The 72,089-nt window shown below is 43.0% G+C and overlaps 1 pseudogene; it reads left to right on the forward strand.

Moving 5' to 3' along the window:
• Positions 1 to 22,715: 22,715 nt before the first annotated feature.
• On the forward strand, positions 22,716 to 22,835 carry LOC124554966 (annotated as a pseudogene).
• Positions 22,836 to 72,089: the final 49,254 nt, after the last annotated feature.

The raw sequence follows: 72,089 nt of genomic DNA on the forward strand, positions 1-72,089 counted from the left end.
AAGACCGTAGGATCCTACGCAGTGCCGTAGGGGACCGCACCGCCACTTCCCAGCAAATTAGGGACACTGTTGCTCCTGGGGTATCGGCGAGGACCATTCGCAACCGTCTCCATGAAGCTGGGCTACGGTCCCGCACACCGTTAGGCCGTCTTCCGCTCACGCCCCAACATCGTGCAGCCCGCCTCCAGTGGTGTCGCGACAGGTGTGAATGGAGGGACGAATGGAGACGTGTCGTCTTCAGCGATGAGAGTCGCTTCTGCCTTGGTGCCAATGATGGTCGTATGCGTGTTTGGCGCCGTGCAGGTGAGCGCCACAATCAGGACTGCATACGACCGAGGCACACAGGGCCAACACCCGGCATCATGGTGTGGGGAGCGATCTCCTACACTGGCCGTACACCACTGGTGATCGTCGAGGGGACACTGAATAGTGCACGGTACATCCAAACCGTCATCGAACCCATCGTTCTACCATTCCTAGACCGGCAAGGGAACTTGCTGTTCCAACAGGACAATGCACGTCCGCATGTATCCCGTGCCACCCAACGTGCTCTAGAAGGTGTAAGTCAACTACCCTGGCCAGCAAGATCTCCGGATCTGTCCCCCATTGAGCATGTTTGGGACTGGATGAAGCGTCGTCTCACGCGGTCTGCACGTCCAGCACGAACGCTGGTCCAACTGAGGCGCCAGGTGGAAATGGCATGGCAAGCCGTTCCACAGGACTACATCCAGCATCTCTACGATCGTCTCCATGGGAGAATAGCAGCCTGCATTGCTGCGAAAGGTGGATATACACTGTACTAGTGCCGACATTGTGCATGCTCTGTTGCCTGTGTCTATGTGCCTGTGGTTCTGTCAGTGTGATCATGTGATGTATCTGACCCCAGGAATGTGTCAATCAAGTTTCCCCTTCCTGGGACAATGAATTCACGGTGTTCTTATTTCAATTTCCAGAAGTGTATATTGTAGCAGTTCTTTCTATGCGTGTTACAAACTTTATCGAGCTACGTTACTTGGCTGTGACACATTATGCGAAAGTTACTTACCGCCGTAAGTACTTGCAGGCTCTTTCGTGGACTCTACGTTGAGCAATCAAGGATGTAAAATATCTTTATTCGTGACTCCCCATCGACTCAAAAACCCGACTCGCCGTTCGGTGACAGGAAAACGCTCTGACAATTTGCAAAGTCCAGTTTCTGATTGAGGATTAAGTTACGTGTATGAAATGCGTCTCTCATCCTTGCAACGAAACATTCAAGTGACGAGGAAGAGGGAGGTTATACTACAGATTAACATGAGTAACGTAAGGGCTGCCCACTTTAGCCGGGATTCGCACCACGGGATGCCTTAGCTCCAGCAAACTGCGTCGTGCGTCCCGTATTTGCATACATATAAACAGATTGACTAAAGTGCTTTGCTTGCACCGCAATTTTTATTCCGACACAAGAGAAGAAGCGCTCTGTTCGTTTTGTTACCTGACGTAATAAGAAAACTGGTACAAAAGTTTCATACACGCAGCGGGCAGAATGGATTTATCTATGGAAGAAGCAACATGCGACATGCAAAGAGCCCATACGAAGCCAGCGAATTTGCGCCAAGAATAGCGAATGTACGGAGCTTTTGGCGATGAGTGCCATATGCAAGACCCAGCCACAATTGTCACAGAGTATTGGTACGCAGCAGCAACGAAGAAGGTAAAATAGAGGCGAACTTAGCTGCGCGACCCTTTTCGCATACGATACTGCCATACTGACGTCACTCATTCGGCTGATTATGCCCCTTGCCTTCCGTAAATCTCGTTATAAAGGAGAACCTTGAGGAATGCGGAACAGGTCCGCCCTGCGTGACGACAGATACGGACGCGTACCTCAGACAAAATGGTTCAAATGGCTCTAAGCACTGTGGGACTTAACATCTGAGGTCATCAGTCTCATAGAACTTCTTAATCCTAACTAACCCAAGGACATCACACACATCCATGCCCGAGGCAGGATTCGAACCTGCGACCGTAGCAGCGCGGTTCCGGACTGAAGCGCCGAGAACCGCTCTACCTCAGACCCTACAGAATTACCACAAACTGGTTAAGATTCATTCACAATCATAAAGGTTCCTACGCGCCATGCTAAAGATACACTAATGGCCATTAAAATTGCTACACCAAGAAGATGACGCGCTACGGACGCGAAATTTAATCGACAGGAAGAACATGCTGTGATATGCAAATGATAAACTTTTCAGAGCATTCACACAAGGTTGGTGCCGGTGACGACACTTACAACGTGTTGACACGAGGAAAGTTTCCAACCGATTTCTTATACACAAACAGCAGTTGACCGGCGTTGCCTGGTGAAACGTTGTTGTGATGCCTCGTGTAAGGAGGAGAAATGCGTACCATCGCGTTTCCGACTTTGATAAAGGTCGTATTGGAGCCCATCGCGATTGCGATTTATCGTATCGCGACATTGTTGCTCGCGTTGGTCGAGATCCAATGACTGTTAGCAGAATATGTGATTGGTGGGTTCAGGAGGGTAATACGGAACGCCGTGCTGGATCCCAACGGCCTCGTATCACTAGCAGTCGAGATGACAGGCACCTTATCCGCATGGCTGTAACGGATGGTGCAGCCACGTCTCGATCCCTGAGCCAATAGATGTCTGCAAGACAACAACCATCTGCACGAACAGTTCGACGACGTTTGCAGCAGCATGGACTATCAGCTCGGAGACCATGGCTGCGGTTACCCTTGGCGCTGCATCACAGGCAGGAGCGCCTGCGATGGTGTACTCAACGACGAACCTGGGTGCACGAAGGGCCATTTTTTCAGATGAATCCAGGTTCTGTTTACAGCATCGTCATGGTCGCATCCGTGTTTGGCGACGTCGCGGTGAACGCACATTGGAAGCGTGTATTCGTCATCGCCATACTGGGGTCTCACCCGGTGTGATGGTATGGGGTGCCATTGGTTACACGTCTCTGTCACCTCTTGTTTGCATTGACGGCACTTTGAACAGTGGACGTTACATTTCAGATGTGTTACGACCCGTGGCTCTACCCTTCATTCGATCCCTTCGAAACCCTACATTTGAGCAGGATAATGCACTACCGCATGTTGCAGGTCCTGTACGGGCCTTTCTGGATACAGAAAATGTTCGACTACTGTCGTGGCCCGCACATTCTCCAGATCTCTCACCAATTGAAAACGTCTGGTCAATGGTGGCCGAGCAACTGGCTCGTCACAATACGCCAGTCTGTACTCTTGATGAACTGTGGTATCGTGTTGAAGCTGCATGGGCAGTTGTACCTGTACACCCCATCCAAGCTCTGTTTGACTCAATGCCCAGGCGTATCAAGGCCATTATTATGCCCAGAGGTGGTTGTTCTGGGTACTGATTTCTCAAGATCTATGCACCCAAGTTGCGTGAAAATGTAATCACATGTCATTTTTAGTATAATATATTTGTCCAATGAATACACGTTTATCATCTGCATTTCTTCTTGATGTAGCAATTTTAATGGCCAGTAGTGTATCTGTGGAAGAAACAACATGTGATACGCAAAGAGTCCACTAGAAGCTAATCAATTTCTGTCAAGAATAACGAATCTACCGAGCTTTTGGTGATGAGTGCCGTATGCAAGCCCTCGCCACCATTGTCACAGGTTGTTGGTAACGCAGCAGCAACGAACGACGCCGACCCTTTTAGGATACGGGAGCTACCACTCATTCAGCTAATTCTGCCCCTTGCGTTCCGTAAACCTCGTTACACAGGAGAATCTTGAGGAATGTGGAACGGATCCGCCCCTCATGACGACAGATACGGGCGCGTACCTTAGACCCTACAGAATTACAACAAACTGGTTAAGATTCATTCACAATCAGGTTCCTTCGCACCATACAAAAGATAAAAGCCCTTCGAAACGCTAATATATGAGTACACGTTACAGTGAACGAACTGCCAGAGAATATGAAATGCCACCTACACGGTCACATTAACGTGACCAACTGTCAAATGCCTAAGTAACTATCTATTGCAGCGCGGCCCCTGTGAGACGCGCAGGGTGGTCGTCAAGGACGTTTTGGGAAGTACCGGCAGGGCTGTGGAGCCATGCAGACTCCAGTGCCATGGCCAGCTGCAACAGGATCCAAGGCGCGGACAGACCGTTCGACGTTTCCCTACGGATTCTCGATTGGGCTTAAATCCGGGGAGTTTGGTGGGCAGCGGAGTACTGTTAACTCTTCATGGTGCTCCTTCAACCACGAACGTACAGTGAGAGCTGTGTGACACTTTGCATTGTCCCTCTGGTAGATGCCATCGTGCCGAGGAGAAACACACTGCATGTAGGAGTGGACGTGGTCCCCCAAAGATATATGCATACTTGTGTTGACCCACGGAATGTCTCGAAAAAATTCCCCAGACCATAACGCTCCCTCACCTGGCCTGGACGCTCCTGACGACTGTTGCACACCAAAGGCCATTAGTCGGATGTAACATCAAACGTGACTCATGTGAAAATGCCGTCTGGTGTCACTCTGGGACGTCCAGTTGTGGTAATGGCGTGCAAATTCCGGACTTCGTCGCCGATGACAGCAGTCAGTATAGGTGCGTGCACCAGGCGGGTGCTGCGGAGGCCCGTACGCAGCAATGGTCGGTAACAGTCTTTGGTGAGGCACTGTTGGTAGTCCCCTGGTTCACATAGGCGGTCAGTTGCTTAACAGTCGCACATCTCAGCGGCCGCCGTTCGACGCTGCCATCTATGGTCTGTAGTGCGTCACAGATGCCACGGCGCCATTTTGCCATGCACTGCATACTTTAACCAAGGCGGCACGCGAACAGTTTACGTCCTTATCCGTTTCGGAAATGTCTCCGCTCCTGTCCCGAAAGCCGATGATCGGGCCCGTTGGACGCCAGACAATTCGCTCCGTTTCCGCATTACGACTACGGTCGCACTGTTTTCCTCGTCTCCTCCATCCTAGTCTTGATTTAAATACCCTCCACTGTTAGTGCTGCCACCTGCCGTCAGTGACTGATTATTGCACTTTGACGTTGAACGTAGGCGGTGGTCGCATTAATGTCGCTGGACTGTGTAGACGACGAAGTGGATTCTAAGACTGAATTAAAAAACTTGATTGGGAAATTTTACTTCACTGAAGCGGTATTCTCGTAGTAAGTCTTAAAATTATTGTTTCACATTATTTTTAAACAACTGTAGGAATATACAGTAATTTCATTGCATCACACTTACATTAAAATAAATGCACGCGTTTGATTTCACTTCACATTCCAGACATACCTTTCCGCGTAATCCGTGGAATATGACTAATGTAGTTTAAAATATCTGTCGAATTTCGATCGGTATTGAACAATTACGAAGTGGAAATAAGAAATTATCCAACTATTAAATAACGAATAAAATAGGTAATTTTTGAGAAGATTTTTCTTTTAAATACAATAGGAAACTCTCGACATATCGAAAATATTTAAAACAGCAAAACCAGTAACTGAATTGTTACTGAATAATAATAAGCTTTCGTGATCTTGAGATGCGGAAAAATTGAACTCCCGAATGCAGTAAAAAAAAAAGTACTCCGTCTTCAGGCCACGAGTGGCCTACCGGGGCCATCCGACCGCCGTCTCATCCTCAGAGGAGTATGCCGATAGGAGGGGCGTGGGGTCAGCACACCGCTCTCCCGGTCGTTATGACGGTATTCCTGACCGAAGCCGCTACTATTCGGTCTAGTAGCTCCTCAGTTGGCATCACGAGGCTGAGTGCACCCCGAAAAATGGCAACAGCGCATGGCGGCCTGGATGGTCACCCATCCAAGTGCCGACCGCGCCGGACAGCGCGTAACTTCGGTGATCTCACGGGAATCGGTGTAGCCACTCCAGCAAGGCCATTGCCCCCGAATGTAGTAAGGAAAAACTAATCGTTGGTTTCTGCTCCAGTAATTACAGAGATGCACTTTTCTGTGCTAATATTTTTTGCTGCCACGTTTATCCTATCTTTCATAAGGCGTTTTATTGTAATGTAACGAAACTAAATATACATTACATCAATGGAGAACATTTTATTCAAAATACATACATTGAAGTGGCAAAAATCATGGGATATCTCCTAAAATCGTGTCGGACACCCTTTTACCCGGCTTAGCGCTGCAGTTCGAGGTCGCATGGACTCAACAAGTCGTTGCATGTCCCATAGAGAACTAATGAGCCAAGCTGCTTCTATAGCCCACCATAATTGCGAAAGTGTTGCCGGTGGAGGGATTCATGAATGAACTGGTCTCTCGATTATGTATCATAGGTGTTCCATAGGACGATGTGGGTAGCCAAATCACTTGGAACTACTTAAAACTAACTAACCTAAGGACATCACACACACCCATGCCCGAGGCAGGATTCGAACCTGCGACCGTAGCGGTCGCTCCGTTCCAGACTGTAGCGCCTAGAACCGCACGGCCACTCCGGCCGGCAAAGAAATTAACACTAATGGCGTAACATACAGGTTAATATACACTTGACTCCCCGCTGGTGTGCAGAAAACGAACTTTGAGGGACGCTGCGACATGTTTAGCTATCTGAACTACGATGCCAAGGCTCTCTACAATTTACAGGCTCTATGTCCATAATCATCTACTAAATAATATTAATAGCTTCTTGATCCGCCGACTTCACATTTTGTGACACTTCAGCGCAGCAATCCATATTAAAATTGATGTGTTTTGGTGTGATCTTTAAACGTTGTGTACGAATTAAACTGCATATTTACGTGATAGGCAAGTATAACTATGAAAAGCACCAAATACAATATATCATCTTCATAAACACTCAGATAAACACAGCAGCTATTCACTTTGCTTATATCAAAGCACCGTTTGACAAGATTTCACAATGAAGAATGTTCAGTTTCTGATTTTAAAATAAAATTTGATCCTAGCACTTAAAATTGTCCGTATTATTTATCAAAACACCTACAGATATCTTCTACAACAGCACAAAATACATGTATCTCCCTTACTGTCAGTGCTGATCTAACTTATAGGTTAATCTGCACTTGACTACAACAATAGTTAGAGAAAACAAAAACAGTGTTACGAAGTCGAAATATCGTGTTGGGAAGACGCGGACCACCGGCAGTACACCCGATTCTACGAGATGACAAACACAGATATAGATATCAAAATTAGTACGATTGTGTCCATTACATTAACCAACATCGTTGCTTATAAGTAGAAAATTGTAGGCATTCTCACTCGATGCAGATTCACGCATTTCGAGGTACACATTAAGAGCCACATCAGGATTAAGATGATAGATGAATGTATGCCTCAAATTACGTTCGTCTTGTTAGAAAAGAATGATTATATTAGCATTGTCTCTAAACTGACTTGAAATTTAACTTTTCGTTTTACATAGGTAAAAGTTATCTGCACCATCATGACGGCCCCTTCGTAAGATCTTGCTTATGAGAAACAACATCATTAAAAATAAAACGTAAGCGTTTAATTGGACTATATTACCTCCCCTTGCCTAAACAGGCTAAGTATTCAATGTCAACCAAGTTTTAAAGTACTTGTTCCAGAAATTTATTGATTTATTGCTGAAGAGAATCTCATTTACCAACTGATGGCTATTATTTGCACTTGCCAGTCCTTGACATATTAAGCTCCCCGGTTGGCTGTTTCCTTTTCATGGGAGATAAAATACGTGGGAGTGATTGAGAGATCTAAATGTTTGGTGTGTTTACATCTTTGTTTAAAAGCTCTCTGATTAACATATTTCCAAAGAATGCATGCAGCTTAAGAAGAAGAAAAATGGCGCTAAGTAGGGGTGTTTAAAACAAGAAGAGCGTACATAATGATTAGTAGTATAGTTTGAATGGCAGATAAAATAGTGGGGCTATGATTGGTTGTTTTATTTTTACGGCTGGTAAAATATTGGCCTCTGATCGAATGATAAAGCAGGCAGGGTGTGTGTTAAATGGGTATAGGTAGGAGGATGGGGAAGGTAAGTGGGTGTGGCTTAGGAAGTGGGCGTGACTGTGGGAGAGGGCACGACTTAGGAAAGGCGTGTAGGCTAGGAAGGTAGCATGACTCCTCCTCGATGCTAGCCACACGGCAAGTGGACCAGAATGGCATTGCCCTCCTGTACATGAGACAGGCAAAGTACTTTATACCTCAAGAAGAATGTGGAAATACAATGAACGTAGGTATTAACAAATGTGAATATTATCGAGCTGTCTGTTTAACAAGTTATGGTTACAAAACAATAATGTGAATCAATTCCAGAAGAATGGATGCACAAGAAGGCGATTTCGGTATGGATCATATTAGGTTCTGAAGAAATGTAGGAACACGTAGGCTGTGCTGACCCAGGGTGAAACTGCGATTTCTCTTAGAAGATTGACTGAAAAAAGAGACTTATGTATATATAATTTAGAGAAAGCTTTTGATAATATTGACTTGAACACAACCTTTGAAATTCTGCAGGCAGCTGCGCTAAAATACAAGGAGCGAAATGTTTTCCACAACTTGTACAGATACAACAATACTATCATAAGTGCCGACGGACATGAAATGGAAGAAGTAGTTTAGAAGGAAGGGAGACGGGGTGGTACCTAAGTTCGTGTTATTCAGTCTGTACTTCGAATAAATTTGGAAAGGAAATGGGTGTCCAGGGGAAAAAATCTTTAAGGTTTATTGATAATATTGTAATTCTGTCAGACACGGCAAAGGACTTGAAAGATCAGTTGAGCGGAATGGGTAGCTTATTGTAAGGAGGCTATAATATGAACTTCAACAACAGTACAGTAAGGGTAATAGAGAGCATTCGAAGTAGATTAGACGATGCTGAGGCACTGGGAATAGGAACTGAGAAATTGAAAGCAGTATATAAGTTTTTCTGTTTTGGGCAACACAAAAACTGACGATGTCAAAAATAAAAGGATATAAAATGAAGACTTACAATAGCATGAACAGCGTGACTGAAAACGAGGAATTTGGTAACATCGAATATTAATCTCTTCTGGAGGTAATTGTCTGGAGTGTAGCTTTGTGTGGCACTGAAACCTTGACGGTAAACGCTTGAGACTGGAGGAGAACAGAAGGTTTGGAAATGTGGTGCTACACAAGAATGAAGAATGCTGAAGATTAACTGGGTAGATCGAATAACTAATGAGTTAGTACTGAACCTAACTGAGGAAAAAGGAATTTATGGTTCAACTTTACTACAAGAAGGGATCGACAGATAGGACCCTGAGTCGTCAAGGAGTCTGCTAATTGAATAAAAAGTAAAGTCAAGTTGAATGTCATGAGTGGTTTGGAGAACCCTCAGGGCAGGTTCATCCGTCTGATTGGAAAGGTTTTCCTTATCTTCGCGCCTGCAGGCATCTTTACCTACCGAAGTATGAGACAAGTGTGGGTAACTGTATGTATCTGTGTAGCTATTGCAGCGTATGTTTAGAGTGTAGTGTCATGTTACTTTGGAGAAGATGAGAGAAGGGAGAGGCTGAAACCTGATGCCTGCACATAGCCTACTCTTCTCCAGAAGCACCTAGGGCACCGCCGAGGTTAACATCCCCATCTGGCGGGCGGATCACCGCACTTCGTGAAACACTGCGGAGAGGTGTCGAATTTAATCTAGGACACTGGCGCAAAGACTAGGGACTGGGGACTTTATGTTACCACCCCTCTCGTCCCCTCTGCCGTAAACCTAAAGGAGAAAAGAGAAAATTGTCAACGACACGTGGCGTATCCGGACACTTATCAAAGTATTGACCACGTCCAACGGTACTTAACTTCGGTGATCCGATAGAAACCGCTGTATCCACCTTGGCACGTAGAGGGAGACGAAGGTCTGAGTACTGAGAGAGCGTTATGTGGATGTAGGATGCTGCAGTTATGCAGAAATGTAAGGGCTTGTATAGATTATAGTTGCGTCAAACCAATCTTCGGTCTGTAGACCACATCACAACAACAGCTGTGACGGAGTTTCCACTAGAGCGGCAGTAAAGGCAGTCTGACAAGGAACCCTTGAGTGCGAGGACACAAAAGGCCAGTGATGTTTACGGCATCCACATATTGTCTACCCTTCGACCACAATACTGGCTGCTCTTTCCTTAAGGGGACAGGACTGGAGGTATCCAGGGGTGAGCACAGCATCAGGTTACGGAGCGTAGTTGAACTGCTTAGTCGACGAGTAAATAACAACAGTGCTACAGTGCCAGTGGCGTTGATACAAAGCAGAGCAATGGCAACAAAACAAATATTGCATTATATCTACAACAATACATGTCGAAGTTGACATTTCGTCAGAAGGGGACCCAAGGCATTTCGTACAGTGACAAAGAAGTGCCACATGAAATGTTAGCATTCCTGCACTAATCGTCAGTGGAATGTCTGTTGTTGTATAATCTCGACTACGCAAACAATCTACACGAGCAGTACAATGGTGACGGTACGCGCTTAACAAGAGAAAGTGCTGCTGAAACAGGTGTCGAGACATTTAGTTCATCATGCTTGTTGGACAGGGAGCCATACATCCTGTCTACAGTGAAGATTAGTGAATGACAATTATTGTCCAAGGAAGGGTACTAAACTTAATTACGTACATGGAAGATCATCCGCAGCATAGTAAGAAAAAATTATGAAAAGGTTTAGAATAAGTGTGCAGCAATTTGACCATGTAGTGCATAAGGAAAACCACAGATATTCAAGGTCGACGAAGCGCGCTTGTTGCAAAAATTGTTGTTCGTGCGTTTCAAGAATGATCGATACAAATTACGAGATGTGCTAGTAGTGACCCGCTGTACGTCGTGCACACTAAATATCGCGCGACATAGATTGCCGTTATTTCAAGGGAAGCAGTGGATGGTTGCATAGCCTCAAACGGCACTACACAGCTGGAAGACTTAAAATAATGTAATTTCAAAGAAAACGTCAACTTGACAATGCACAGCAAACTGTGGGATCGGCTAGAAAATTTGTAGATCAGATGAACAAACTTATACCATCGTTCAGTAAGGAATTTGCTTTCAACTCCGACCAATCTTGATATGAACAGGAAATGCATATGAAAGGAACACTGGAAGTTAGATGTACCAAGAAAGTTGTATCAAGTTCAAGCAACATCAGTGCCTTTACGCAGCCGTAAACAATCATGCGACTGTTAATCTGGATGGTAAATTGGCTGGTAGGGTATTTATTGAGCTGCGAGAAGTTATAGGTGCTCTGACCCTACTATTCCTTCTCGTGTGCGCGATCTTGCAAGGACAGCAAGAAAATATGGCAAAAAGGGCGTAACTACAACAATGGTATGAGCACTGCTTTTGGCCAATAGCTGGTCAAAATAACTTGCTTTCGCTTGATTTCCGTTCTGTGTATAAAAATCATACTCCTTTAGAGCAAACCATCCCTCTGAAAAGTGTGTAATACTGACATTCGTACCACTTGGAACCACTGGTACACTTAGTTTGTGGATGTTCGTTTTTTCCGTGCTTATAAAACATATTATTGCACTGTCTCTAGCTATGGCTTATAGGGTAGCCAGTTTCGCGATAAGCTCCACGACAGACTATTTCGCATTCGGTTGCATGCCACCCCGTTACTCCAATTTGATTATATATGGAGTTTTTAAGAGTGGATACATAGCTGAACGTCCCGCGCGTTTGTGACTTTCAAGGAGTTCGCCTTCGATCTTTATGGTACGAACATTTGTGATGACTGTGGCGCGTCATTTTTCGCTCGGTGTTTATGGTGGAAGTTGATGGTTTGTTTTCAACATTTCTTGAATGTCGACAATGCCCTTTTTGTGATCACTGAGGAGTGTCATTTTTCATTCGATGTTTATGGTGCAAGTTGATGGTTTGTTTTGGACATTTCAGGAATGTCCATAATCTACATTTTGTGCAGTGTAATACGTAAATCTCATAGAAGGTTGATCTGTGCGCCTCCCGAACACTCATTTTCTGTCGCCCTCTTGAGGCACTTGGTGAACCACTAGCAGCTAATATTTTTCCTGTCGTAATTGTTAACACGATACTTTCAAATGAGCCTTGCTAAACACTGAACTTACGACCTCACGCTCAGGGGTTCTTGTTGAACCTGGCCAATGAGTTTGATTAGCTGATTGATCGCTCATGACAAGAGCGCGCCCCTCGGCAATGAACAAGTACGGCCACAGTTGACGACACAAATAACTATAACCATTCACACTTACTGATTTTCCTCATGCGTGTCCATCATCGCTTGGATATAGTAAATTTACCTGACAAAAGATAATTCGTCGACAGGGCTTTGGGTGGAACCCATGGCATGGTCTTATAGTTGCCACAGGTTGCTTCTCAGATTTTATTTGCGTCACATACAGTTTCAGTAAACCGAACAAGGAGGTGATTTCTGCTGTTGCTAATAAACAAGCTGGTACTGAATGGCATCCGAAGGAGCAAAAACTATAGGGGAGACAGAGATTAGAATACATTCGGCGTGTCCGGAGGGATAGTAAATATTTTGGGAGATTAAGTCGAATAAAACATATATTGCATTACATATATTCTAGTTAGTAGTTACTGCGACACAGCTGGTTACAGACATAAATTTTCATTTCGTATGCTGCTACTCGAATTACTGTGGGTGTATTTATCTGTTATCATTTTTGTTTTCAAGATTAAGTTGTTTAGTTGTGGTTGAGTTTACATAAATGAAATAAAGATCTCGGCTGTAGACAGTGATAGAGGCAGTCGATGAGAAACAGGGTTATTGCTTGTGAAACATGGTACGTGGTTTAGTCATATGAATCGATAGTTCCACTATAATCCGAGAGGCCTTTCTCTAGTTTCAGAATCTCACTAATGGCAACTGGTCAGGATGTGTGCATGTGGACAGTGATAAGTGCCAAGAACATGGCTGCCACTAATAAAGTTCCTGCCAGGAAAATGTTTGTCGGGGAAGATTTGTACAAATCCGAGGATAATGTGGACAACTCAGAAATAAGATCCTGAACATGACCGTGAATGAAAAAGCGCTCCAAAAATGTTGCTACTCAGGTAAATGAGAATAATTATTTAAGCAAGTAAACAATGTTAAGATGTGTCTCGTACCTGATTTACCTGACAACGTGATGGTAGAAATGTTAAGGGTGAAACGTCCCCTTTTTAAAAATTTATATACGACTGTGCTTAAACTGACACAATATTTTTAGCGCAACGCAATCTGACTTTCAAAAATCCCTACAAAAAATTGGCCCTAACTAACATTAACCTATGCGTTTCACAAACCGCTTACCTCACAAAAATCTTGGTTACTCGAACTACTGCAATACAGCAAGCGCCACTACTGCCAGCTAAATAAAAGATTCAAACTACGGAAGGCACTAACTACTGATAGGCATAGTTAGCAAATGAAAGATTTTAATAGAGAACAAACAATGTATTTACCTTAATAGTCATAATATATATAGCAGTTCATGACAAATTTCAAAACTCCGCCATCTCTCTCCCCACATCCACCACTGCTGGCGGCTCACCTTCAACTGCGCAACGCTACGCGCTGTTCACATCCAGCTGCTGCTGCCCAACACTACAATGGCAGACAACAATGCAAACTAGCCACAGACTGCACACAGCACAGCCAGTGATTTTCATAAAGAGCGCTACGTGGCGTTACCAATGAGAAAACCTAAACAGCCTATTTACAAGGGTCATAATTAAAACTGTTTATGTGCTATGATAAGACGACAGCAGAATTAATTTTATACTGCGCTGGGTCATAGATTAATTTTTGAGGTTGTTATGTTTTATTATTGCAGAAACTGGTAATGAAGATCTCAGTATCATAAAATGAAACAACTGGACCCTTAGAATTCGTATTTTTGAGAGGTTCCACAACATTGAAATATTTTGAAGAATACAGTTTTGGATAGAATTTACCATTTAGAAAACGTGTCGTTGCTCTAGAAATACACTGACGGAAAAAATCGTCCCATCAAGGAACAGTTGCGGGACATGAACGAAAAGTTGGTAGGCTTGTTTCTACATCTGAAAAATTGTTTCTATTTTTATGTCGCGGCAGTATCATAAGAGTGGCAGTAGTAGTGCTTTTATGAGGATGCGAATCAGATTTGCTTTAAATACACGCTATAACGCTAGGGAGCGATAGTTACCTTCCAGATTGGACGTGGTGAGTTAATGTCAGTGAAGAATGCCTTTAAAGCGATAAAGACGCCATGACTAAAAACTCCCTGAGTTTGAACAAGGCCGCGTAATAAGGACATGAGAAGCTGGATGTTACTTCTGCGATACTACGGAAAGACTTGGCAGGAATGTAGCCACTGTGCACACTGTACGTGATTGCTGGCAGCGGTGATCAGGAGCATATACGATCGCAAGAAGACCTATCTCTGGATGGCCACGTGGCACTACCGAGAGGGAAGACCATAGTGTTCGGCGTATGGTTCTCGAACATCGTACAGCATCTGCAGCAGCAATATGAGCAGCAGTTGGCACCGCAGTGACACAACGTACTGTGACAAATCGGTTACTTCAAGGACAGCTCCGAGCCAGACGCCCAGTAGCGGGTGTTCCACTGACCCCAAACGATCAACATTTGCGACGTCAGTGGTGTAAAGCGAGAGGTCATTGGATGATAGGTTGGAGGTCTGTCGTGTTTCAGATGAAAGCTGGTTCTGCTTTGGCGCCAGTGATGTCCGTGCGTTGGTTAGGAGGTGGACAGTTAGGCAAACTGGAGCTACAGCTGGAGTTATGGTCCGGGGCTCGATTTCTTATGACAGCAGAAGCACTCTCATGGTTATCCCAGGCACTCTGGCTTCAAATTTGTACATAATTCTGGTGATTCGACTTGTTGTGCTGCCATTCATGAACAGTATTCCGGTGAACGTTTTACAACGGGTTAACGCTCGCCCACATACCGCTGTTGTCATCGATCATACTCCACGGAGTATTGACATGTTGCCTTGGTCTGCTCGATCATCAGATCTGTCTCTATTTGAGCACATTCGGAACACATCAGCGGACAACTCCAGCGTCATCCACAAACAGCATTAACCGTCCCTGTATTGACCAACGAAGTGCAACAGGCATGAAACTCCATCCCACAATCTGACGTCCGGTACCTGCATAACACAATCCATTCGCGTTTGCATGCTTGCACTGAACATTCTGGTGGTTACATTGGCTATTAATGTACCAGTAATTCATATTCGCACTTTCTTATCTCGATCCTACACTGAACTGTGATACTGCAATGTTAATCTCTTAAAATATGTTTCCTAGACAGATGTATTTCTGAAATTTCATTGCATTAATTAGTTTTTGGTGTTGCAATTTTTTTCCATCAGTGTATTTGAAAGCAATGATTTACCTGAGTAAGAAACTCAAATTCAAAAATGGTTCAAATGGCTCTGAGCACTATGGGATTTAACATCTGTGGTCATCAGTCCCCTAGAACTTAGAACTACTTAAACCTAACTAACCTAAGGACATCACACACATCCATGCCCGAGGCAGGATTCGAACCTGCGACCGTAGCAGTCGAGCGCTTCCGGACTGAGCGCCTAGAACCGCTAGACCACCGCGGCCGGCAAGAAGAAACTCATAATGGATGTACTTGAAATATTCTATTTATGAGATTTATTGAAACTTGACAGCGAAATTTCTCAAAACGGTCAACTTATCGCTTATCGTTGTTTATTGCCAACAGCTTCAAATTTTTCTGCTATGATTGTGACTGTGATGTGGTGGCCAGTTCTGCTGCATCGTTTACGCATGCCGCATATACTGGGTGAGTCAGGAGGAGAGGTACACGCTTTGATGTGTGATAGTATTAGTGATTTTGAACAAGAAAGGTTAGTTGGGCATACTCTCTCTTCCGAACAGTTGCTGAGATAGAACACATTTAATGTGCATTGTGTTTTAGTTTCTGTATTTTCAAACATAGTCACCGTTTACAATGTACCGTAGTATTGTAGAGGAAGCTGGGACGAACTATGTGATACGGGACATTTGTGATCTATGAAATCGGAAAACGACCTCTCACTGGCGTACAAAAACTACCTAAGTTACAGCGCACGAGCGTTGCACGAAATTTCGAATATTCTCTCGCTCTCTTCACAAAAACTACTAGTCCCAGCGCTAAAAATGAAAGCCCCATTTTTGTAGGAAATTTGATGTAGTTTAATGCGCTGATACATATTTTCGCTGGAGGGAGTGGTTTTCGAGTTACTCAAGAGAAAATTTACAAAAGTGATATTAAATGTGTTCTATCTCGTAAACTATTCAGAATCACTAACACTGTCACCCCTCAAAGCATGTACCTTTCCTCCTGACTCTCCCTGTATTTACAAATGCTTAATATACCGGTATTATATCTTTATGGGCTTTGCAATGGAAACGCTGTTGCTGTCTGTAGAGAAAGCAGAAGAGGATATTCTAACCTCAGAGTACAAGATTCACGGCTTACGAATCGTGTTTTAACTAAACCAGGTACACTGCTGCAGTGTGTAGCAGTCGTATCTTACGTAGACATGCAGGTGCATAGAGTGTGGATAAGGAGAAGATAGACGGTCCAGTCACATTAATGCGACCACCGCCTGTGTTAGACGCCATTGTGCAATAACCACTCGTAGACGGCTGCGGCAGCTCTAGCAGTGGAGGATATAAAGCGTGTCGAGGGAGCAAGGATAATAGCGCAGCCACCTTCGTAATGCGGAAATGGAGCTATTTATCTGATGTCCAAAAGCGCATGACCACTGGTTTTTGGGCCAAGGACGGAACCATTTCCGAAACGACTGAGCCCGTGAACTGGTCGTGTGCCTCCATGGTTAAAGTATACCGTGCACACGCTGAATAAACATGCAAGGTAAAACTAACTAGTTTCAAACCATGCTTAATGGGACTGTAGTCAAATATAAAATGTATGTACGACACCGCTACATCAAGTAACTTGTTAAAGATCTAAAATGCTTGTGCGTCTGGTAAGACTGATTTAACTGTGGCCCACTCATAGCTGTCTCAAGACAATTTTTACAAAGAACGCACAAGATCGTGCAGCATCGCGGTGCCCCTGCACATTCTAGGTGCCAGATGGATGCAAAGGAGACGAATTGAGTGTTAGGAATGTAGTTAGTGCTTCCCCCAAAGAAGATCTTTTGAAGAGCTGCACATAGTGTTGTCAAGAGAATAATTCGTAAGCGCATTGAAGTTGGAGGTGGAATTTCTAAAGATCAATTCTGAAATTTATCATTTGCCACTGCATAACACCTTCTGTGTACTTTTCTTTGGGTTACACCCCGACGGCTGTATATCTCTAACAAGTAAATATTGGACACGTGTTGTGTGGACTGTTTTAATCGAATTAGTCTGTAATATCACAATCTGAAACACCCTCTTTGAAGCAAATATTTGGGGATGTTGTGTGTGTGTCGCTCTGAGATAATCTTCTAGCAAATGCTGGGGTGTTTCCTTCATCAATCTCACAAGCCAACTCTTCATCCGTCTGCGCTGGTGCACGACCTCGAACGGCTGCGCTTGCAAAAAAGCCCGCTAAATTATTTCGCCATTTGAGCCAGTCGAGTGCTACATGATATCGTGTTACGTCCCGTCCCTTTTATGACCTTCCATTTCGTCACAGCTAACGGAAATTTTTTTCTTCACTGGTCCTGGGCTGAAGTGCAAACAGGGGGCAGCTGTACACGGATATACCATTTTGTGTGTAATCGAGAGCATACAACGGGCATAAAACGCGGTCCCCAGCGCTCCGCACTTGAGATTCATCGCCGCGCGACGCCTGTCGGTGACCATAAAAACCTAATTGTAGTCGCGATAAGATAGCGACCGGCCGGCCGGCCAGCGCCGGCGTGTGTAATGGATTTGATTAGCGCCGCTCCCCACGTGCGTTTCATTGGCACACAGTGCGAGGTCTCGGTCCAAGGCGCCCTTCCGCGAAACTGGCCCACGCCACACTTTCGCCTGACTCACTGGGATTACACCATCGATTAACTGAGCGCTATTCTGTACCGAACGAATCCTGTACATAGCAAATTTATTCTGTTTTTAAAGAAGCACTCTTAAAATGTAAAATCTGCCCAACTATCCTCACGCTTTATGCTCTTCCGTTGATATCTGTCCCCTGCGACTTGTATTTACATGAAAAATATCGAAATAATTTACCGCGTGAGGGAGAATGAACAAAAATCATTTTACAGGAGTAAGACGAGTCTATCTGATGGGATACATATACGGTTTTACATAGAGTACGCGAAATAAAATAAAATATAGGGGTAATATTTAGGGAAAGAGACAGGTAATACACAACATGTACAAGAACCAAGAGGGAACAATAAGAGAGGAAGATGAAGAACGAGGAGCACTGATTACGAAGTGTGTAAGACAGGGATGTAATCTTTCGCCCATGCTGTTCAATCGAAGAAGCAATGACGGATACAAAAGAATGGTTCAAGAGTGGGATTAAAATTCAAGTTGGAAGGATATCAGTGTTAAGATTCGCTGATGGCTTAGCTATCACCACTGGAAGTGGAAGAGTTACAGGATCTTGTAATGGTTTTTTATTTACGTGACCATTACGGCATTTCAACCCCAGTTCCCGATACCAGTAATATCGTACTACTTTTCTGCAAAGTAACAGACATATTTTTGTGACAATATTCACATTTGACGCTATTAATGTATAGGTACGCCGATGTATCGATATATTACAGTAATATGGTTCTTGTGTGTATTCATTTCTGTGAGACTGTCATAATCTTTGACTTACTTGTAACCGTTTTGGTGCGAATGCGCACAGAGCAGCCTTTGTTTCACTTTGCAGAAGTTAAATTGTTATTTCGCTTTGTAAAAGAACAGTCAAGGCTTGTGTTTGGTTAAAATGGAAATTAAATATATGAAGATTAATACAAAACTGTTTTCTTGATGATGTGACAATTAAGCAGAAGTATATGTGAATTTACATGAAGTTTAATAAAAATGTGGATCGTGAACACCAAGTCAAAAATTGTCTTTATCACACCATTGTTCTGATCTGGGATTGTTTGATCATTAAGAATTTCCTGAAAAACACATTTGTTAGGTCTTCAAATATTGCTAAAATACAGATCTGGACCTTCTAGCAGTCAAAGTGGAATCACCCTAGAATCAACAAGATGAGCCATAACAATTTCGACGAAATCTACGTGGGAATCCATTCAAGATAGGTGCCAAAGTTAATGACTTTCTCACAGTGACTTCATTATTTACATTCTGACGATACCATCCACAGTCAATAACGTTGTTGTTGCCCGATGAAGCGAACATATGCTGCGTGAGCAACATTATTAATCTGATTTCTAACCTACTTTGCAAGTGGTGGTATTGTTAGAATCTGTAGAATGGAATGAACACTACGATGAGTACAGAACATGGACTCAGAGTAAATCGAGGAGAGACGAAAGAAATGGGAAGCAGCAGAAATGATATTAACTAAAAACTTAACATCAGAACCGGAGATAACGAAGTAGAAGAAATTAAGGAATTCTGCTGCCTCACCATAAAAAAAAACCGTGACAGACAGAGCAAGAAGGACATAAAAGGCCAACTAGCACTGCTGAAAGGGGCGTTCCTGGCGTAGAGAAGTCTGCTATTACCAAAAATAGATCTTAATTTGAAGAAGAAAATTCTGAGAATGTACGTTTGGAACACAGCGTTGCATGGAAGTGAGACATGGACTGTTGGATAACCGGAACGGAAGAGAACAAAATTATTTGAGATATGGTGCTATAGAAGAATGTTGATAATAAGGTGAACTGATAAGGTAAGGAATGAGGAGGTTCTCTGCAGAATCGACAAGGAAAGGAGTATATGGAAAACACTGACAAGAAGAAGGGACGGGATGATAGGACTTATGTTAAGACATCAGGAATCGTCTAGAGGGAACTGTAGAGGGTAAAAGCTACAGAGGAAGACAGAGATTGGCACGTAGATTTTAAGTGCTACTATAAATAAATGCGAAATAAATTACACCTCATCTTGCAGCCATCTGCTGTATGTCGGTGGACGCACGAAACAACTCAAAGGAAAAAAAAGGGCAAGTAATTTCCGTTTTGAAGAAGATTCGTCGAACAGACGCACACAACTATAAGCCTGTGTTGCTGACGTCAATGTGGTGTACAATTTTGGAACACATTTTATGCTGGCGTATGACGATCTTAAGACTGAAAATTTCTTCTGCGAGAATTAACATGGATTCCCCAAACAACGACATTGTGAAACCCACCTCGTACTGTTCATGAGACTCTGAAGGCAGTAGATACTGGCATACAGCTTGATGTCGTGGTCCTTAACTTCCAGTAAGCGTGCGATACAGTTCTGCACTGTCGCCCGAAGAACAAAATGCGTACATACGGAATACATGACCAGTGAAGTAGTGGGACTGAATGGTACCCTCCAAGTAGAACACAGTATGTCATTCTTCCGAAGTTAAGTAATTATAGGCGTGTTTCGAGGAGGTATCATTACTGTGTACAATCTGTTTAAATGCCGTAGTGCACAAAGTCGGTAGCTTCATGGATGATGGTGTTGCAATTAGAGAAAAAACAAAACCAGGTAATTGTAACGTAATGCAGGAAGACCTGCAGAGAATTGATGTTTGATGTTCGGTTGGCAGTTGACTGTCAACATACGCAAATACAGCATATTTTGCATAATCAGGAAACACCCGTTACTGTATGATAACACGGCTGCCTAATACTCACTATAGCCGGCCGCTGTGGCCGAGCGGTTCTAGGCGCTTCAGTCTGGAAACGCGCGACCGCTACGGTTGCAGGTTCGAACCCTGCCTCGGGCATGGATGTGTGTGAAGTCCTTAGGTTAGTCAGGTTTAAGTAGTTCTAAGTTCTAGGGGACTGATGACCTCAGAAGTTAAGTCCCATAGTGCTCAGAGCCATTTGAACCATACTCACTATAAGCCGTCTCAGTCGTTACGAATGTATACATATATTTGCTTACGTAACGATTTGTAGTGGAACGATCACAAAACCAGTCGTAGGAAAGGCAGATGCCAGACAGAGATTCATTGGAAAAATTATGGTCCATCTACGAAAGAGCTAAATTACAAAACTCTCGTTCGATCGAGACTTGAGTGCTGTTGATCAGTCTGGAACCATTACTAAAAGGAACTGGTAGAAGAATTACAGAAGACTTAAAGAAGAGCAGTGAATTTCGTGACAGGTTCATTTAGTAAGTGCGCAACCGTCACGGAGATGCTCATCTGACTGCAGTGGCATAAGCTACAAGGGAGGTATATTGCATCACGGAGTGGTTTACATTTAAAATTTCAAGTGCCTTCGTTTCGAGAATAGTCAGCCACGCTATTGCTCCCCTCGAAGTACATTAAGCAAGATTAGACACGGAGGCTTAACAACAATGACTCTTATAGCGTATTGTTCGAGACCAACAGGAATAAGGGAAGTGACAGTTTCATACAAAGTACCTTCCCCACGGCTTCAGGAGTATACATACAGTGGATGTAAATTCCGATCATCATCACATGGTGTAGAGCGATGTGGATTTTCTCAGCCAGTGCAGTGGTAGATTAAAACCGAAACCCTTTCACAAGTAATTCTGTTACTGATTGAGCTATACGACACTTCTTTCGGTCGGCCTCGCAGTTCCCATCCACCTTTGCCTCTCTCCTGCTAACCATCCTCAAAAAGCTTTTGTTCGTACTCAGCCTGAATAAAAAAAGAAAGAAAGGAAGATTAGGACCATTAGAGATGCAGCAAAAGCTCGTGTTAGAGAAGAAATCAGCAGTGTTCTTTTCCAAGGAAACATTCTGGCAGTGCCCTTTAAGGAATTAGGGAAACCGCAGATCCGGGTGGCCGGCCTTGGATTCGAACCTCCTCCGTGTATAATGTGTCTCCAGTGTGCCGAGCACTGCACCTCGTCGTTCGTTGGCGTCAAACAAATCTATATTTTTCACTTGTTTCATCATCCGGTACATTTTTACACGATGTTTATGATCATGCTCGATTCGTATTCCTATGTTGCTAACAAATCTTTGGGTGCTCGGGTGTACTAACTTCTTTGTGACGAGGTCCATGCTGTTGTTCATTAACCATTGGCGGTGTGTTTCCTCCCAGGGCTGAATGGGAAACTGTGAAGCAGTCTTCGTCGTTGATCGCTCAAAGCTGGTGTAAGTGGAACATCACACACGAAGTTGATTCGCGGAGTTGCAAGTATCGCCCTTGAAGCCACGTTACTAGGCTCACAGTAATATTTCCATTTAACGATATTGCAGTTTAATATTTATTCAATCGCGTTTTTACTAGAGCTTGTCTCAAAGAATAACAAGATCACAAACTGTACATAAATTGGGGAGTGGTCAGGACCATATAGTGTGTAGGACAAATCCATGGGTGCATTCATTTTGTGATGCTTGCTGTAGTGAAATTTCTGGTAAATAAATGATGAGCCACACGGGGACCAGACATTTGCGTTTCGTGGGCAATTTTTTTGCTGACCGAACTATGGAGATACTTGATATTTATAGATCGAAACTGCGAGACACTTATGAACAGCATGGGCGGCTTACCAGGTGAGAGCAGTTCCTTCGCAGTACACTCTTTATCTGCCAGACGGTCTCAAAGCTGGAAAGTAATTCTGGTATGAAGCAACAGCTCAGCCACTTCCGCAATATCCCTTCTCTCAGGTGCTACTGTATGGCTTCGGTCGTACGTACACTAAAATAGGAACGATACAAAGAAGATGATCACGGCATATGCGCAAGGATAACATGCGAAACCATAGACAACTGACGACAACAGATGAACGATTATTTCGTGGGCTGCATTTTCGAAACCATTAATTAATATTAAAGCCCAAAGTGCTTTGCTCCGAAGATTAAACGAACCGGTGCTTTCTCCTAAACAGATTTGATTGCTATCTAAATTGTAAAACATGGGCCGCCCACGCGCTTCTGTTGAAAATGTCAAACGTATGAGAGCCTCTTTGGTAGTATGACGGTTGAAGCTTGTGAATACGTATGTATGACTGAACGGCTACATGAATGTCACTGGAATACCACTGAAGTACGCTTGAGTACTGCTCTTTCACTGATACAGTTATGTAGGAATGCCTGATGAACTGTAATTTTTTTTGTCAACGCTCAAGGAGGCTTGATCGCAACACTCGAAAGGTTGCTCATCAAGCCTCCTTCTGTTACACAAAAATAATTCAGTACTAGACAAATGCTTCCGCCTAACCTGTACGTGGCTAGACTCACTTCTACTCTATCTTATGACAGATAATTTAATTCCCCACACACATTCACAGTCACACTTACATAAAACATGCACAGTGATATTTAAATAAGTCTTTAGATTTATGAGTTATTTCTCTCTTTTGATTCAATGGTTGAACATCTATATGACTAGAGTGGATTTTCTTGGGCGAAACTAAGAATGTTTATACTTTCATAAATATACTAAACGTACTGAGCTTCTTGAACGTGAAACTATAATCGAACAGCAAGGGTTACCTGAAGTGTCTATCGTGAGATTACTTCTGCAGATGTGGAACTGTGCCAGTCATGTCAATTTCTTTTTGATATATTTTGACATGAAATGGTACAAATGAAGAAATCTTCACAAAACAAACTGAGGTTGCAAAGTTACTAAAGGTAGGGGAGGTAAAAAATTCCGTGTTTGTGAAGAATCACTACTTCTACATGCGACACATCTTCTGAAACACGAAAATCGAACTTCGGAAATCGTTTCGGCTGTCGGTTTTGCATGTTAACGTCTGAAGAGGATTTGCCAGCTCAGCTAAATATGGCGTCTGAAAAATCGCTGTTATAGTTCCTGATTTAGTCAGCACAATCGCTATTTCTCTTCAGTTAGACGATGTATAAACAGCTTCAGTCTAATATTTCAACTTATCCTTCACTGTACAAACAGCCACTCCGTGCGTATTAGCCGAAAATTTTTAAAAACAAGACGAAACCAGAACCTCAGGCACGTTTCAAAATCGGTTGCGTTTACATGGGAGCGAAAATCGATTGCAGAATTGGAAAACCTGCAACTACAAGCGGATTCCAGAATCGGTTTTGAAATCTTTACATGGCCACCGAGAAGCGGTATTGGGAAATCGGTTTACGAAATCCGGTTTGGGAGCCCAATGTAAACGGGGTGAATATGAGCCGTCCCGGATTTCATCCTATCAATTCTCCTCCAGAGGTCGTACCCTTTCGCAACACTGGCGGCGAAGACTGTTGCTGTGATAAAGCCCATTAGGGTCGGTACCGCCTGTATTTGGCGTGTTGCGTGATGGACTGCGTAGCGTAGAAGTTTGTGGTCGTTAGCCGATCATATGTTGCTGGGGATCCCGACTCGCAACCTACGTTCCCGGTGCTGTTGGACGGGGACTTCAGCTGACTTAATAAGGTGATATCTTTTTTCTTATATCATTCGTTGGAAATACAGTTTCCTCCTTCCGTGTTGCAAGTGTGATGAACCTGAGACAGATTGCTGACTGATTCCCAGTCACGAAACTCTCCGCACCATTTATCTTGTGGTTCGCCGCTAAGAGACTTGTTGTGCAATTCTGATTCTAGGAATTCGTGTTGTCGTCTGAATGCGTCGATATTCTGGTTTCCATTTAAACCTTGGGGCTTACTGAGCATTATTTCTCAGTCTTAGTGTTCAGTCTGTTTCCGAAAGCACTGTGTATGACTGGACAGACCGAAGCACCAATGTATGGTCATTTCGCCAGATATTTCTGCGGAATCGTGACTGTTTGGGTCCATCAAGGACGTGCAATTATTGCACGGCTAATTTATCATTTTATGCCTTTTCTTGAGGTAATCATATGTTAGTGTGATTTGAATTGCTTGTTTAAAATACCTGTGGCTTGAGTGTGGTTTGGTTACTGCTTGAGGCAGTGCCAATTTGTTTCACGTGTTTTGGTGCTAATTTGATGTTGTTTTCTTTAATATTGTTCTAAGTGCACTGCCTTGAGTTTACTAGGATAAGACTGTTTATTTAAGGGGTATCAGTTGTCTCGAGTGCGTTGTCGTATTGGGACGCGCGATTGATTGGATCGCCGACCGGAGCGGCCTAGCGGTTCTGGGTGCTTCAGTCTGGAACCGCGCGTCCGCTACGGTCGCAGGTTCGAATCCTGCCTCGGGCATGGATGTATGTGATGTCCTTAGGTTAGTTAGGTTTAAGTAGTACAAAGTTCAAGGGAACTGATGACCTGATAAGTTAAGTCCCATAGTGCTCAGAGCCATTTGAACAATTGGATTGATTGGATCGTAATTTCTTAACATTTGTCGTATCCCTGAGCCTGGGTTGTGGGTTTGACCTACGCTTCGCCCCCTTCTCATATTGTAGTCTGTAACGTTCAATTTATGCTCCAGGTACACCCAATAACAGCTGCCTGGTTTGAAGCTAATAAATACAATTTGACGGAGTATATGTGAAACGAAGTAGGTCTGAGACTTGTATACCTCGCACTGTTGGTCGTGCCGACAATTGATGGTCGAGCGGGACAATTGGCCATTATCCACGTTGCCTGCCGTGCACAGGGTTCGTGTCTGTACGTGGTTGGCGCCTGGAGCTCAGATATATTTATAAGATAATTGACGTTTATTGGTCCGAGATCTACAAACTTAAAAGAAATGTAGCATTTTCAGGCTATGAAAGACTTGCATGTTTAAAGCTGCTTATTCTGTTTATTTAGTTAGGAATGCATTTACCAAGCGTGCCCTTTACTGTCTGTAAGTCAATTTCGTCACTGTTCAGTGTGTAGTCAGTCTAGTCCTGTGAAAGTATTTTATTGTAATCGCATTACTATAATCCCATGAAATTCGTATTAACGTAAATTGGCTTCTGCCGTTTCATGCGTAACGATTGATTCCTATCATCCTATTGTTAATCATGGCAAAATAATCCCATGAATGTTGTATTAGCGAAATCGGCTGCTGCCGTCTGACGTGCAACTATTAATCACTATAACGACATGCTGTTTAGGGAACTGTTAATAAATCCTAGTATGTTGGTTGTACTGATCGTATTTGTATCAGAATTATTGTCTCAAGGGAAAACTTCTGCCTGTTTAGGTATCTGGTAACCACTCAGGTGGCAAAATTTTTCATTACAATTGTTATCTGAATTAATTGTGTACACGAGTAAAAGGTGAATGAAGTTCTCCCTCTCCCCAAGGTCCAGTCCTTCCACTTAGTCTTTTATGGACTTTTTATGAGGCACCGATGTATCCCCTTATCAGAATATATTAGGATTTACTACTATTACGCTCAAATAACTGATGTTATCAATACACTGTTTGCTGTTATTTGTCTATACGTGATATCTGCTACGTAATGTTCAGTTGTGACGTAAACAGCCACTCATGCGTTGAAAATAATGGATGCTGCCAGAGATATAGCAATGTGATTTCTTTCTCTTTCACCTCTGGCTGAAGTTGCTGCTAAACTGACTCACCCAGACCGGGAACTGTCTTAGATGCGGCAAGAAGATGCAAAGTGCAAGCGTTGAAAATGAAAACGAAGTTACTCTTCTTTCGCATTACTCTTCAGAAAATAAAATGATCACGTACAACGTTTGAACCCTTCAGGTGCGACACGTGTTTTCAAACACAACAATGCATATTCACGTCAGTATTTACTGGAGTAGCATGGCATCTGTTTATTACTACTTCACTTGGGTGTGATTTGATCCTCACAGTAAATGCTTTTAGCAGAGTTCCTCAGTTAGCAGTCCATTTATCACACACGAAATTCAATACACGGTCACTTCTGTGGTCTACACCTCCGTTGTAGTTCTCTCAGACGAAATAGCGCCATTACCTCATTCGTACATACTGTCTCTGCTGATATACCAAATATTCACGTTTTCATACTGAGAACCACCAGCTGTCCTTTTCTTTGCGATACCCTGTAAGCTTCGCTCGCCTGTTATCTTCTGCTCTAATCTCTAGCTAATTCTCCAGTACTGAGTCTTTGACTTTTGCATTCCTCTCTCGTCTCCTCTTTTTCTTTAATAATTTCAAGAACTCGACGTCTCTACTTAATATTTGGTAATTCATTACAACAATGCCACTATGATATTCTGATGCCAACTTCTTCGTTCCGCTCGTATCTGCACGTTCAAACTCTTTCCAGTGTCTCAGCACTGTAAATTCCTTCACCCCGGGAACACCATGCAACTATTAACGAAAAGGACACTGCTTAAGCCGGCCGCTGTGGCCGTGCGGTTCTAGGTGCTTCATTGCGGAACCGCGCTGCTGCTAAGGTCCCAGGTTCGAATCCTGCCTCGGGCATGGATGTGTGTGATGTCCTTAGGTTATTTAGGTTTAAGTAATTCTAAGTCTAGGGGACTTATGACCTCAGATGTTATGTCCCATAGTGCTTAGAGCAATTTTTAACACTGCTTAATTTCCGCAAAATCATCACTCTTTCCCACTAATAAAAAGGCACGTCCCTTCCATTCGTCTAACACTTCAACGTTATAATTTCAGCAGTTCGCTTTTCCTTTGTCATTTTCCTCTTAATGCCGGCCGGAGTTGCCGAGCAGTTCTGGGCGCTTCAGTCTGGAACCGAGCGACCGCTACGGTCGCAGGTTCGAATCCTGCCTCGGGCATGGATGTGTGTGATGTCCTTAGGTTAGTTAGGTTTAAGTAGTCCGAAGTTGCAGGGAAGTGATGACCTCAGAAGTTAAGTCCCATATTGCTCAGAGCCATTTGAACCACTTTTTCCTCTTAATAAGAATTTCCACAGATTACATTTCACTTGTCGAACAAAAGCACTCTCTTTTGCATTTACTGTACATAAAAATCTTATAAAACTTGGGATACAAACATTTATGCTATATTTTCGCTACATTTGAGCTGATACATAAAAAAAACACAGTAGCATGTAGGGTATAGTGATTTCACATTGCTTGTAACGATTGTTGCTAAAATACATGGTGTTTATTAGCAGTATTGTTGCTAAAATACATGGTGTTTATTAGTAGTGGAGAAAGTGTCCGTTATAGTAGAACTAGGAAATGCCCAATACGGGCCAAACATGAGTTCAGCATATCTCAATCAACGGTACTGCGTATTCTGAAATGCTGTCAAGAAGTCATTTACACTCAGTTACTACACACCAGCTATCGACATTATGGGTCTGCATTTCCAGAGAATACGGAACAGTTCAAAGACACTTTTGCTATCATTATTAGCACGCGATATTTAGTGACAGGCTTTTCTCAAGGAAATATTGCACAACAACACTTGCAGATCGACAAGTCGTGATATTCTTCACATCCGACACTTCTGAAGCAGGGCCAGCTAACGTCTGATGATGGACACTGGGTACTCGCATGTATAACATCCCTGTGAATACGAAAAAAGTCAAGTAGTTCTCTGGAATTGTAATTCCATAATTTGAAATACGATCAGCGCTATATCGTCAAATTAAAATAAGCAATTTAACCAGGCAAAATTAATAAACAGGGACCACAAGGTCGCTTCTATTCTGTACATTATTACGTATGGAACGAAATAAGTACTAATCAACACTGAAAATAAGAGTTCTACGTCATAGAAAAATTGGGTGTTTTAAAAATGCACTCGGTCGTTGGTGAAGATCCAGAGAATTATCTGGTACAGTCGTAAACAAGTGCTGCCTTACCCGAAACAAAATGGTTCAAATGACTCTGAGCACTATGGGACTCAACTGCTGAGGTCATTAGTTCCCTAGAACTTAGAACTAGTTAAACCTAACTAACCTAAGGACATCACAAACATCCATGCCCGAGGCAGGATTCGAACCTGCGACCGTAGCGGTCTTGCGGTTCCAGACTGCAGCGCCTTTAACCGCACGGCCACTTCGGCCGGCTTACCCGAAACGCGCTGGTTTCTATTCCCGAAAGAACCGGATTGTCTTTCGCTTACCTAAGTCCCTTCAGAGAATTGCTCATCCGGTACACTCTGTCGCTACCCATACCTGCACTCTTCCTGGTGATATTGCATCTACTGAGCTACAAAGATCAGAAAAAAGGAAGAGGCATCACGGATCATGTGATGTACAGGTACTTGCCCCGTGAGATACACGTGAGACAAACCGATGAGTCCAAAATAGTGACCAACTGCTAAACAGCGTTTCGGTCCACTTTTGGAATGCGTTACAGCAGAGACTGTGCGCGGTTTGGCTAGGTATTGACATGTTTCTGTATGTGGCTCGAGATGTCTACACCCGCCACACAATGCCCAGGTGGCTTGTGGGTGCGGGTTCACATTAGGCGAATTTGGCGGGCAAAGCATCAGCGTGGGCTAACTGCTCCTCGAACCACTGCTGCACGATTTTGGCGCTGTGACGCTGACAGGTGTCTTGCTGGGAGACGTCATCGCCGTCGCGGAAGATATCAGCCATGAAGAGATGCAGGTTGCCCACAGTACTCTCATGTGGTCAAAAGCTGTCACGATGCCTTCGGCTACTGCCACAGGTCACATGGAAGCCTAGATGAATGTCCCCCATGGCGTAAATCTTAACCACCGGCCTGCGACGTAGCACAGAGCGTATTTGGAGCAACAGTTAATTTCAACCAGCGACCTGTTTTAACAAGAAACGTGATCCATCCCTCCAGACTCAAGTTCCTATTGATCCACAGGTCAATCTCTGAGATCTCCTTGGATCAACAAGGCAACACGCAAGGGGTCCTCCGCTACGGAGCCGTATGTCGAACAATGTGTGCTGAACGGTGCGCTCCAAAACACTACTCTGCCAGCGCTGGAATGGTACTCTGTCGCCAGATCTGCTACATTTCGACGCGTATCCTTCTTTAAAGAGTGGACAAGCCTCTGACCTCCATCTTTCGTCATGAGGCGAAGCTGTCCGACACCTAGTCGCCTTCTCGTGGTTTCACCTTTCTTGAACCCACTTATACAAACGCCCACGATAGCAGCGCGAGAACAGCCGATCAGCTACGCCGTTTCCGAGATATTCGTTCACAGGCGCCGGCCCATAGCAAACTGCCACTTGTCAAAGTCGCTAATGTCAGTGGATTTCCCCAATCGCGGTCCAAATCGTAGCTACACTACTTCTTTATTCATCTCTGCTCCACTTACATACTTTTTCACCGCGTCACACGCCCGCGACACAACCAGGCGGCGTTCAGTCTCGCGGTTGGCGGTGGTCATAACGTTTTGGCTCGTCATGTACTTGAATTATGTGAGTTTCGTCATAAGGCAAAGTCACTGTCACAACATTTCTCTGTTCTTATTCGACTACGGTTTTGGAAGTAAGGCATCAGTACGTCACGAAATCGATTCAGAGGAGCGTTTATTATACACACATCAAAAGCAGTTTTGCTTCATCCCGGTTCCAAGAACTCCTCAAGATAGATGTTGACTGTGGGTATTGTATTACAGACACAGTCCCTTTGACTGTTCAGAGATGTCACTAAACTCGACCAAAGATACAAACAACCATGCATGAGCAGTGCATGTTAGACGGAGGGGGCCCGACAGCCGATCAATTCCAGTCATTCAACCAGGAAGGAGGTACAAGGCTCTTGTTGTCTGTAGTTCCACCATGCCTAGACGGTTAATACCGCGGTTCGATCGCGTACGCATTGGTACTTCCTGCCAGGAAGAGCTCTCAACGAGGGAAGTGTCCAGGCGTTTCGGAGTGAACCAAAGCGACGTTGTTCGGACTTGGACGAGATACAGAGAGGCAGGAACTGTCGATAACATGCCTCGCTCAGGCCGCCCAAAGGCTACTACTGCAATGGATGACCGCTAGCTACGGATTATAGGTCGGAGTAACCATGACAGCAACGCCACCATGTTGAATAATACTTTTCGTGCAGCCACAGAACGTCGTCTTACTACCCAATAACGCGCAATAGGCTGCATGATGCTCATCTTCACTCCCGATGTCCATGGCGAGGTTCATTTTTGCAACCACGATACCAAGCTGCACGGTACAGATGGGCCCAACAAAATGCCAAATGGACCGCTTAGGATTGGCATCACGCTCTCTTCAACGATGAGTGTCGCATATGCCTTCAACCAGACAATCACCGGAGACGTTTTTGGAGTCAACCTGGTCAGGCTGAACGCCTTAGACACACTGTCTTGCGAGTGAAGCAATGTGAAGATTCCTTGCCGTTTTGGGTTGGCATTATGTGGGGCCGCCGTTCGCAGTTGGTGGCCATGGAAGGCGCCGTAACAGTTGTACGATACGTGAATGCCATCGGCATACCGATAGTGCCACCATATCAGCAGCATATTGGCGAGGGATTCGTCTTCATGGACGACAATTCGCGCCCCCATCGTGTACAACTTGTGAATGACTTCCTTCAGGATAACGACATCGCTCGACTAGAGTGGCCATCATGTTCTCCAGACATGGACCCTTGCTAACCTGCCTGGGATAGACTGAAAAGGGCTGTTTATGGACGACGAGACCCACCAACCACTCTGAGGGATCTACGCCGAATCACCGTCCGTTGCGGTGTGGGACAATCTGGACCAGCAGTGCCTTGATGAACTTGTGGATAGTACGCCACGATAATACAGGCATGCATCAATGCAAGAGGACGTACTACTGGGTATTAGAGATACCGGTGAGTACAGCAATCTGGATCACCGCCTCTGAAGTTCTCGCTGTATGGTGGTACAGTATGCAATGTGTGCTTTCCACGAGCAATAAAACGGGCGGAAATGATGTTAATGTTAATCTCTATTCCAATTTTCTGTACAGGTTCCGGAACTCACGGAACCGAGGTGATGCAAAACTTTTTTTGAAGTGTGTATTTTCACCTCAGTCTACTCCACTTTTTTTCAAAACGTTTATTCGCCACAAATCCGGCGATAGGGAAACCTAAGAAGACGCGTTCTCTATTTTATCATGATCTACGTATGCCGTTGTACGTTGTCTCCTACATGATAATGCCCGTAAAAGTATGATCGAATCGTCTGGTTTTACGGCTACGACTTTGCTGGAGCAATGGCTGCTCTTCGGAGTAGCGCAACATAACCTTCAACGTGCTTGCTGTCCAGTATATTGCTAGAAGAACTCATACCAAAAATAACTGTTAACTGTCGACTAATCAAGAAAAATTTTTGCTTAGTTTAACCAAGCGTACGTTTTGGAGCGTCTCACTGATGAAATGGCAGTCAGTAATCATGCTTGATGTACACTACTGGCCATTAAAATTGCTACACCACGAAGATGACGTGTTACAGACGCGAAATTTAGCCGACAGGAAGAAGATGCTGTGATATGCAAATGATTAGCTTTTCAGAGCATTCACACAAGGTTGCCGCCGGTGGCGACACCTACAACGTGCTGACATAAGGAAAGTTTCCAACCGATTTCTCATTCACTAAGAGCAGTTGACCAGCGTTGCCTGGTGAAACGTTGTTGTGATGCCACGCGTAAGGAGGAGAAATGCGTACCATCACGTTTCCGACTTTGATAAAGGTCGGATTGTAGCCTATCGCGATTGCGGTTTATCGTATCGTGACATTGCTGCTCGCGTTGGCCGAGATCCAATGACTGTTAGCAGAATATGGAATCGATGGGTTCAGCAGGGTAATATGGAACGCCGTGCTGGATCCCAACGGCTTCGTATCACTAGCAGTCGAGATGACAGGCATCTTATCTGCATGGCTGTAACGGATCGTGCGGCCACGTCTCGATCCCTGAGTCAACAGATGGGGACGTTTGGAAGACAACAACCATCTGCACGAACAGTTCGACGACGTTTGCAGCAGCATGGACTATCAGCTCGGAGGCCATGGCTGCGGTTACCCTTGACGGACAGGAGCGCCTTCGATGGTGTACTCAACGACGAACCTGGGTGCACGAATGGCGAAACCATTTTTTCGGATGAATCCAGGTTCTGTTTACAGCATCATGACGGTCACATCCGTGTTTGGCGACATCGCGGTGAACTCGCATTGGAAGCATGTATTCGTCATCGCCGTATTGGCGTATCATCCGGCGTGATGGTATGGGGTGCCATTGGTCACACGTCTCGGTCACCTCTTGTTCACATTGACGGTACTTCGAACAGTGTACGTTACGTTTCAGATGTGTTACGACCCGTGGCTCTACCCTTCATTCGATCCCTGCGAAACTGTACATTTCAGCAGGATAATGCACGACCGCATGTTGCAGGTCCTGTACGGGCCTTTCTGGATACAGAAAATGTTCGACTGCTGCCCTGGTCAGCACATTCTCCAGATCTCTCACCAACTGAAAACATCTGGTCAATGGTGGCCGAGCAACTGGCTCGTCACAATACGCCAGTCACTACTCTTGAAGAATTGTAGTGTCGTGTTGAAGCTGCATGGGCAGTTGTACCTGTACACGCCATCAAAGCTCTTTTTGACTCAATGCCCAGGCGTATCGAGGCTGTTATTAAGGCCAGAGGTGGTTGTTCTGGGTACTGAATTCTCAGGACCTATGCACCCAAATTGCGCGAAAATGTAATCACATGTCAGTTTTAGTATAATATATTTGTCCAATGAATACCCGTTTATCATCTGCATTTGTTCTTGGTGTAGCAATTGTAATGGCCAGTAGTGTAGTATCCCGTAAGCAATGATTCGCACCTGGGAGGTGAATTTTATTTCAGGACTCGTTTATACCCATATTCCAAGATGTCAATGATCCGTCAGACATCGTTCTTACTGTCGCCTGCATATAGGCCTATGTTACCATTATAAACGTACGGATTAACTCTTTCAGGCTCTGCACCAAATATCATCCTAAATTTAGCGCAAGTGAATGGTAGATTTGGATGAAAACAACGACGCAAGTAATACACCACTAACGTTTCAGAAACACTTTTGAGTCTATGTATAGAGGCAACGAAAGTATTGTTCCATTCAACTGTGACGTCAACTCACACAAGTTGTCACAGGCTAGGCCTCACTGATGATAAGATGAACTACCATGGAAGACACAATTCGGTCCTGCGAACTGGACGAGTCTATATCACCGTTCAGAGGAAGCGATTGTTTGTGTTTCCTGTTGGTTGCCAGTTAGTGTTCTTCGTGTACTGTCGTTGCTACCTGACTCCTACGCAGTATAGTATTGCAGTCACCAAACACGGTAGATACAGGGAGAATAGGCCTTGGTCAATGAAGTGACAGCGTTTGTAACGTCTTTTATGTCGGAAGAGGCAATGCGATCTCCATCGTGGAGGATAAGGCCATTTGCGCTTCTCCAAGCTTCGTTAGATTGCACGAAATCTATTGTTAATTTATCAATATGAAACTTTATTTGTTAACTGGTATTACTTTTATGAAGTATAGTATAATTTTTTTTGTTTATTTTAAGAATGCACCAGTGGTGTTACTTTTGTCTTGTACAGAAGCGTATTTGCTCACAGCAATAAATCTTTCTCTTCAAGACTAAACAGAAAAAAAGGCCACGTAGTAAAGAAGTTTCAAAATATCTGTAGAACTGATCCACTAAGGCTGTTTTTCATTTACCTGTCTAGTGACATGATACGTCAAATAACAGTAAAAATTTGCAAACATTTCCAGCAGGACCGTGCTTGTTCTCGCACTAAATCTTGCACCTAACATGTGGAAAGTAATCATAACTCACAAGACTGAAGTGACCGTCTGCTGTGTGCATCCTTTTCACATGTGAACAAGGTTACAGCATTTGTTATCAGTAGTTGCAACACTGCTGAGATGAACCAAATCGAATTTATGGTGTGGCAGAACTACATTTTTACGAATTCAGCTTGAATAGATTACATGGATTTTCACATGAAGATTTGTCAAGTGGAAATTGTAACACCATAGCTCTAATGCTGTACTGATTTATTTTGCATTTTGTTTTGTTTAATGTTATAACGTTGAGTATCTGTAAATGTTGTTGGATTGAATCGATATCATGAGAGTGTTTATTCTTTTCTGTGTAAAAAACTTTGATGTAATGGTTTGATTCTATGCAATGTAGTATATCTGTCATTTAAATTCTTTGTCTCAGTTGGAGGGAGACAAAACTTACTGTATATATTTGGAATTTGAGTGAATAATTTTTGTAGAAATACTAATATGTGCAAATGTTCTGTTTTATTTGAAATGTTTGTTTGCTGTTATGTAAACTGCTGACCTTCACTTAGGATTCTTAGTTAGTTTGTATGCAAAAGGTGTAGTGGTTCCCCTCGGGAACGGAACTGTGTAGCGGGCGCAAATTGTGGTTGGCCTAGGTAGAAAAGATGGAACCAAGAGTCAGTCGGGGACGAGCTACCAAACTGTGCACTGCCCATGTAAAAGTCGTATATTGTGGTGGTGCCTAGAGAGGCTTTTCCTGCCGCTTTCCAATGCCTCGTATGGATGGATAAAGAGCTGGAACTATTCTGAAATTGGTATCTATCATCGCCACCAAGAAATGACAGAGTCCAGCAATTCTACCTATAATTCCACCTACCAACATGCAATCGCCACCACATTGCGCAATCACTGTAATGGAGCACTATAGTAATGTACAGTGAAGGATCAGCTCATTGGATGTTATAGTGTGCACAAATATGAGATAAAAGTATAACTGAATTTATGTACCTACCTTGATTTTTTCCCTATCACCTCTCAGGTTCCTCTCCATTTGAACTATGATTACCGAGTGTCCTGGTTTGTGGAGAAAATGAAAGCCTCAAAACCAAATAGTTAATTAAATAATGTTGTTTGATCTTTGGTAAGAAGGGAGTATTCAGATTTACTGTGGATTTAGTGAAATTGTGGGAGGTAATAAATGAAGTTTTGTGAAAGCCTTTCAGTGATGGAAACAGTCCAATTTAAAGTTTTGTGGAGTTTCAAAGTCACCTACTTAATCATTTACTTGAAAGTAGAAGACTGTGGTAATAAAGACAATTTGATGTTTCTTTTAAAGATTAAAAGTTCTTAAAACTGAGGCATATAAAGTTTTGCTTAGTTAATGATCATAGTGCTGCGTGTAGTAAATTTTAAAAGGTGAGTCAGTTTCTTGCAAATTTGTCAACATTGTGTCTCACTGTAGTAAAAGTAGAAAACTGCAATAGTGGAAAGTTATATACTCATACTTGCTAAGTACTTGTTTCTTTTGTGTAATAAAAGTGCATATTAATGTTGTAACAGTATCCACAGTTTGCCTATTGTGCTCATACTGCTTAACGATTAATAGAAAGACAACTATCTATGAAAACAGTAACTTCTTTATTAAAAAAAACAATGAAAAGTAATCTGTTGGTGGATTCCATTTAACTTTCACTCTAAACAGAAAAGTATTTAGCTAAGAGAGACTTAACCAGTGACCAGTTCATAATTTTGCAGTGAACTACATATATAAATTTATGTCAACTAGGAAAGTGTTTGAAAAATAACACTTAACCTATGTCCTATTTATGATTCTGCAGTGAATATCAATAGTAATGTTATAAAGCTTATTCAGTTTGAATAAGCCCTGAAAGTAATAGTGTGTTCCGTCATCTGTTATATTTTTGCAAATAGTTTGTGTTGCTCTAGCTGTTAGTTCCAATCTTAACGTTGACATATGCAGGTGTCAGAGTTCATAGCACTCGTGTGTGGTAAAGTATAGGTTGTGTTTGTCCATTAAAGTTACTAATAACTATTTTCTTGAACAAGAATGTTAATCATTCTCTTGCCTAATTAGGCTGGCGACCGTTTTCTTTATCCTTTAAACAGTGTGGGTAGGTTAAATATTATTTATTACTGTTTAAATATTTACGTATTTCTGACTTTCGCTTCAGATACGCCACCTCCGTTGGGTATATCACGGTCAACATGACAAAATTCCTCTCACAGGGTAACACTGCTCTGTTGCTTTATACCATAATTACTCTAACAAAATAGTTACATTTTACAAACTGCCTCCAAATTTAAGGTTATGGTATAGCAGTAGCGGACAGGAGTGTTATAAAGTCATCATCTTGAAGATGTCAATAATTTTATTAGGTAACGTATTTCACCTATGGAACATTAGTTAGTATGATGGCTGTACCAGTCCTGATGAAATGATTATTGACACCCTTTCCTGCGTCTCACATTCAAAGTCACCCCATCTTCCTACCCGCTGCCTCACCTCATCACCTCTGACGCAGTAGATCAGTTGTCCTATATTTTGGATTTAATTTATTACCCTGGGCGATATCGTATTAGCTGGAGGAGGGACGTTGGTGTTTATTTGGGATCTAATTTATTATTCGGTTTATTATCCTGTGTAATTAGACCTAATTTTGTTAAATGTTATCCGTCGTTCGCGATGTATTAGCGTTTGGTTCGAATGTTTCTGAGCACTATGGGACTTAACATCTGAGGTCATCAGTCGCCTAGAACTTAGAACTACTTAAACCTAACTAACCTAAGGACATCACACACATCTACGCCCGAGGCTGGATTCGAACCTGCGACCGTAGCGGTCGCGCAGTTCCAGACTTAACGCTCCTAGAACCGCCGCACCCCCACAGCGGTCGTCTATTGGCGTTAGTTTGGCTTCTATATTTTTAATCACTCGCTTACTGGCATGTGCATCGTGTTTGTGGAGCTGTGACAGGAAATCTTGCTTGGCTGTCAATTTTGTATGCAGCATTGGTGGATTATTTTCTCAATGTTGTAGCTGTCTATATAGTCAGTGACAGGTTGGGGTCGATATGATTTTCTGTCTAATGCAATGATACTTTCGGATCTTGATATGACTCCTGGGGAATAATTGAGAATATTACGCTACACTTCCTCGAAACTGAAACACTTAAAGCACAAGTATTACCATTTGTACTGTGGAGGTGGGAAACTAACCACAGGAATTGCTTATGCGAATGTTACAAACCAGCCAAAACAGCACTCTCAGCTTGAGCTCTGTTCTTGGGAAATGGTCGCAAACCTCGTACTTGTAAATAATGGGTTTGTTTATAAAATATATTTTTTCTACTGCCAGTCGAGATCTTTTTTTGAAAACAGTGTGTGTTTCGATCAGTAGACATACCCTACGTTAATGATCACAGTTACTTTTGATCAGACTATGTGTGCACAATTTTGGTCATACACTAGGCTACGATGAACTTTGAGGGGAGCAAGTTCGTGTACATGCACTGCCCAAGCGGCAGGAAGTATATCCCATCCCTAGTTGAAAACTATTCCATTCTCGAATAAGGTGTGGGAAAAGTGAACAATACGTGTATTAAACACCTATATCTTTCCATACTCTTAAAGTAGCTCTACATTGACTGCATTTGTGATTCGCTAAATTCAAAGGTCGGCATTGCTCTGCAGCTCATAATTCCTTACGAATATGGTGCTCTGTAACATATAATATAATATGGTGAGAACTACTTCGGCTTTAATAGACGGAGTCCCATTTAAGTTCCTACAACACGCATGCAGCTTGCTTGTCGTAATTATAAGTCTCTGATCGATACGATAATGATAGCATTATGAAATTGTAGAGGGAAAGCCTAGCAACTCTATCATTACGCGGAGAATGATGCTGGTATGGGAAGCCAGGTGCTACTGAGAGTGCTGTGCTCTACTCTGCAGCTCAAAATTGTGTTTTTTCTTAAATAAAGTGCTATTGTATACATTTTAGCCAACTGCTATCGGGTGTACTTTTCTAAAACAAAGTGATAGAACTGCTTTTCAGCTTGCGATTGCTTACTGATATGATGATCTGTAATATTTAGTTGTTTAATACATACTGAATATTACATGTGTTGAAAAAGACACGACAGCGGTCGAAGCAATAACCTATCTGGCACTTTTTATTGAATACTTTATTACTATCTATCGCTGCAGCTACTGTTTTCAACTATTTATGCCTTAAAAAAATTTTTTTTTACTACGAAAATTTTTTAACAGGATATTTTTCTGACCTAGTTAGGCATGTGGTCGACCTTCAATCATGGTATTTTACCATCCTGGCAGGGTCGCCATATTCTAACATTCTGCGTGGTGTCTGTTTGTTCTATATTGTGTCTCCCTACCACTTTCGCGCAACGACGCTCTGAGCGTGTTTTTTAGGGAATTGACTAGTTTGAACCTGGGACCTGTTGCTGGTAAGGAGACGCCACACCACACATGACATGTAGAGTTCAGAAGAGTTCAGTGAGACTAGCGATGATATAACCAAATACTTAATGATTTCAGCGTCAGCTCCACTGCACTCCCTGTAAAAGAATCTTAATACTAACTAAATTTAGTGGAAGGGGTTCAAGGCTTTCCTATTTTTAGTTAGCTGGTAAAATAACGTCGAAAAAGCAGTTAAGTTTACCATTGGAAATTTTATTCTACTCACAAAACATTGTTTATAAATTGCACTATTGACAAAAGGAAATGTTTTAATAGAGGATGGTAAAAACCAACTGCGTTCAACAAAAATGTGAACGAATATTCCCTGAATGGGTTTCCAAGTTCTACAATGGATCGAAGGATGACCTATGCCATATCACATCTATAATCTAGGTTTAAATTAAGTTTCACAAAAGAGAAAACTATCAAAATGGTCTACAGTGACCCTCAATTATCTTTAATTACTTATCTAACTTGTTGTAAATTACAGTGGCTGATGTGGCTTCTCAAAAACTATATAACAGAAAAATCATCGCGTTTCAGATTTTTACTTCAAGTGGCAAATGTGAACACCATGAGCTTTAATTGACGATCGACACTATTATTGCGCAAAAAAGGGGGTGTAACAGATGAGACTTCTGAAGTTCTGAGTGAAGCTTTATGCGCTGTTATGCGGCATCGCGTGCGTTCATTACCTTGTCAGTGTTCATCAGGGGGCGGCGGACAGCCCCACTCCACTCACCTCGCCGTCTCAGAAGCAACTCTCTCCTAACTTCTCCTTACTACAATTTACCGAAGTTGGTTTGAAAAAACTATCTGACTGTGTTTTCATCTGACCAGTCAGGGCCTCAAAGTTAACCTTAAGCTCGGCCTACAAAAATTCTGTCTATCCAATGAGAAACTTTATACTTTCCGTGGTGGGGCAATGTTTTTAAAGTTTGCAACGTAACAGAGACGCGAAAAAGTCTCACGCTAAAACTTGCAGCTAGTGTGGTCCTTTTAGTGTTATCTTAAGATCTATACTGTTCTTCTGGAGGGCTCTATCTTTTAACATGGGCTGGGGGGGTGGTCCTGACGTAACAGAGACGTGAAAAAGTCTCACACGAAAACTTGCGGGTGGTGTGGCCCTTTTTGTGTTATCATAAGATCTATACTGTTCTTCTGGAAGGCTCTAGCTTTTAACATGGGCTGGGGGGGTGGTCCTGACGTAACAGAGACGTGAAAAAGTCTCACACGAAAACTTGCGGGTGGTGTGGCCCTTTTTGTGTTATCGTAAGATCTATACTGTTCTTCTGGAAGGCTCTAGCTTTTAACATGGGCTGGGGGTGGTCCTAGCGGTTAGCTGGCAACGAGGGTGTCCGTCCCTTATCGTAGGGCCTTCAGCTTAACACGGTTCTGCTCTCGGCGTCTCTTCTCGTTTCTCCCCTCGGAACTGCGTCTGTCTCACGGTGGGAAGGTATGACATGCATTTAGGCATTCTTGTGTTAGTCTGTGGTATTCCATTTGCTCACTCGTTACTCGTATCACTTTGGTTAATTTAATGTCACGATTTACTCTGAGCTATGTGACATACTAGTGGATTTGCTTATCATGTCAGGGTTTTCATGGAAGGTGTTGGATTAGCCTGACACCTTACATATCACCACCTTCGAACTTAATTTTTGCACTGAAGTTAGGCAATGATTGAATCGTTGTCTAAGTCAGTCAAAAATTATTCCGTTATCTAAATTTTGTTGCCTACTGTTCAGTTACGTTATTCTGTTCTATGCTAGTTTGTATGACTAATTTATATTTTTATATTCTTCCTCATTATTATCAAAAATATGTTTATATTGACAAGGGAAGAATATTTTTATTCTATTATAATGATTATTTTTTAATTATTTACTTTCTTTATTTAATTGTGAAGTTTGTTTTTTAAGACATTTGTTATCGAAAGTGAGGAGTCGTTCACATCGATTTTCTTAGAAATATTGTTTTTATAAATGTAGTAATTAAGTAAAATCTATTCCTAACACATTTTCTAAATATCATGTACAAGTAAAGTGTTTTTGTTTCTAGGCACTCATTTCAACATTGTTACAATAACAAATAAGAATTATTTCCAAGAATTGCTTTGACAAAGAAATATACAGAGATATTATCCTAACCAATGGTACAAATGTTAAAAAAAAAGGGGAAAACATCCAACAAGATAATTTTTTATTCTTTGTTTTTATAAGGAGAAAATAAGTAAAATATAGTTATTCTTTTATTTTTATGAGGAGAAAATAAGTGGCATACAGTTTTAGTGTTTATTATGCCTTACTTTTGTTCTTTATATAATGTCCATTTCAGAACTAATGACTTATTTTTATCGATAGTCTATTTTCTACTTAAGTCCATAGTCAGTGACTGTTATTTTGTAGTTTATTAGCTGTCTGGTGTGCTTAACTTATTAAGTTTTTCACATGCTTCTTTTGCACAATTCCTACATCACATAATTTGATTTCACACATTCACACAATCCTATGAATGTTTAAGCATGAGGTTGGCGAATGTTTTTTGCACGAAGGTGATGGACTTGAGCGAGATGGATGTGGGCAAGTATTTGATGTACAGCTTCGTTCGTCCTTCCTTGTTGGCTTTGCAAGTGTGTGTTGCTGTTGTGGAGGTCCCATAATGGAATGGAGCTGTGAGTGCAGAATCTCGTGGTTTACTGGCTTTGTGTGCGTGAAAGTCATCGTTATGTGTCGCTGAAAGCGGTCGTTTTTTGTTGTAATACTTCGCAGACGACTGGTTTACAATAGGATAGGGATTTGGGAAGGTATGTCGTCTATTCTTCGCCCATCTTCTTTCTTGGTCTCAATCTTGCAAATCTTCAACTTCTGTTCTTCCTGCTTTTTCTCTGCTTCTTGCTTGCTTCTTGGTTCTTCTCTGGGCAGGATATGTGTCTTGCTAATTACGTCCTTTTCTTTCTTGATACTTCTCACGTTGCAACTTGTGGGTCATTGCATCTGGTCTTTGTTGGAGTTTTGACAAGGGTTCTTACAAAAAGTTTTACTTATAATCATCTAACATATGTCTAGTACCTACATTGTTTTACGCCTTCTTAAAAAGCTTTGCAAATTTCGGCACCCTTTCCATGTTACAACTCTAAGATATTTTGAGTCTTAACTTCTACAAAAATCCTCAAATTGGTTTTTTTATTTTTTGTGTAGTGTCGTGGTGTATAGCATTTTAGTATTTCATGCTGTTAGACTATCTACGCTTTATCCCTTCACCTTAATCTATGGTACTATTGGTGTTATATTTGTTTTTGTTTTTATTGAAACTACTTTCTTTTTCCCACCTTCCTCTCTCTTCATTCTTCTTTCTCCTGACGATCTTATCTGCAACATAATCTTGAAATATTGTGCTGATTATTTACCAGTAATAAAATTAATCTTCAAACTTTTTGATATGGCTCACATGGTGAAGTCCTAAGGTTTTGTCTGTTTTTGGGTTCATTAATTCCACAGCATCATCATGAGCAATTCGGCTAATTATGACAGGTCCTTTGTATGCAGCGTAAAACTTACGTATTTTGTGTTTCTGTTTGCTGGAGAGATGGTGTGTTTTTACAACTACTGTCTGGCCTACTGAGAATGTTCTTTTAATTGATGTTCTATCTCCTCTTTCTTTTCTTTTAATGGCTGCCTTTCTGATGTTGGAGAGTGCTGTTGCTATGACTTGTTTGTGCTGTCTACATGGTACAATAGGAAATCTAACATTTTCTCTGGTTATGTTAGGAGGTTCAATATTTTTAAGTACAGTAACTGGAGGTAGTAGTGTAGTGCTATTTAGAAGTAAGTTCCAAAACGACAAATATGAAAATATATCCATTTTTTGTGCGTGGGAGGGGCCCCATGAAATCTGTTGCAGCTATTTGTTTTAATCTTTTAGGGATTATTGGAAACATAGGTGGTTTGGTTTGGAAAGTGACGTGTTTAGCCCTCATACATTTTTTGCATTTGACTAATACTGTTCTAATTCGTCTTTCCATATTAGGAAAATGGCTTGTTTGTTTTATTTTTAAAAAGCATTTCTTTGGTCCAAAGTGGCCATTACTTAAATGTGTATACCATATGTACTTATTAATTAGTTCATCTGGGATATAAATTAACCATTCATTCGTTGCAACATTTCGTCTAAAAAGAAAAACATTGTTTTTTACGAGATAGTGCTGTCGAATGTCTGGAAAATCCTTACTTCTCCACTTGAGTTTTATTCCTAGTATTTCGGGATCCTTGTCCTGTTCTTTGCCTATGTTTTTCAATGCTGTCGTAATGTAGTTTTCGAAAGGTACTTGTTTCATATAGTACATTGTAAACTGGTCTTCTGCTGCGTCCAAACCTATGTTATTGGATGCACCCTGTGGTCATCGTGATAAAGCATCTGCTAACACATTCGCTGGTCCTGGTATGTGTGTAATAGTGAAGTCAAATTCTTGTAGTGTTAACATCCATCTGGCTAACCTCCCATGAGTTAGTTTGGCGGATAACAGAAATTCTAATGCTTTGTGGTCAGTGTATACTTTTGTTTTTCTTCCGAATAGGAAGTATCGAAAACGTTGGAAGCCCCATACAATGGCCAATGCTTCCAGCTCCGTGACTGAATAGTTTTTCTCGCTTTTTGTGAGTATACGACTGGCAAATGCAATTGTTCTATATGATCTTAGCCCAGCCTGGTCGTATTCTTGGAATAAAACAACTCCTAAACCTGTTTTCGCGCTATCAGTGGCTATAAAAAAATATTGTGTTGGATCAGGATGTGCTAAATTCGGTGCTGTTGTTAGTGCGTTTTTCACTTTTAAAAATTCTACATTGGCTTGTTGATCCCATACACATGGCGTGTTTTTTCCAGTCAATGCACGTAGGCGTGGTGTTGCGAGAGAGTCGATCCAAATAAATTTTTTATAGAATCCGGTGAGACCTGGAAATCCTCTGAGAGTTTTCTTATTATATGGAGTACAGAATTCTTTGATTGCCGTTAGTTTTTCTGGGTCGGGCATTACCCCTTTCTCGGAAATTATGTGTCCTAGAAATTTGACCTCTCGCCTTCCAAATTTGGATTTTGTTATATTTTCTGTGACCCAATGCTCTTTCATGATCTGTAAAAACTGATTTAATGTGTCGTTGTGATGTTCCCAAGAGGGTTCTGCTATAATCACATCATCAACATAACAAGTAATTTTTTGTAAAATTTCAGGACTGAGTATAGTATTAAATCCCCTAATAAACGCTGCTGATGACATGTTTAAACCAAATGGCAATCGTTTAAACTGGTAACATCTACCGAATACGATAAATGCTGTAAATTTTCTACATTCTGGGGCCAATTCTATTTGCCAGAAACTACTCCGTAAATCAATTGATGAAAATATCTGAGCACCGTGGAAGTTTTGCATCAATTCCTCTAATTTTTCTGGGCGATCTGTCTCAGTGGTTATGATTGTGTTGATCTGTCTGGAATCAAGCACTAACCTGATGCTCCCATCTCGTTTTTGTACAACATGGAGCGGGCTGTTATATGTGGAGGTAGCTGGTTCAATAATATCGTCATCTAACATTTTAGATATCTCCTGGAATACTTTATTCCTGTAGCTTAATGGGATTGTATAGGGTGGCACTCTAAGTGGTTTGTGCTGTTTTACTTCAAACTTGTACTGAAAGTGTTTAATACTGCCAGTCTTAGGTAAAAATACCTCTGCTTTATCTCCTAAAATACCCTCTAATTCTCTTTTACTGTGTTCCGAAATACCTTGAACTTCTTGCAATTTTTCGTCGATTTCTTTATGGACTTCTAACATGAGTTGAGGCGATTCCCCCTTTTGTGCATACAATTCTAATTCTTCATCCTCTTTATCTCGCGTCATTCTTAATTGTTTGTTTATAACTGGTATTTCTTCTAATTTTAGCTTTTGCTCAAAGAGAAGTGTGACATTCCCGAATGTTACGCTACCTTTTCAGATATCTATTATCACTCGTCCCTCATTCAAAAAATCTGCACCTATAATCAAATCTACAGTTAGCTTAGGTATAATCACGAAGTTGGCTTCGATCTTTTGACCTTGACACGAAACAGTTACCTTGTTTGTCTCGTAACTTCCGCAGCAATGTTTCTAATAGGACCTCTTACTTTAATCTTACGTGTTTTCAGAACTGGCAATTCCTCATTGGGATTACACTGCATGAATAAATTTTCTGAGATCGCAGTCAGTTCACTTCCGCTATGAATTACAATATTGACTGGGATATGCTTTACCATGGCCTTCACAATTGGTTGAATTTGAAAGGGTTGGTTCTGTTCTTCTTCTTGCATCAACGAATCCTCCACTGAATCATACATGAGTCTTTTTAGGAATTTCCCTTGTGAATTCGAACTTTCTGTAGGATAATCTTCGACTACTACTTCTCTCTCTTTTATTTCCTCTTCTCTATTTCTTCCTTCATTTACGCTTTCTTCAACATCCTCTACTTTTTCCTCATCCTCGTCTATCTTCTCCTTCTTCGTTGCTACTTCCACATAATCGCATCTAAATGCTCTAATTATCGCTTCATAACTTCCTTCATTATATACGTTGGGTTGTGTGCCCACTCGTAACTTATTTTCAACTTCTGTCGACTGCGCATTATCCTCATTGAATTCGCTTTCCCTGGTTTCCATCTCAAATAGCTCTGCAATATTCATTACTTCGTCCTTTCCTCCTACATTCGTTGTGCATGCCCCCGGTAATTCATCTTCCTCGTCAGTATTCTCCCAATTAATTTCGTCCCAACACGATATTGTTATTTTCTTGTCTTCGTTTTCATCTGGTCCCTGCGGATTTGTTTCTTCCTTCTTCTCTTCTCGTGATAAGGTATTTACTTCTCTGCTTAAGGTGCTGCAATTGTCCTGGGTCAGTGCGTCATTCTCTTTGGCATGGGCGCTTAGCTGTCAATTCGAACGTTTATCAGGGTTTGGTGGTCTTACCTCCACCTCTTCTATCTGTATTCTCTTTTCTTGTTCAGCTTGTTGATAGTGGTTTCTTAGTTGATAATTTGTCGGTCTATTGGTTCTCCAGTATCCGTTCCGGTTGTCGTTATTCCCTCTGTAATAGTTGTTGCCGTTCCTGGGTGAATTATAGTTATTGCCATATTCTCTTCTAAATCCATAACCGGTTCTTTGTTGAAATCTATTGTCATTTCTTGGTGCGAAGTTATCATATGGTTCGTAATTATTGTTTCTTCGTACTGTGTCTTGTGGATTCCACTGCTTTTTGCTTTCGTTTTCACGTGCGCTTCGTCTTTTTCTTGTGTCATCTTCCGAAAATATGAACTCTAGTTCCCTTAGAATACCTTTGAATGCTTCGACGTCATTGCCTCCGCGACCTACTAATGATTGCTGGTATTTCAATGGTAGCTTCATCGCGCATAATTTAATCAACTCTCCTTCACTGTATGGTACATTTAAGCACTGATTTTTCTTTGCCATTAATTCGTAAAATTTCACAGGACTCTTCTCTCCTGAATTTTCAAAATATGGGTTCTGTAATAATTCGTACTTCACTCTGTTCTGTGCTTCGCTGGACCAATATTGTGAGAGAAACTTCTCTCTGAAATCTTCGTACGATCGGCATGTCGCTGCAACATTCTGCATGGTTTCTGCGACTGTTCCTGACATGTGTGCACATATAAAGTCTAATTTGTGTGCTAGCGTCCAGTGTTCTGGTAATCCTACTCGGAATTGATCAATAAATGTTCGTGGATGTAATGAGTTTCCTTCTCGAAAGTGTTGAAATTTTCTGACTGTGAGGAAATGATCGTTGTCGTACTTCGTCATAGTTCCATATGAAATTCGCGATTCTTCGCCACTTTTGTTTCTGATCATTTCTCCCGTCGTTCTTTCCGGTTGTGGTAGATCCATTGGATATTGTCCACTGTAACTTTCGCCTACCCTTGCGTAGTATCGTTGGAGTGGTACGCAATAATTTTCTTCCATTGGTTGTGAACGTGTAGCTGAATGCATTGCACTGTACTCTTCGCGACCTGGCTTTCCATTGTCAGGTATTGGTTCTGTTGTGGATTGGCAAGACAGCCAACCAACTATGAGAGGAAGCCGAAAGGCACGCGTTTTAGCTCACGCAGGCTGGCGTGAGGTCTGGAACAGGTCAAGGAAATGAGACTAACAAAAAACGTACGTAGCTGCTGGAATACTTAACTTTAATCTATAATTGGTGAACATCGCTCTTGACGGTACATGTTTTACAGCATCAATAGTAACTGGTAATGGCGCCTTGCTAGGTCGTAGCAAATGACGTAGCTGAAGGCTATGCTAACTATCGTCTCGGCAAATGAGAGCGTATTTTGTCAGTGAACCATCGCTAGCAAAGTCGGCTGTACAACTGGGGCGAGTGCTAGGAAGTCTCTCTAGACCTGCCGTGTGGCGGCGCTCGGTCTGCAATCACAGATAGTGGCGACACGCGGGTCCGACGTATACTAATGGACCGCGGCCGATTTAAAGGCTACCACCTAGCAAGTGTGGTGTCTGGCGGTGACACCACAGGTTCGGTATCTTGTCTCGCTAACCTTGCTGCTTCATTGCACGATCCAAACTGTCTTGAGACATACATTTGTGGTTCCGCATGTGTTTGTGATGACGTTTGTTCATCAAGAATTTCGAAACGTGTTTGATGCTGTGCAGGCTGTCTGATTTCACGTATGTTACTTTCCGCCTGTGATTGGAATCGCAAATGCGTAATATCTTCGTTAATTGCTTGTTTTTCCGGTGCTATTACAGATACGGATGTGGTTGCAGACTCTGTGCTTGTTCGATCCTGTTCACTACGCTCTTCAATGGTTTGCAACAACTCTGTTCGCAATTTCTGAAATTGTCGCTTCGTTTGGGCTTCTATTTTGACTATGCGGTTGTCATATCTTTTCAGCGCTGCTTTTGTGATACGTTTGTGAAACACACTGTTTTCAACAATTTCACGCGCTGTACCTGCTGCTTGTCTAGTAATTGCGTTTATCTGTTTCTCTAGTTTCTTGAATTCTCCCTGGGTGTTGTTACGTAATGTTTTGATCTCGTCCTGAATGTCATTACGCAATGTTTGTACGTCCGCTTGTACCTTGTCAATGTCTGTTCTCAATTGATTGTGACTTGGTACTAAGTTTCCTATCACTTCTCGAGATTCTTTTGCCTCGTCTTCAATATGACTTAGGTGTAACTGAATTTTTTTTTGTTTTGTTCTTTAATCTCACGCATTTGTCTCGTGGTTTCTGTATTCTGAATTTGAATTTGGTTCGCTATGTCTTTATTTTGCCTTGTCATGGTTTCCGTAATTTGTTGTAATAATTCTGCCAGATTGGTGGGTCCTATTGCGTTTTCTTCCGACGTCCTACGCTCTGTGTTTTCGCCCAAGTGTTGGTTCGCAACCGATTGCATTGAACTGTGCTATGACACGTTTCTGCTCGCATTCCTTGTACTCTGTGGTGAGGGAGCTCTGATTACTTGTACTATGGGTTCTACGTATTCAAGACGCAAGTTAGGATCCTCATGACTGTCTCTCTACTTTCCTGCTCCTCTGTCGTATGACTGATGACCACAGCAGTTGAGTCCCATAGTGCTCAGAGCCATTTAACCATTTTTGAATCTGTCGTATGCTGACTTATGTTTTCTATGCCTTGACGTACATTATCCTCGTTATGGTGCGTTATATGTCCTATTTCTCGCGATACTGCATCGTCTGTTGTACAGTCCTCTATTCTCTGTCCATCTTCATGCTGGATCTCTACCTCAATTCGGTCAAGGTCTCGATCTGCCATTGCTAATCTTTCCGAATCCCTTATTTTCTGTTTTAAAAGCAATTCACGCGCCCTACTTCGCGTCAACATGCGCTCATACGATCTCACGCGTTTCATAAACTTTTTTCACACACGACTTGACAATCAATTCACTTACTTGTTGGGTCAGAACCAACTTGTCAACGATGTATCCGCCACCTGTACGCTTGCATTAGAGAGAAAACTTAATTCTAACAATATTAAAATTCCTAACTTAATTATCCTATTGTCTCTGCTAGAATGTTGCACTTTTTATTGAATACTTTATTACTATTTATCACTGCAGCTACTGTCCCTTATCGTAGGGCCTTCAGCTTAACACGGTTCTGCTCTCGGCGTCTCTTCTCGTTTCTCCCCTCGGAACTGCGTCTGTCTCACGGTGGGAAGGTATGACACGCATTTAGGCATTCTTGTGTTAGTCTGTGGTATTCCATTTGCTCACTCGTTACTCGTATTACTTTGGTTAATTTAATGTCACGATTTATTTGGAGCTATGTGACATACTAGTGGATTTGCTTATCATGTCAGGGTTTTCATGGAAGGTGTTGGATTTGCCTGACACCTTACACATAAAGAAGGAGATTTTTCGGCTTGGCCATAAGTCTCGGCTATGCATTTAGCGTCTGTGCTCCAGGAAGCCAGTGATATGATGTTGGAAAAAAAAAGAAAAAAGAAAAAAGGCACAGGTGGTGTGAGTGCGCGGTATGGGGTACAGGGTGCGTTGTGGGTTAAGAAGTGAGACTGGCTTGCCACCAGAGTGGTGTGGTGAGGGCTGAGATTTGATTGCATCCGCACTATCACAACCATCCCACACTGGACCTACCCCATATACCGAGTGGTGGGGGGTAGGCTATGCACCGAGGGACGTTGGCGAACATCGTCATTATGGTGGCCCACGTGATATGGTGTGGGGGAGCATAATGTTGCGTGAGCCACTGAGCTCGAAATGTTTGAAAACTGCGCACTCGCTGGTTAACATTATTGTGACACTACTCTCATGCCCCATGTGCATATTTTCAGCGGTGCATTTGGTGCTGACTTTGTTTTTATGGGTTACAATGCGGGATCTCATCAAAGAGCACTGATGCCGGAGCTCTTGGAACGAGAGGATACTCAGCGAACGGACTGACCTGCATGTTCCCCAGATTCAAATCACACGGAGGACGTGTGGGGTGTGTTGGTGAGACAGTTAGAAGTACGTCCACATGCACCAACGACCATCCAACAGTTGACAACCACGCTGGTACGAGAATGGAACGCCATACCACAAGAACACCTTACCAATCCCGTGACTAAAATGAGAGCACGTTGCAGAGTACGCAATGCCATCCGTGATCACCACTCACACCTTATTGAGAAAGATCTCCAAGATTTTCTAATGTCCAGGGGAGCATCACGATTCCCACGACTTCAATGTAATTATTGTCCCAGAAGAAAAAGTATCATTCCTGTTCGTCTCATTCGGTTATCTTCTGTAACATACTATAACAATTCCTTCTATGTATGCTCGAAGTTTAATCGAGTTGTATTACTTGGCAGTGGCACATCACAAGAAAGCTACTTTCGTCCTTAAATGTTGGTAAATTTTAATTAATCAATTTGTCTTTAGTATCTAATAGCATAAAGATGTATATAAATGACGTCAGTTCTGTAGATTTTTGAAGGCTTTTCCTGAGACAGGCCCCTGAGACGCATGCATCTTCTAGAATTCAGAATGTAAGCGGAACAGGGAAGCACTACATTAATGTTTAATTAAAATGGAGTAATCAAAGGCGGAGAGCTCACGACCGTCATAATGGAGTAAAAACGATGTAAGTCAAACAGGGTAAGGCGTGGGAATCACTGGCTGCGCAGCTGTTGACCGTGTTTCATGAATAAGGCAGCCGCCCCTTTGTGGGCAACGAATTACTTGGCGGTTCATTAACTGCTGCCCCCGGAGTTCCCTTCTGTCCAAAGTGACGGAACTGAAGCAGTTCGCGGAATGGAAACCGAAACATGGGCGGGTTTCTTCCGTTCTTATATTGCATGAGGAAATGGTCTGTATTGGTTTATGGAAGGGGCCAAGAATTACTCTCTCTCTCTGCTGGAATCAATAGCCATCTTTTCGATGCCATACCTCAAGCATTATTATCAGGTAAGTTTTCCCCAGTGGCAGCAGTTCCCGAAAATATCAGCAAAGTTTAGAGCAAGAATAATTTCCCGTCTCTTTGCGGAAGAAGAACTGTTCCACGTAGTTCAAATGTCTCTGATGGTAGTCATTTTGTATAGTCATTTTGTACTGGTTTCGATGCAGTACAAGATTACGAGTTCCTACGTTTTAATTTGATTTGGCCTCCGAACACAATCCCTAGAGGCTATCATGAAGAACTGCAGTTGGAATCCAGTACATTCTCCGAATGGAATTCTCGTGCACAGGCGGAAGAGTTCCTGAACACGCTGGAATAGAGGGAATGAGAAAGGTGACAGAGCAGCCTGCCACCGATAGAGAGAAACATGATGCAGAGGTCACCTTAGGGTCCGTCTACAGTCTACAGTCCATCTTGTCGTGGCTAACAAACAGAATGCTGGCTGACGGGGAAGAATACTGACTAGTAGTGGCCAATAAAAAGCTGCTGTCGGTGAAACCAACCATCCAAGCATGGCCCACTTCCTTTGGAACACAAAGAATGGACTGCCCAATGACGTGCTTTTATCCCTCACGGCATCAAGAACCGCTGGTATGAAGTATTTATGACGACACAATCACGGTGCACCATGCGTTAAAGTCGTGCTTTGCCCCTCTTTTTTAAGGGGAAGCTTTTGGCCTACCTAAGGACTTAACCTCAGCTTTAGGAAACGAAGAGAAAATAGCAAGAAAGTTGTTGACAACTTGTTTTATGTGGCGTCGGGACTATTGACAAATTTAACTGGTCGAAGTTTTTAATATGTTTTTGGGCCCCTAGCTCATCCTTTCAGTTCCACGATTAACCAGCTATCTTTTTGCTATCCACTGTTTAATCAACACTATTGCCGTATGACAACAATATGTGTAGACATACCGGAGATCGTTGGTGAAATATTTTATGATTGTGGCTATAGTTGCTTTTCGTTGTAACAAGAGTAATTACTCATACACCAGCGAACGATCGCTGATGACCTCGCTGTTAAGCGCAAAGCAGTTTTAAATCCATCCACGCATTCTGATGTAGTGAGAATACACGGCACTTGCAATTAGAACCGAGTATAACGAATAAATTAAATTGTAAACCACTTACCAGTCACTCTCATTCTGCAAGCTGCACTCAAACCCGCGACCGTTTTGCTTGAAGAGATATTGTATCCCAATACTACGAAGCTTGTCCGTAATGGTTGCAGCACACCATGCTGCACCTCTCGCAACTCACCTCACCCACAAACCCGTTTTACTGCCAATTTCGCTAGCTAAGGAAAAATCAACCGTGGGTTTGTCACACTGCCTCATGACCGTAGACCGCAGCTACAACGTATGCTAACCTCTTTAAAGGAATACGAGGTTGTGCAGGAAAGTAATGCCTTCGAATTTCTTAACGGGAAATCTCTTAAAGCTTTTTAAATAAAACAAACATTATTAAAGTTCTACATCTTTATTCTTCGTGTTTACATATTTATTTCTCAACATACTCACCCTAGTGAGCGACACATATCTCCGATGAGAGAGCAGTTTGTTGATATCGTCACTGTAGTGTGTCTGACTTTGTTGACGAATGTACAACCTCATCTCTGCTTGCATCGCTTCATCACTATCAAATTGAAATCCTCGAAGGCGTTCTTTTTGGGAACCCTTCAGCTCTGTCACACGACTTCAGATTGGCGCCACTGTTTCAAACAGTTACAGCACGCTGTTTCTGACGTACCGACATACATTAATTGATCAAAAGTATCCGAACACCTGGCTGGAAATGACTTATAAGTTCGTGATGCCCTCCATCGGTAATGCTGGAGTTCAATATGGCGTTGGCCCACCCTTAGCCTTGATGACAGCTTCCATTCTCACAGGCCTACATTCAGTCAAGTTCTGGATGGTTTCTTGGGGAATGGCAGCCCATTCTTCACGGAGTGCTGCACTGAGGAGAGGTATCCATGTCGGTCGGTGAGGCCTGGCACGAAGTCGGTGTTCCAAAACATCCCAAGAGTGTTCTACAGGATTCAGGTCAGGATTGTGTGCAGACCAGTCCATTACAGAGATGTTATTGTTGTGTAAACACTCCGCCACAGGCCGTGAATTATGAACAAGTGCTCGATCGTGTTGAAAGATACAATCGCCATCCCTGAATTTCTCTCCAACTACGGGAAGTAAGAAGGTGCTTAAAACATCAATGTAGGCCTGTGCTATGATAGTGCCACGCAAAACAACAAGGGGTGCAAGACCCCTCCATGAAAAACACGACCACTCCATAACACCACCGGCTCCGAACTTTACAGTTGGCACTACATTCGCTGGCAGATGACGTTCACCGGGTATTCGCCATATCCGCAGCCTGCCATCGGATCTCCATATTGTGTTCCGTGATTCGTCACCCCACACAACGTTTTTCCTCTGTTCAGTCGTTCAATGTTTATGCTCCTTACACCAAGCAAGGCGTCGTTTGGAATTTACCGGCGTGATGTGTGCCTTATGAGCAGCCGCTCGACCATGAAATCCAATATTTCTCACCTCCCGCCTAACTGTAACACTTAAGAAGTGCTCGAGTTACTCAAGTATCTGGGAACCTAGTTGGTATGCTCGTACTTTCATTAACAGTCTGCAGTGGGTCACCGTGCCAATGCTTTCCGGAAATCAAGGAATAAGGAAAATGCATGTTGCCCTCCATCCAGGGTTCGCAGTATATCATGTGAGAAAAGGGCAAGGTTTCTAAATCCGTCCCCAGGAAATGTATTATATTCGAACTGAAAATACGTTCAAGAATTCTGCAGCAGACTGATGATAAAGATATTAGTCTGTAACTACGCGGTTCCGTTCTTCTATCTTTCTTACATCCAGGAATCACCTGCGCTTTTTAACAGTCGTTTGGAACATTGGGATACGTGAGCGATTCGCGCCAAATACGGGGACAGTGCTGTAGGGTATTCTCTGTAAAACCGAAATGGGGTTCCATCCGGACCTGGCGACTGGTTTTCAACTCTTTCAGTTGCGAGGGATGCGAGGGATCCTCCATACGGGAGCCCGTGCGACTGTAAAACGACGTTATGCATGATTTCTTAAACGCTAAATTTAAAACTTCGGTTTGCCCTTTGCTGTCTTGTATTGCCACACCAGACTGGTCAGCGAGGAACGTGGATGGAAACCTTCCTCCGTCCTAGCGAGAACTAGAGTTTTATCAGGATCTCGGCAAGATGTTTTGCTTAGGTCTGACGGTGGAAGTTATTGCACGCTTCGCACATCGACCTTTGCTGCAACATTTTGTACCACGAACTCCGGAATTAGCTGTGGGTTCAAAATGGTTCAAATGGCTCTGAGCACTATGGGACTCAACTGCTGAGGTCATTAGTCCCCTAAAACTTAGAACTAGTTAAACCTAACTTACCTAAGGACATCACACATCCATGCCCGAGGCAGGATTCGAACCTGCGACCATAGCGGTCTCGCGGTTCCAGACTGCAGCGCCAGAGCCGCGCGGCCACTTCGGCCGGCCATTAGCTGTGGGCGCGGAGATCTCTTCTGAGCAGGGTGATGAAAGCTATGCCCATTGATATATAAGTTCGTAAGAATTTGGTTTCGAAACACACAATGACCGAGTCGTGGGTTTGCTTGTTCTCAACTGTCAATGAAGGCAACTTCCTATCCTTCATTATCCCTGCTGTACATCTCAAATTTTGATTAATGTAATTGATGCGGAAGGTGAACTGCTGCAGCTCCTCACTGACATGCCAGAATGTACACTGAAGAGCCAAATAAAGTGGTACACCTGCCTAATATCGGGTAGGACCCCGCAAGCACCCGGAAGTGCCTCAACACCACGTGGCATGGACTCGACTAATGTTTCAAGTAATACTGGAGGGAACTGACACCATCAGTCCTGTAGGGCTGTCCATAAATGCGTAAGAGTTCTGAACAGCACGTTGCAAGGCATCCCAGATATGCTCAACAATGTTCATGTCTTGTGAGTTTGGTGGCAAGCGGAAGTGTTTAAACTCAGAGGTGTGTTCCTGGAGCCACTCTGTAGCAATTCTGGAATTGTGGGGTGCCGCATTGTCCAACTGGAATTGCCCATTCCTTTGGAATGCAAAATGAACATGAATGGATTCAGGTGATCAGGCTTACGTACGTGTCACTTGTCAGAGTCGTATCTAGACGTATGAGAGGTCCCATATGACTCCAACTGCACATGCCCCGCACCATTACAGCGGTTCCACCATCTTCAACAGTCCCTTCTGACATGCAGGGTCCATGGATTCATGAGGCTGTCTCCATACCCTTACACGTCCATCCGTTCTATACGATTTGAAACGAGACTCATCCGACCAGGCAACGTGTTTCCAGTCACCGACAGTCCGACGTCTGTATTGATTGGCCCAGGCGACGTACAAAGCTCTGTGTCGTGCAGTCATCAAGGCTACATGAGTAGGCCTTTGGCTCCGAAATCCCGTATCGATGATGTTTCGCACACTGACATTTGTTGATGGCCCAGCATTAAAAGCTGCTGCAATTTGCGGAGGGGCTGAAAAGACTCAGGATATGCAATTCAGAACCTTTAAGAGGTTTCCACGCAGCATATGCATAAAGTATGAAGAAGAGCAGATAGAAGAGGTTGACAGTCTTAAATTCCTGGGATTACAACTTGTTAATAAATTCAGTTGGGAGAAGCACACCACAGAACTGCAGAAACGCCTTATCAAATCTATATTTGCAATTCGAGTGTTAGCAGACATAGGCGACATAAAAATGAAAAAGCTTGCATACTTTGCCTACTTTCATTCCATAATGTCATATGGTATAATATTTTGGGGTAACTCTTCAAGCCAAACAAAAGTTTTCAGAGTACAGAAGCGTGTAATACGTATTATTTGTGGAGTAAATTCACGGACATCCTGTAGAAACCTCTTCAAAGAACTGGGTATACTAACTACTGCCTCTCAGTATATTTATTCCTTAATGAAATTTGTCCTAAATACAGGGCTATTACAAATGATTGAAGCGATTTCATAAATTCACTGTAGCTCCATTCATTGACATATGGTCACGACACACTACAGATACGTAGAAAAACTCATAAGGTTTTGTTCGGCTGAAGCCGCACTTTAGGTTTCTCCCGCCAGAGCGCTCGAGAGCGCAGTGAGACAAAATGGCGATAGGAGCCGAGAAAGCGTATGTCGTGCTTGAAATGCACTCACATCAGTCAGTCATAACCGTGCAACGACACTTCAGGACGAAGTTCAACAATATCCACCAACTGCTAACTCCATTCGGCGATGGTATGCGCAGTTTAAAGCTTCTGGATGCCTCTGTAAGGGGAAATCAACGGGTCGGTCTGCAGTGAGCGAAGAAACGGTTGAACGCGTGCGGGCAAGTTTCACCCGTAGCCCGCGGAAGTCGACGAATAAAGCAAGCAGGGAGCTAAACGTACCACAGCCGACGGTTTGGGAAATCTTACGGAAAAGGCTAAAGCAGAAGCCTTACCGTTTACAATTGCTACAAGCCCTGACACCCGATGACAAAGTCAAACGCTTTGAATTTTCGGCGCGGTTGCAACAGCTCATGGAAGAGGATGCGTTCAGTGCGAAACTTGTTTTCAGTGATGAAGCAACATTTTTTCTTAATGGTGAAGTGAACAGACACAATGTGCGAATCTGGGCGGTAGAGAATCCTCACGCATTCGTGCAGCAAATTCGCAATTCACCAAAAGTTAACGTGTTTTGTGCAATCTCACGGTTTAAAGTTTACGGCTCCTTTTTCTTCTGCGAAAAATACGTTACAGGGCACGTGTATCTGGACATGCTGGAAAATTGGCTCATGCCACAACTGGAGACCGACAGCGCCGACTTCGTCTTTCAACAGGATGGTGCTCCACCGCACTTTCATCATGATGTTCGGCATTTCTTAAACAGGAGATTGGAAAACCGACGGATCGGTCGTGGTGGAGATCATGATCAGCAATTCATGTCATGGCCTCCACGCTCTCCCGACTTAACCCCATGCGATTTCTTTCTGTGGGGTTATGTGAAAGATTCAGTGTTTAAACCTCCTCTACCAAGAAACGTGCCAGAACTGCGAGCTCGCATCAACAATGCTTTCGAACTCATTGATGGGGACATGCTGCGCCGAGTGTGGGAGGAAGTTGATTATCGGCTTGATGTCTGCCGAATCACTAAAGGGGCACATATCGAACATTTGTGAATGCCTAAAAAAACTTTTTGAGTTTTTGTATGTGTGTGCAAAGCATTGTGAAAATATCTCAAATAATAAAGTTATTGTAGAGCTGTGAAATCGCTTCAATCATTTGTAATAACCCTGTAATATATCTCTTTTTCCAACAAACAGCTCAGTTCACACATACAATACCACGAACAACAATGATCTGCACAAGGACTTAAAAGCACTTACTTTAGTTCAAAAAGGGGTTCACTACTCAGGAACACTCATCTTCAATAATTTGCCAGCAAACATAAAAAATTTAGTTACAAATAAAGATCAGTTTAAAAGAAGCCTGAAAGACTTACTAGTGGTCAACTCCTTCTACTCCATTGACGAATTTTTTAATAGAAACAAATGATGTATTGTATATACTCCTACTATTAGTATTGTTATTTCAGCTTAAAAAAATGGTGTATTGTATATACTCATACTATTAGTATTGTTATGTCAGATCCACGAGGATCTCCTCAGTACAGATCTATGGGACGAAAAACTAATCTAATCTAATCTTCTGTCACGCTGAACGATTATCTTCAGACGTCTTTGGTCCCGTTCTAGCAGGATCTTTTGCCGGCAGCAGCGATGTCAGAGTTTTGATGTTTTACCGGATTCCTAATATTCACGGTACCCTCGTGAAATGATCGTACTGGAAAATCCCCACTTCATCGCTACCTCGGATATGCTGTGTCCCATTGCTCGTGCGGCGACTATAGCACCACATTCAAACTCACTTAAATCTTGATAACCTGCCATTGTAGCAGCAGTAACCGATCTAAGAACTGTGCCAGATACTTCTTGTATCTTACAGGCGTTGCCGACCGCAGCGCCGTATTCTGCCTTTTTACATGTCTCTGTATTTCAAAAAAATGTTCAAATGTGTGTCAAATCTTATGTGACTTAACTACTAAGGTCATCAGTCCCTAAGCTTACACACTACTTAACCTGAATTATCCTAAAGACAAACACACACACCCATGCCCGATGGAGGACTCGAACCTCCGCCGAGATCAGCCACACAGTCTATCTCTGTATTTGAATACGCGTGCTTATACCAGTTTCTTTGGCGCTTCAGTGTGTTAATCATAGCTGAGGAAGCAGGATGGACGGAGGGAAGCTGTGTTCAACATTCTTCCAAATCCTCCAATAAAAGTTAGGAACAGTTGGCGACAGTGTTGAATCCGTGACTGTTTCGTCTATTACTTGATAATATGTTTCAACAACAACAACAACAAAAAAAAGCTGTACCGAATAAATTTGGCAAAATCAGGGGAGAAACTATCAGCCAACAGCTTCATTGTTCGTTTTGTGATACCTTAGTAAACAGAGAGACCGCGTCAATTCAATTTCAGCTGAGCCTCGTCCCATTATTCTGACAAAATGGTTCAAATGGCTCGAAGCACTATGGGACTTAACATCTGAGGTCATCAGGCCCCTAGACTTTAGAACTACTTAAACCTAGCTAAGGACATCACACAAATCCATTCCCAAGGCAGGAGTCGAATCTGCGACCATAGCAGCAGCGCTGTTCCGGACTGAAGCGCCTAGAACCGCTCGGCCACGGCGGGCGGCATTCTGACAAAGATTTAAGCGTTCTTAATTTGGTGTACTGCTGGTAGCTGATTGGTCAGCGGGGAGGAATGTCATACCTAACGGCCCGGGTTCGATTCCTGGCTGGGTCGAAGATTTTCTCCGCTCAGGGACTGGATGTTGTGTTGTCCCTACCATCATCATTTCATCCCCATCGACACGCAAGTCGGCGAAGTGGCGTCGACTCGAAAGACTTGCACCAGGCGAACGGTCTACCCGACGGGAGGCCCTAGCCACACGGTATTTCCATTTCCAATAAGGTGCACTGTAGATGAATATTGCCAATATTGTAGCTGAAAACCTTTTCAAGCTGAACCTATGGAAGATGAGCGCGCTAACTCCTGGCGTCTGTGATACGGCTTCTTTATTAATTTTTCACAAACCACGTTCCGGAGGGGAGGGGTGGAAAGACATAGATGCACGTGACCTTAAATTCTCTACAAGTTTGTCAGAGAGGACGGAGTTTATTAGCGGCTTACCTATCTTCTTGCTCAGTGCCAACATGGGATCTCCTTTCAGAATCTGGTATGTGCTGTACTACATTACAGAGCCAACGATGTTTGATAATCTGTATCACTTTGGCCCCATAACACAACTAACTCTTAATTCTTATCCAACAGTTACAGTAATTGTTTCTTCATTCTGCGAAAATTGTGCTCATAGGGTTTGGCTGTGGCTAAAGTCGAGCTGATAGCAAGACTTAGGACATCCGCCACTTCTTGAGGCAACTGCTACACTGTTCATACCTCTCTGCTAATAATATCGCCAAGTGGAAGCATCGATGGAGCTTAAGTAAGAATCGTACTTTTACTATGAGCTGTCTCATCTCACTCCTTGTAGACAACTTAACGACAGTGCAGTATACATTTCTATACGTTTCTGGACCCAATTGTTTTTTGCTTACAATTAAGCCGATTAAGATAGCAATGTGCATTTGGAGTCGAAAATGACCTTGAATTTGCTCATTGGCATTGAATACATGACGACGCATGCACGTAATGCGCACAAACCAGGCCCTGTTATCTATGATTTCATCATCATCATGTGACGAACAACCCCGTTGTCTATTAAGTAATTTACAATGCACCAAGCCATTCATTTCTTGAAATGCGGGCGGCCATTAAAATAAAGTAGCCAATCACATCCCAGTATTCCATCGGCCACTACAATGAAACAGCCAGTCGCGGCCTAGTATTTTAACTCCAATGAAATGAAATAGCCAATCACAACTAAGGGGCCACGTTCGAGTGTACCTGAATGTCATGCGCCATGTTCAAAGCATTTATGAAAATAATTACCTAAAGGTACTAACTTGCAGTATTTCAACATCTAATACACGTAAGCTGTATCATCAGGAAAACACACACACACACACACACACACACACACACACACACACACACACACACACAAATTTGTTATTACCTGAACTACGGTGCTTGTGAATGTCTACATTTCGACCTCTGTACCATACTGATGTAAGACACAATAGACCCTCAACTTAAATAACTCCACATTTAAATTGTTATATAATGCTTGTCAAATCAAAATCTGAAATATCTGGAAAATAAGTTACCAACAAAATTATGCATTGTTTATGCCAAGCGTCGCACTGTTATTTCACAGTCACTTATATCCATCAAATTTTTGGCTAACACGTCACTCTGGACAGTCAAATTAAGTGTCCCCATGCTGTATCTATTGCCATGAAACACATGTTGCTGAAAAATAGCATTCTAAGCAGATAGCTGAAATTCCATTTTTAGTCCTAAATGAGGCGACGTACCAGAATATACATGACTATAGAAATAAATTTACAAAACACAAGTTGTCTAAGCAGACAAGCGTACGGACAAACAGGGAGACTGAATTACTGTCAGCCACTGCAGGAATGCAATCAATATGTGGCACTTAAACGATCAGGATGGTAGCAAGTTTCATAGTTAGCTTTATTTGTGTGCTTTCATAGTTAACTCTTGGTAGTGCTAGGATGGACAGGGCGTGTCCGTGCTCTGCCTGGGTACTGGAGGAGCTGGCCACAGTTCACGAACAGTTGAAGACGCTTTTGGCTATGGTCAGCCATCTTCAGGCTGCTGCCTCGGGGTGTAGGGATGACGGAGAATGGGACACCTCAGGTTTACTAGTTATCGTGACCTCCAGTGCTAGGGGCTTTATGGGGCTCCTTTGAGAAATAGCGCCCAGGCCCGGAAATAAATTCAATGTGCGTTCGATATGTCTGTTTGGGGGCGTCACCTGCTCACCAGTCGCTATGCAGAGAGCAAAAGCAGACTGCATGCAAACTGAAGACACTTTGACGGTCAAAGTTTTAACCGTTAGTTGTCAAAGTATTTGAACGAAGTTCCTGAATTTACTGTCCCCCAGGAAAACTGTCACGGTCAAATAATTCTTAGGCGAAGAGCTGGTTGAAACCCGAAGTTTAGCGAGTCATGGAACGTATGTTGATAATACAGATTAGACGACGTAAGTGGGGGACTGTTCATTCAGTCGACAGTAACATAGTGTCTGTAACGGTCGAAACTGTGCCTGACTGTGAAATTATCTGGACGCTTGTAACAGATCCAGACACCTGAATCCACCGCGAAAGTTTTAGTACCATTCAAAGCCCAGCAATGCAAAATTACCCAGGCCATGCAGTAATAGTTGGAGGCAACATCATCCTAGGGAGTATAGACTAGGACGTTTATGGATTTATTGCAGATGGTTGGAAGCAGTACTGTTGAACACATTTTCTTAAACCTGTCTTGTGCAGTTAGCTCGATAGCCAACATTCAGCGGAAATATTGTAGACCTTGTCGCTGAAAGGGGACTAAACCTTACCGACGATGTCGAAATAGAGACAGTGATTAGTGATCATGATGTTATCACAATGACGACGGTTACTAACATTAATAAGACCTTTAAGAATGCTAGGAGATTGTTTTTGCTGGAAAGAGCAGATAAGCAGTTGTTAGCATCCCACTGGACGTCATTTACTTCCAGTATGGTGAACATAGAGGAATAATAGGCAAAATTTAAACGAACTGTAAATCACTCTCTGGAGAATTATGTGGTGAGTAAATGGATTGTGGACGGGAAAGACACACTGAGGTTTAAGAACGGAATTCAGAGAACGCTGAGGAAGCAGAGACTGTTGTGCTCTCGTTTCAAGAAAGATCTCACAAATGACAACAGTCAACAGTTAGTAGAAATTCGTGCGTCTTAGAAAAGATGGAAGCGCGTTGCATACGACTACTCTCACAGTCATATCTTAGCAAAAGATCTTGCCGAGAACCTGGGAAAATTCTGTTCCTACGTGAAACGGCTAAGCACACCAGAAGCTTCTATCCAATCACTCATCTGATGTGAGAATAAAAGACAGCAAAAGAAACACTGAATTTTTAAATTACGCGCCAAAGAAATCATTCAACAGGAGGATCGTACAAACAACGTCATAGGCACACAGACTCCCGGATGGAGGACAAAGTAACAGGCATCTCTGACGAAGAGAAGCAACCGAAAGAGTTGAAAACAAAAAAGTCGTCGTAGGGATGGTTTCTCGATTCTGTTTTACACTAAGAGCTCCACGACATTGGCCCCGTACTTAGCTCGTCTGTACCACGAATCTCTTGCCCAGGAACAAGTCCCAAATAACTGGGAAAAAGTGCGGGTGGCTCCCGTGTGTAAGAAGGATAGAAAAACGGCCCCGCATAATTACAGACTTATATCATAATCATCAGTCTGCTGCAGAAATATTAAACATTTTGTCAATACTGAATAATAAATTTCCTAGGGACAGAAGAGCTTCTGTCCACAAATCAGCATGTATTTAGAAATCACCGGTCACGTGAAACTCAGCTTGCCCTTTTCTCACATGAATCACGGATGAAGGCCGGAGCACACGAAGTAAATTCTGAGATTCGTGAGTGGTCCGAAGACTTTTTAAGCAACAGAACCCACTACCTAGTCCTCGATGGCGAGTGTCCATCAGAGACAAGGCTATCGACAGTGGAGCCCAGGGAAGTGTGATGGGGCCCTTCTTCAGAATGAAATTTTCATTCTGCAGAGGAGTGTGCGCTGATATGAAACTTCCTGACAGATTAAAACTGTGTCCCGGACCAAGACTCGAGTGCGGGACCTTTGCCTTTAGCGGGCAAGTGCTCTACCAACTGAGCTACCCAAGCACGACTCTCAGGTAGTTTCATATTAGCGCATACTCTGCTGCAGAGTGAAAATTTCGGTCTGGAAACATCGCCCAGGCTGTGGCTAAGCCATGTCTCCGCAATAGCCTTTTTTCCAAGAGTGCTAATTCTAAAAAGTTCGCAGAAGAGCTCTTGTGAAGTTTGGAAGGTAGGAGACGAGATACTGGCAGAATTGAAGCTGTGAGGGTGGGGCGTGAGTCGTGCTTAGGTAACTCAATTGGTAAAGGACTTGCCCACGAAAGGCAAAAGTCCCGAGTTCGAGTCTCGGTCCGGCACACAGTTTTAATCTGTCAGGAAGTTTCAGGACCCCTCTTATTCTCTACATAAGTAAATGATCTGACAGACAGGGTGAGCAGCAAACTGTGACTTTTTACTGATGACGCTGTAGTGTACGGGAAGGGGTCATTTACTGACTGTAGGAGGGTATAAGATGACATGGCCAAAACTGGAGTGAGGAATGGCAGCTTATTCTAAATTTGAAAAATTCTAAGTTTTTTCAGATGAGTGGGAGAAACAATCCCATAATATACAACATTGGTAGTGTGCTTCTCGACACAGTAACGCTGATTAAATATCTAGGTGTAACGTTGCAAACCGATATGAAATGGAACGAGAACGTAGGGACAGCATTAGGGATGGCGAATGGTCTATTTAATTTCATTGGGAGACTTTTAGAATAGCAGAGCTCATCTATAAAGGAGACAACTTATAGAACAGTAGCGCGACTAATTCTTGAGCACCGCCCAAATGTTTCAGATCCCCACTAGACGGAATTAAAGGAAGACATGAAAGCAGTTTAGAGGCATAAAGCTAGATCTATTACCGGTAGGTTCAATCAAGAGAAGAATATTATGGAGATACTTCTTGAATCCAAGTGAGAATCTTTGGAGGGAACACGTCATCCTTTTCGCGAAACGCTATTGAGAAAATTTAGAGAACCCGCGTTTGAATCTGACTGCAGAACGATTCTGTTGTCATCAAAGAACGTTTTGCGTAAAGGTAACGAAGATTAGATAAGAGGAATTAGGATTCGTACGGAGGCATATAGACATTCGTCTTTTTCTCGCCCTATTTGCGAGTAAAAGAGGAATTGAAATTTCTGATAATGGTACAATGTACCCCCTGCCTTGGTCCATTTTATGACTTGCAGAATATTTGTATAAATGCTGAATTAGAAGTAGATGTCTGTGAACCATCGTTGTAATTGGCACACTGCTAATTCAGCATATAAATTATTCTAGAGAAACATGATACTTTTCAAGTATTAGAATATTAATTCTGTGTCTGCAAAAGTATATAAACTTCATGACCAACACAGTGTTTATATTGCCGTTATTTCCACGAACTGCAAAAAAAAAAAAAAAAAAAAAAAAAAAAAAAAAAAAAAAAAAAAAAAAAAAAAATCTGCGATATCAAGTATTGCAGTGGTACCTTAAAATGTCAAATATCTGTGAAAATGCACAAAAAATGGTTCAAATGGCTCTGAGCACTATGGGACTTAACATCTGTGGTCATCAGTCCCCTAGAACTTAGAACTACTTAAACCTAACCAACCTAAGGACATCACACACATCCATGCCCGAGGCAGGATTCGAACCTGCGACCATAGCAGTCGCGCGGTTCCGGACTGCGCGCCTAGAACCGCTAGACCACTGCGGCCGGCTGAAAATGCACAAAAAAAAGTCGCACCACGAAGGAATTATCTGCGACGGAAAATAGATGTGATATACATGTACACACAAACAAATGTTTACTACACTCCTGGAATTTGAAATAAGAACACCGTGAATTCATTGTCCCAGGAAGGGGAAACTTTATTGACACATTCCTGGGGTCAGATACATCACATGATCACACTGACAGAACCACAGGCACATAGACACAGGCAACAGAGCATGCACAATGTCGGCACTAGTACAGTGTATATCCACCTTTCGCAGCAATGCAGGCTGCTATTCTCCCATGGAGACGATCGTAGAGATGCTGGATGTAGTCCTGTGGAACGGCTTGCCATGCCATTTCCACCTGGCGCCTCAGTTGGACCAGCGTTCGTGCTGGACGTGCAGACCGCGTGAGACGACGCTTCATCCAGTCCCAAACATGCTCAATGGGGGACAGATCCGGAGATCTTGCTGGCCAGGGTAGTTGACTCACACCTTCTAGAGCACGTTGTGTGGCACGGGATACATGCGGACGTGCATTGTCCTGTTGGAACAGCAAGTTCCCTTGCCGGTCTAGGAATGGTAGAACGATGGGTTCGATGACGGTTTGGATGTACCGTGCACTATTCAGTGTCCCCTCGACGATCACCAGTGGTGTACGGCCAGTGTAGGAGATCGCTCCCCACACCATGATGCCGGGTGTTGGCCCTGTGTGCCTCGGTCGTATGCAGTCCTGATTGTGGCGCTCACCTCCACGGCGCCAAACACGCATACGACCATCATTGGCACCAAGGCAGAAGCGACTCTCATTGCTGAAGACGACACGTCTCCATTCGTCCCTCCATTCACGCCTGTCGCGACACCACTGGAGGCGGGCTGCACGATGTTGGGGCGTGAGCGGAAGACGGCCTAACGGTGTGCGGGACCGTAGCCCAGCTTCATGGAGACGGTTGCGAATGGTCCTCGCCGATACCCCAGGAGCAACAGTGTCCCTAATTTGCTGGGAAGTGGCGGTGCGGTCCCCTACGGCACTGCGTAGGATCCTACGGTCTTGGCGTGCATCCGTGCGTCGCTGCGGTCCGGTCCCAGGTCGACGGGCACGTGCACCTTCCGCCGACCACTGGCGACAACATCGATGTACTGTGGAGACCTCACGCCCCACGTGTTGAGCAATTCGGCGGTACGTCCACCCGGCCTCCCGCATGCCCACTATACGCCCTCGCTCAAAGTCCGTCAACTGCACATACGGTTCACGTCCACGCTGTCGCGGCATGCTACCAGTGTTAAATACTGCGATGGAGCTCCGTATGCCACGGCAAACTGGCTGACACTGACGGCGGCGGTGCACAAATGCTGCGCAGCTAGCGCCATTCGACGGCCAACACCGCGGTTCCTGGTGTGTCTGCTGTGCCGTGCGTGTGATCATTGCTTGTACAGCCCTCTCGCAGTGCCCGGAGCAAGTATGGTGGGTCTGACACACCGGTGTCAATGTGTTCTTTTTTCCATTTCCAGGAGTGTATTTCCGGAGTGTCTCCGGACAAATCTACGGGCTGGAACCTCATTGAATGGAGTAGAACTGTCTTCAGTGATGAGCCCCGCTCCGAATGAGCTCCAATGACCAGCAATGACGCATCTACCAACCTGACTGTCGCCCGCCATACGGCCCGACAACCAGATGCTGTGGGTGCCGCTTCATTTCATAGTAGGATCCTGTGGTTGACACCCACGGTACCCTTGCGGCACAGCAGTACGTCGACGATATTATCCACCCCGTTCTGCTGCCTTTCCTGGTAAGCCATCCGTGACTTACATTTCACCAAGATAATCCCCGCCTGATTACAGCGAGAGTTTCTACTGCTTGCCTTCGTGCTTGCCAAACCCTACCTTGGCCAACAAGGTCGCCAGATCTCTACACAGTTGACAATGTTTGGAGCGTTATGGGCAGGGCTCTTCAACCAGCTCGGGATTTTTACGATATAACGCATCAATCGGACAGAATTTGACACGATGTCCCTCAGGACGGCATCCAACAACTCCATCAATCAGTGTCAAGCCAAATAACTGACTGCACATACATTGAGTCAGAAAATAGGTTTAATCCCAGTAAGACTAGTATCCTTATGGACATGATTCCTGCAGTCACTATGGACGTATATGTGTGTGGGAAGGCTCTGAGGGGAATGGAAATTGCCAGACTGTGTGTGTTAGTGCTGTATAAACCCACCATCAGAGGTGATGCTTTGGAGTGCCTCTGGTTAGCACTGACAGAGTAAATGGTGTAACTTTCAGTGTTTCAACATTTGACAATATCTCTAAGCTTCATCATCAGCAAAAACAAACACACACACACACACACACACACACACACACACACACAAACTGATATGAAAGTCAGCCAAATACAATAGTGACTACATGGTAGGGTATTAACATCATTCTCGCAGTTCAAAATGTTTGTCATGTTCTGCTCATGCAGCTAAATCATGCTAAGACATAAAGGGAATTACGTGACACTTCAAGGAAATGGTACACTGAAGATTGTATTGGAGAAGAAAGAAATTTGCTATCGTTTCATTTACCCACTTTCAAAGTCAGCCAAACACTATAGGAAACATATGTAGGAGTTTTACCGGTATCTTGCAATACGAACGTTTGTCATCTTTTGCTGTCCCACAGTGGAGACTAAGTGACACATGACTCATACATTCACATTTTACAGCAAAAATTTAACAAATTTCCTCCTGCATTGCCATGTTGCAGCAAAATTGTAACAAATTGCATACTGTTACATCACAATACCTCCCCCCATGAACCATGGACCTTGCCGTTGGTGGGGAGGCTTGCGTGCCTCAGCTATACAGATAGCCGTACTGTAGGTGCAACCACAACGGAGGGGTATCTGTTGAGAGGCCAGGCAAACGTGTGGTTCCTGAAGAGGGACAGCAGCCTTTTCAGTAGCTGCAGGGGCAACAGTCTGGATGACTGACTGATCTGGCCTTGTAACAATAACCAAAACGGCCTTGCTGTGCTGGTACTGCGAACGGCTGAAAGCAAGGGGAAACTACGGTTGTAATTTTTCCCGAGGGCATGCAGCTTTACTGTATGAATATATGATGATGGTGTCCTCTTGGGTAAAATATTCCGGAGGTAAAATAGTCCCCCATTCGGATCTCCGGGCGGGAACTACTCAAGAGGATGTCGTTATCAGGAGAAAGAAAACTGACGTTCTACGGATCGGAGCGTGGAATGTCAGATCCCTTAATCGGGCAGGTAGGTTAGAAAATTTAAAAAGGGAAATGGATAGGTTAAAGTTAGATATAGTGGGAATTAGTGAAGTCCGGTGGCAGGAGGAACAAGACTTCAGGTCAGGTGACTACAGGGTTATAAACACAAAATCAAATAGGGGTAGTGCAGGAGTAGGTTCAATAATGAATAGGAAATAGGAATGCGGGTAAGCTACTACAAACAGCATAGTGAACGCATTATTGTGGCCAAGATAGATACAAAGCCCACACCTACTACAGTAGTACAAGTTTATATGCCAACTAGCTCTGCAGATGACGAAGAAATTGAAGAAATGTATGATGAAATAAAAGAAATTATTCAGATAGTGAAGGGTGACAAAAATTCAATAGTCATGGGTGACTGGAATTCGGTAGTAGGAAAAGGGAGAGAAGGAAACGTAGTAGGTGAATATGGACTGGGGCTAAGAAATGAAAGAGGAAGCCGCCTAGTAGAATTTTGCACAGAGCACAACTTAATCATAGCTAACACTTGGTTCAAGAATCATAAAAGAATGCTGTATACATGGAAGAAGCCTGGAGATACTGACAGGTTTAATATAGATTAAATAATGGTAAGACAGAGATTTAGGAACCAGGTTTTAAATTGTAAGACATTTCCAGGGGCAGATGTGGACTCTGACCACAATCTATTGGTTATGACCTGTAGATTGAAACTGAAGAAACTGCAAAAAAGTGGGAATTTAAGGAGATGGGACCTGGATAAATTAAAAGAACCAGAGGTTGTACAGAGTTTCAGGGAGTGCATAAGGGAGCAATTGACAGGAATGGGGGAAAGAAATGCAGTAGAAGAAGAATGGGTAGCTTTGAGGGATGAAGTATTGAAGGCAGCAGAGGATCAAGTAGGTAAACAGACGAGGGCTAGTAGAAATCCTTGGGTAACAGAAGAAATATTGAATTTAACTGATGAAAGGAGAAAATATAAAAATGCAGTAAATGAAGCAGGCAAAAGGAATACAAACGTCTCAAAAATGAGATCGACAGGAAGTGCAAAATGGCTAAGCAGGGATGCCTAGAGGACAAATGTAAGAATGTAGAGGCTTATCTTACTAGGGGTAAGATAGATACTGTCTACAGGAAAATTAAAGAGACCTTTGGAGATAAGAGAACCACTTGTATGAACATCAAGAGCTCAGATGGAAACCCAGTTCTAAGCAAAGATGGTCGAAGTAGAGAGGATATAAAATGTAGACTGGCAATGGGAAGGAAAGCGTTTCTGAAGAAGAGAAATTTGTTAACATCGAGTATAGATGTGTCTGGAAGTCATTTCTGAAAGTATTTGTATGGAGTGTAGCCATGTATGGAAGTGAAACATGGACGATAAATAGTTTGGAGAAGAAGAGAATAGAAGCTTTCGAAATGTGGTGCTATAGAAGAATGCTGAAGATTAGATGGGTAGTTCACATAACTAATGAGGAAGTATTGAATAGGATTGGGGAGAAGAGAAGTTTGTGGCACAACTTGACCAGAAGAAGGGATCGGTTGGTTGGACATGTTCTGAGGCATCAAGGGATCACCAATTTAGTATTGGAGGGCAGCGTGGAGGATGTAGGTTGCAGTAGGTACTGGGAGATGAAGACGCTTCCACAGGATAGAGTAGCATGGAGAGCTGCATCAAACCAGTCTCAGGACTGAAGACCACAACAACAAGAAGCATCAAAATAGTAATAAATTATTCTAAATATCGCCATGTTACAACAAAAGTGTAGGAATTTGTCACATGTTAGGGCAAAATTTAACAAATTGCCGTGAATATCATTATGTTACATCAAAGCTGTAGCATATTTCTCATACATCGACACGTTGCAGAACAATTCATCATACTGTTACAGCAAAAATGTAACAAATTTCTCCATGTTGCAGAAAATATGGAACACCAACCATTATCTCCTGTTGTAACTCAAAATGTTACTGAAAGGCTCACCTTATTGGTATGTCATTTCCCCAAGAATACTGTAATCATCATAGGAGACTTTAATCGTTCAACAGTCAACTAGGATAGTAAAACTTTTGTTAGTGGTGGTCACGACAGAACATACGGTGAAACATTACTGACTTACTTTCTCTGAAAACTAGTTATAACACATGGTTCAGAACGCCACTTATGATGGGAATGTATTAGATTTGATGACAAGAAACAGACCTGATCTATATGATAACAAACACACAGAAACTGTTATCTTTGATAATGAGGCAATTGTACAAACAGTCATCGCCAAAGTACAAAGGTAAACCAAAAGAAATAGAAAAAATTATATTTTCGGTAAACTAGATAATAAAGCAGTAATGTCACATCTTTGTAAGGAAGATGAAACTTTTTTCTCTGGAAAGTAGCATGTAAAGTTCAAAAGAATAGTTGACCATCTACTGGTTGGGTATGTAGCCAGTAGAAGAGTAAGGACCGTTCATTGCATACAGCCACTGTAAAGAAACTTCTGAAAATACAGAGACTACTGCGTAATAGGTGTAAAACAAAGCATGGGTTAGAGATAGAGAGATGCTGAATAAAACGCATTTGACTGTCAAAAGAACAAAGTGTGACACCTTCAGTGAGTAACACAACACAATACTGCTGAATGGTCTTTCACAAAATCCAAGGAAATTCTGGTCACATGTAAAGGCTGTCAGTGATATCAAAGTTAGTGTCCAGACAGTCAAGGACAAGACAGGAATTAAAATTGAGGGTAGCAGAACAAAATCAGTCAATTTATAAACGTTGCTCTAGAAATGGAAGCTCATTGGTATTGTCCCAATGTAATTCTCTTACCACTTGAAAGACGAGTGAAACAGGTAGGCCAGTGTTGTTGAGAAACAGCAGTAATTGTTAAAACTGAAGAAAACTCCACACTCTAATGGAATACTTAGCAGTTTCCATAATGCATTTGCAGCTGAGATCACAGGTCTCTCAAAATAAAAAACTGTCTTGTAGTTGGAGGAAAGCACAAGTCACACATATCTGTAAGAAGAATAGCAGAAATGATTCAAAAAACTACCGACCTATAGCCTTAAGATGCACTTTGTAAAATCTTTGAACGTATTCTGAGCTTCAAAAATGATGAGCTATTTCGAATAGAATGACTTCCTCAATCCCAACCAAGATGGATTCTGGAAATATTGCCCATGTGAAACCAACTCAGACTATTCTCACATGAAAACAATGAATCAACATAGTCAGGTAGATTCAATAATCCTCGATTACTGAGAAAAATTTGACTCTGTGTGACATATACACTTATAATCAAAGGTACAATCATATGGTGTATTGTAGAGGACAAGGGGATATTTTTAGGAAATACGGTGCGAAATTATGATTTAGTGTGTTTCACTGCGCCATGCGCCAGTCTCACGGCAAATGGTGGACGAAGGCCGGCCAGCGCGTTATGCAGGTGACACAGTTTTGCAACGAGCGTCAGTATGTGTGTACGTGTGCGGCAGCCATCAGAACGCAGCATTAGCAGAATTACGCCGGCGCGGGGCGCGTGTGGCGTGGTTGCGTTAGCCAACTCATCGAGAACCTTCTAATAAACACGCCGCCGCGTAACCGGCGGATTCAGCAATGGTCTGCACTATTTAAGGGCATCAGAGGTGGGTGTCGGCATTCGGTTCGACCGATTGGGCGTTCTGTTGCTGTCACGTCATCGTCATCAGTAACGCTGTCCCCGAGGACTGGCCGGCGGAGGGCGTTGCCGCTGCTGCACCGGCGACTCCCGGCGTCGTCACGAGCCGCCGCATCTGCAGGGGGCGAGCTGGGGCAGGCGTCGTACCGCTAACCTCCTACCACCTGCGCAGCCACTGACTGAGCACAGCGCCGCGTTCCCCAGACTGCGTGGATCAGCGCGTCTCCACCACAACCCGAGCAGTGGGGCTGAGCTACCAGAAAATGTATTGGAAGAACCAAAATGAAGAGGAAGATTGCTAGAAACAGCCTCCTTCTTCTACCTAGCCACGCCCTACAATCACGACCACGTCACCTGCTCCGGTCATCCTATTACAGTATCAAGTGGAATTTGTGACAGGAGTGAGATATTTTTTATG

This window comes from Schistocerca americana, chromosome 1 (assembly GCF_021461395.2).
Source record: "Schistocerca americana isolate TAMUIC-IGC-003095 chromosome 1, iqSchAmer2.1, whole genome shotgun sequence".
Taxonomy (NCBI): Eukaryota; Metazoa; Arthropoda; class Insecta; order Orthoptera; family Acrididae; genus Schistocerca; species Schistocerca americana.